This window comes from Ceratina calcarata, unplaced genomic scaffold (genome assembly GCF_001652005.2).
Source record: "Ceratina calcarata isolate Rehan_Ccalc_2016 unplaced genomic scaffold, ASM165200v1 scaffold132, whole genome shotgun sequence".
NCBI classification, from domain to species: Eukaryota; Metazoa; Arthropoda; class Insecta; order Hymenoptera; family Apidae; genus Ceratina; species Ceratina calcarata.
Genome location: NW_017134257.1, coordinates 80,052 through 137,571, shown reverse-complemented (window position 1 = coordinate 137,571; position 57,520 = coordinate 80,052). Strand labels below are relative to the sequence as shown.

Genomic DNA, 57,520 nt, shown 5'->3' with positions numbered 1-57,520 from the left:
GTTCAGATATTCCGGACTTCGTTGGAACGAATGTTTGTTCTCAAAGATAACTCGGAGATTAGGAAATTCGACCTGTTTCCGTAACTCTGATCGCAATTACGTTGCAAGCCGGCACGATAGAACCGCGCGGACCCAGAGACGAGAGAATTTCATTGGATCTATTCTTTCTTTCCCCGTGAAATATTTTCCACTTAATCTTGATTTCGAATTTAAAACATTCGTCGTTTACCATGTTAACAATTATTATTCAAAGTTATTCTTTATGAATAGGATTTCATAAGACACTCTAAAAATACAGGGGATTACTTTAAATCGCAAAATTTGTTTAATCCGCAAAATACGGGTTGCAAGCGAATTATTCTCAACAAGTTATTGTCGAGCCTTGCCATTTGCACAATATCCGCGCTCGCAGACAGCATAATATTCCCGGCCATGATAGCGATCCACCCCTTCGAGGCGGTGAAACCAGCAGAAGGCAACGCGGGGGGTACGTACGGGTCGGCTCGGCTTGGCTCGTTAAAAAGTCCGTTGGACCACTCGTAACGGGCGGCCATGGGAACGAAGAGTGAGGTGAACGAGGAAGAGAAGAATGCACCGAGCCGAGCTGCACTTACTTACTTACGCGACGTTGCACCCCTTTCCCCCTTCCCTTTGACTTTTCTTTCCGCGTGCACCTCGCCCCCGCACGAAGGGATGAAATCGTTAGCCGGAGTAATACACGCACCGGACCGGGACGCTTCGATGCATTCCCTTTGAATCACTCCCCATAATTCAGTCGCGACGGTACCGGTGAAATGACTTTCCTTTCCACCTTCGCCTTCATCGGAACCGTTTTGCGCTTAATATTATTTCTGAAATATTCATACGAACAAGGCGTGTCTATGGTTACCGGCCTTTGCCTTCTACTTTCCACCGATATCACGCTCTTAAGGGTCGCGTTGAATGCCGCATATTATGATGGACGATTTACGAGAGTTCAATGAGAACAAACGTCGAATATTTATTCTTATGCTTGAATAAATACAAAAAGAGCTTTTCGTTTGCTCCACCATTGGAAACGCTTTGCGATCGACGTTATTTATTCCTTGCATATTCATGGGAGAAGGAGGCAAGTCCATAGTTTTTGCTTTGGTCTTCTGGAGTCTCTCAGATTTCGCACTTTTAAAGAGTATTCTGAATATTGATGGATTTGTTAAAAAACAACTTCAACCGAAAATTATTTATTTTTGAAATATTAAATGTTATTAAAGTTTGGCTTTTGTAAAAAAAATTATATTTGCAAAAAATATAAAAACTTCAATCATATTCGAGAATATTCGATATAGTAAATGTGAATATAGTATATGTGATACAATTTTTTCACCGCAATCAATTCTTCCCTCGATATCCGAACTGCCTTAAAAAAGTAATAAGTTTCCATCTTTCAATGACTGGCTACAAGAAGTTATAATCGTTTTGAAAAATTTGCATGGTGGTATTCTTAAGTTCCAATCATTGCGTGACAGTACTTTCTTTACACAGTCGTGGCATCTTATCTGAGCACAAAATGCTTTGAATCTGAATTATGCGAATGTAATAGGTATACGTGGAATTCTGCATAGCATAAGAAAATGGTTACATATTTCTCCCATGTATTCAATAGCTCCTGACAAAAATTTTAAAGCCACGTCCAAGCGTATAAGCAAAACCGTACATTGAAATAGTAGACGGGATTAAAAATTTATGCGCATCAAAGGATTCAAATAGCGCGCGTTTGAACATTAAAATTATTCCTCGTTCGCTGATTAAATCAATTCAGTTACTACATTAAACAAAAACAGAGATTTCAGATCTAGCTAAGTAGATGTACCTAAATTCTCGAAATACAACAGCTCATGTGATTCACAGCAACGGTGAATAACTAAAAAATACACTGAAGTTAAAATTCACGGAGCTCAAAATTAGGGGTGTAAATATATTATCCCCTTCTTACCACAATAAAACAATTTAACTCTATATAGGACAAAAAACTGTTTAACTTTTTATCACGTAATTATGCTAATTTAATACCGAACACGTTCATTCTCCTCGAATTTCATTAATTCTCGAAATTTTAACAAAATTCATTGAAGCATTAGAAAACCTGGTATACGACTTAAGAATTGCACAGTATTAAAATATTTACGTAACACCGGTCTTAAATTGAAATGTATAGAATCACAACAATTAGCAGAGGAAAAAGGAGAGCTATCAGGAGGTGGTTCCTCTTGAGGGTCTTCAGGACAGGCCTGGTTACCGCGCGATATTTTTTTTTTTCTATGGACCACCGAAGCTGGTTTCGCAGAAAATCCACGAGTGTGACGAGCCTCCCTGGGAGAGGAAGAGTGCCTCGGAGGGGCGGCGCGGGTGTTGCCAACAGTGCAACGAATGGAGATCGATTCTGAGTCTGGGTCAGGTGAGGGCGTTCACCCCCCGGTGCAGCCCGGGAGACACGGAATCCAGGGTCGTAGCTAGGGTATCACGGGAGAAGGGTACTGACGCTGAGTTGAGGCCGGAAGAGAGTAGGGGGTGGCGGGTTGCACGGGACACTCCCTTCTGGCCGAGTACAACGTACGCTTCCCTGTCCGAAATCGTAGTGAACCGCGTCACGATCCACCTCGTGGCTGGGACCGCACGGTGTGGCTGTTTTGCGAGCCAGAACTTACGCGATCCACTAAGGGAGATGATTCGTGTCGCGACTCCATCGCAGGGTGTCATCCCAACGAATTTTCCGGTCGATTAAAGGTGTTTGGACTAAAGAGGATCGGTATTGGTGATCGGATGACATTCGTGGCCACTTAAGAACCATTTAAAATCTTATGAGAGCGCCCAAAACTGGAAACTGAATTATATTTTCTCAAAGAACAGTCACCTCTTCCTGATTCCCTATTTTTGAATGTTTGCAATTCCTGCTATTAACTTTATAAAACTTTTGTACAAACACACTAATGGCTCATATCTACGCAATGAGTTACGTAATACCAAACCAGCGTTCGAAATATGAAATCCTTTATGAAACTATGGATGCTAGTTATTTTGTAGGAATAATTTCTATTATACTACCTACAATCTTTTCATTTAAATGTATCCTTTCTTATAATTGAGAATTTGATTATTGATACACCATTTTCTGTTGTATCAAATATGCTAATACTTGATGCTAGTGATCTGTAATTTGTCATGGCCTAGAATAGTGAGCAGGGAGCTGGTCAACAGCATTGGATATTCCTTTCGTCAAAATAGGGAACATAATACCGAAATGGAGGTTCATTGTTTGCTGCGTCTCATTATTCTTTGTCTTTGTCCGTCTCGTCGAGAGCTTCGTGCTCGATCGTCCGTTCTGAGAAGGTACGAAATACGATATTGAAGTCCATCGAATTGCTTCTCGTCGGTTCTGAGATAGCAAAGCTTCTCTCTCGTTTACGCGATGGTAAAAATGCGAAGAGGCTGACTGATTTGTAGGAAAATATGCAATAATATACATAAACTAGGAGCAATAATACATCTAAACTGTGCCTATTGCATGTTATGTTCATTAAAAAAATGTGTGTAATAACGATATATTTTTCAATCCGTTGGAAGTAACTTCACGAGTTTTGTATCTTAACTGTTAAGTAAAGTGTGCTCCGTTATTTAAATTTTATTATCTTTAATTTCAAAGGGACTTATTTACATTTATGTGATACATTAATCAACAATTGTAGCAAGTTGTTACGACTGATATTTTTTCATACTCACGACATCCATTGGTATCCGAATAGGGAAAAATGTCCTTGGTACCTTCCGCTTTAACCTGACTATGTACTAGGAGCGACTCCCAGGACGAGGTGAACGATCGACAGGGTGGTGGTACGTGACCTTTTGCTCGAAGGATAACGGCAGGGGTGAAGCGGGGACTTTGCCTCTCGGTAACGGGGGTGAATGCACGTCCGACCCATCTACTCCCACCCCGTCCGTTCTGCGAGCACCGAACTATTATACAAGCTCCCGGGGTCGGTTAATTAATAATCTTCCTGGATTATTATTCGTTCAATGAAATATTAAGGTGATAAAGTCGATTTGCGCATAGACAACTTTGATTTTCGCTGTAGCCTCCCTTACGTTTCGTCGTCGCTTCTCATTCGTGGCTTATACCTATGCAACCCCGGAGCAGCGTACCGAGCACGCAGAATCGATCGGCTTTTTCATCTCGCTCCCCGTGCGCTGCATCCGAGCTACTGTTTAAACGACTGTTTAATCCTGAAATTTGTTTGCTCCGTATTCTTTCCTCGCGAGATGAATTTTGATCAAGAAATGGAAACGTACGATAATAGAGTCTGAGAGAAAATGGGTATTTCACATTTCAAAATAAATGGAAATGCATTGGTTTATTTGCGGGCACGTTGTTGATGCTTCCTACGACCACCGAGAAAGTAGTAATAGAACGCGTGTATAAAAGAAATGAACAGAATTTAAATTATTATCAAGAATTCTATTATTTATAAATAAGATGTCATGTGGATAGCAAAGTATAATATCAAAGTAGTTAAAGGGGTAGACTGCTGGGCTCTGTATATGCGCGATGAGAAAGAGCGTCAATGTTACGCAACAAATTGTTACAATGTGAAGCAAAGTCCTAGTTATTATACCTTGGAATTTAAATACTTTTATGCCAAAGAGAGGATGTTTTGAATGAAATGAAAACCAGAGCGTCCTAGATTTAAGTTTTGCCTTTCCGAAAAAAGTATTTCCGACCCGAAAATCCGTATATTTTGCCAGGTTCTCGGTAAAACAGAATAAAAAACGTCAACGAAACGTTAAAAATTTACAAATGTTAGGAATGATTACCCTAGTCCTAAAAACGAAAACGTGGAACTAAACATCATTTACCAATGATCTCTGCAAGTGACCGTCTTATAAAGTTAAATTACACGTAGTAATTAGTAACTATTTCATTTGTTGGTAACATTAATTTTCATCTAATCTGAATAGAGTAGTAATAATAATATTTTACGTCAGTAATTAGCATTTAAGCCTAGCCTGTTACATTACAATTCTTAAAGATTTTATTCGTATTTCGAGACGCTATGACCATCTAGCGTTGAAATGATGGAACTCATTAAGAAGATATCTTTAGGTAACTGTGCTAAATTTATACTTACAATAAGGACACATGCGGACTTTTATGCGGTTTTTTGTTTATAAAATAAGCTTGTCAGTGCTACTTGCACAATTTTGTAAATGTCTTAAGTCTTTGAGTGACGACTGATTCTTCGGTGGTTAATCGCACCGAGGAAGCCGGTAAATCATCGGTCTCGGTACAATAACTTCTATACCCGTTGCTAGTAAATGCTACAATCACGTGGCGTACCAGCTACGATGTTATCTTTGATCTTGTCATACAAGTCTTATAGATAATTGCCGGTTCAAGAGCATAATTAATAAGTATTTGTCTGTTTTTAACTATAAAAGTAATAAATATACTAATGTATACATAACCTCTTTTGTTATTATTGTTTATTGAAATTCTTTAAAACAAACTAATAACATTTTATCCGAATTTTACGTCAGTTTGTAGTTCGAATTGAACAAGTATAATTTAATACAAATCGAAGTAATCAAGCTACATCTCTTTTTTTTTAATTTTAGCTATTTTCTTACAAAATGTAATATTTTTCTGTTTAAATCTATGTAATTTCTTTTCATCAGGTAACTGGTGGATCTAGCGGTATAGGAAAATGTGTTGCAATTATAGCTGCCAAATATGGTGCACATGTGACTATAATTGCGAGGGATATAAAAAAGTTAGAGATTGCAAGAAATGAGATAATTCATGCTTGTAAAAATAAAGATGTTCAGAAGATAGAATACCTATCCTTGGACATTGGTGAAGATTACAATGCAGTTGAAAAAGCTTTAAGTGATTTAGAAAGGACTATGGGTCCGATATATATGTTGGTTAATTGTGCCGGGATGGCGATTTGTGGTAAAATTGAAGATACCTCAGCGACAGACTTGAAAAGAATGATTAGTATTAATTTCTTGGGTTCCTATTACTGTACAAAAGCTGTTGTCCAAAAAATGAAAGCTTCTCAAGAAGGAATTATTGTCCTTACTTCTTCTCAAGCTGGGCTGTTAGGTATGTAATACATTTATGTGCATTTATATCTATTTGCATTACAATTAATTTTTAATATTTTTCAGGTATATTTGGTTATTCAGCATACTGTAGTACAAAATTCGCGCTTCGAGGCTTGGCAGAAAGTTTGTCTATGGAAGTTAGAGCATACAATATTTCTGTCACTCTTTGTCTACCTCCAGACACAGATACTCCAGGCTTTGCCACTGAAGAATTGTCCAAACCTCTTGAAACAAAACTCATATCAAAGACTAGTTCTCTTGTCAGACCTGAAGTAGTGGCAAATAAACTATTTCAGGATGCATTGGTTAGTAACATCATAATAGTATATCTTTCATTAAAACATGATACATAACGAAAGATTATTTTTTAGGCTGGAAAATTTTTCTCGACCGTTGGTTTGGAAGGATTCCTGCTGACTGTCGTATGTGCTGGGATGTCACCGTTCAACTCGATATTCGAAGTACTTGCGCAGTCGATGCTAATGGGCATTTTTCGTCTTATAAACGCCTGCTGTCTCGTACATTTCCAAAGAATAATTCAAACATGTATGAAGACGCGTGATAAAAATAAAAAGTCAGAATAAATATTTTAATCTATTAATATAAAACACTTTGTACAATATAAAAAATATTCTGCGTTTGTATAAAATTTTCCGACGTACGCATAATAAACATATAAGTCCAAAAATTTTTATGCAGTATTTTCAATTGTCGGTTATAGGCGTAAAAGACATTGAAATATAAAAATGTAGAAAAGGGAGTGAAGTGAAAGGAACATTGTACTCGTTAACGATTTGGCTTAATTTTATTTAGTATCCCGTAAGTTCATAGTATAATGTTCTTCATAAGCTTTATGGTTCTTACACACATAGAACGGGACAGTTGTTTTCGTCCCTGTTTTGCCACGATACTTTGAAAGAACAGAAACGTTGACGCTTTGTGTGTAATGTGTATGTCCGATGCGTACGATGTCCCAGATATTGATAACGCTTTTTAGTCAACATGTGCAGGAAGCATTAAAAATGATCAGAGTACATAGGTCCTGAACATCTTTAAAGATCCAGTTTCAGTGGCGACCTTTATAGGACACCGTCCGCTAGTTGAAACCGAGTTTGAACGTATGCGAAGAAGTGGCAGATAATGAAGATGTGTTTCTCGAAATTGTAAATCGGTAATGATCGGTTTAACATTGATTTATTATCTTTCTCTCCCTCTCTTTCAGCTTCGATCACGTTCTCTCTTCCTCTTTCACGCACACGTACAGGTAATTCACGTGTTCCTATTAATACTCCTGCTCGCAGGTTCCTTCTCTCCCACGTTCACCCACGCAATCATTCTTCCTCGACATCATCTCGCAGATTCGTTGTAAAGTCTATTCTCGGTTTACCCTAAAGCACGCAAAGTGTACACTTGGGAATCTGCGAGACGAGGCTTAATTCGAGGGACATATTGTTTTTTTTTTTAATCAAGCTTTTTCTTCATTTTATTTTTTTATTTACGTTAACTTTAAAATCGATGTTCGCTTATTCGGGCGCTCGACAAACGCTTTTCTTTCCTCCGTTTTCTCTCGGTTATTTCTCGAACCTCTGACCGCTTTCCTTTTTTTCGTAATCGATTGTACGCTGCGTGTGTGATTTACAAATTGTCATCAGCTTCGTCGAACGTTCGAACCGGCAAACGGCACGCGTTAACGATTATTTAGGTAATTAATTAGACCCATTGCTACGTGTGATCTGTCGCGCATCGGAAACGTAACTGTCGTTTTATATGAAAGGTTTTTAGCTAAAAATTGAACGTGTTTGCGATAGATCTAATGATCTGTCACGATCGAGATTTTCAATCCATGAACCCGTTTTATGAACTATCTTTTCACCAAACGCATGTCATTTTATTTCTTTGCAAGTATCTCTTCTCAAAGGCTTCTTAGTTATCTTTTTAAACGAACGGAAACCGCAAACATGACAAAACAGTTTCAACGGCTTCCTGTTTATTTGTCATACAATGAGGAAAGCGCGACCAGTTTTATAATTAATATCGCTGATAACGAGGGATTGATGAGATATCTTCTCCGTCCCGAGGGTTTCGATCCACGACCTTTCCTTATTTTTTCTAACCCTCTACAGCTAAAATTATTTCCTACCCCATTTAAGTGCTACCTATGACTATACAGGGTGTCCCAGGATGCAACTTTCCTCGGAGAGTGTAAAAGAAGTGCAAAAGTTCTTTTTTCACAATTTCTTCCAAAGTTGAAGATGATGCGATATAGCATCGACTGCGAGTGATCGTTGTACGCAGTAGTTCACCTTTCTCGTTAATAACTTTGTTAATAACGATTGGAAGAATAAATGGAAGAGGAACTTTTGACTGAGAATTTCATCTTCTTTCACGCCTACAGATGAAAATCGTGCACTCTGGAACTCCTCGTACATAACTACTTACGAAAATACGATGGAATGGAAAGTGGGGATAAATAATAGATCCTAATATTAATAAACTGGAATTCGATTGGAAATGAAACAGAAATTCAGTTAAATTTAAATTTTCCTAAACTACTGGCTTTCCGCTTTTCAACAATTATCTATCTACGCCTGCCACCCCAATATTGTCTCAAATGAGTAACAAGCGGTAGAGGGTTAAAATCACAATAATTACACATGTACACTCTTCACGGAACCAATTACCCATTCAGTATACAATCTTTTCTGATACAAATCACTTCCTCGCGAAATCGTTTTACCGGTAATCCAGTTTCTAGCACAAATTTTATGAACAGCATTATTCCTAATAATCGAATCGCACTCCGTTTCGTGAAACTGATTCCCGGTCCGTTAATTCCGAATTCCTACCGATGGAATCGCATCGTTACTTATTCGCTCGCATTACCTACTATCGAGAAAAACTAACTTCGAATATCTACGCGTAAGAGCACATCGACGAACTGTCAGGACGGTCAATCATCACACGAAAAAAGGATCTTTCGTTACTCGCGTACCGCGACTCTCGGGAACGGGTACGTGGTTGATCGCTGGGACGAATACGACGCGTATAGGTCACTACTTACGAACGCTCAAGAATAGATAAACTGAGGGTGAAACACTTTTTACAATTTGGTTTGGCATACTTAATTAGTGTTCGTAATCCTTGAGTAGGTATAAACTCATGTCAGGATCGAATAATTTTAGATCTTAAACAGATTTAGATTATTTTTCAAATGACACAAGATATACAAATTAGGAAAAGATAAGGTGAAAAGTTTTAATAATAAAACTACCGGTTTAAATATCTATAATTTTCATTAATTTTAAAAAATATAAAAAAAATCATACTCGAGAAATGTTTCCTTACGTGACATTTTTATCAATTTGCGTCTTCAGTTAAAGAATTGTGACAGCAAAGAATAGCAGTAGCTTACTATTCTTTACACACGTCATTATTATTAAAATACGTACAACAAATTTTGATAAAATGAAATTCGAATAAATTACAAAGTTGAGAATATTTAACAATAAATCGTTTGAAGATTACCAAATGTAAATCCTAAAAGTCACTATCCGTCCCGCGAAATATCAATAAAAACCGAGAATTACATACATAAGTACGTTATTTAAGCCTGCAAAGGCGGGCGTCTTAAGAACAGAAAAATCCGCGACACTTAACAGCTACTACAGACAATGGTACAAAAATTCAATGCTGTCTACAACGTTAGTATACCTTAGACGACGTTTTTTTTCTTACTTAATTTTCACCATCATCATCATCATTATAATCACCAACGCTGTCGTCACCACCGTATCGCATAATTATCTTTTCTCATTTCCTCTTTGTTATCTCTGTTAGACTAAAGGGACGACGAGGACGAGCGCAAAAGTGACAACTTCCTTCTTCCACCTAGCGAGGGGAGGCCTCCGGTTGTTGTATGAAACGGGCCGAGCTTTAATTGTGGCCTCAAGGTTGAACCCCTATCTTCAGCCCTTCTTCGTTATCTTGGCCTCGCCAGGCGCGGGAAGAAGAAAGGGAAGAAACGGTACAAGAATGATTGTCCCCAGTCGTCCCTTTTTATTTTTTTATCTTAAAGTGCGTCATTCGACCAACGCCTTAATACGTCAGTCCAACGAACAACTCCTTTTTTCCTCTCTTGGCGTGTGTGTGCGCAACTTTTTAAGACCTTCTTTCACTTACACTTTCATCTCTTCTTTTTCTCCCGTTTCTGTCTGTTTTCTATCAGTCGCGCATATACACACACACATACACACACACATACACGCAAACACATACACATACTCTCTCTTTTTCTTCCAAATGTCGTTCGTTTCTTCTTTTCCCTGTGTATTATCATACATACACACAAAGTCACCGTTCGTCGCGAGAAATTTCATGTACTTACGTCCACACACCTGGTTATTATATCAGACAATATAATCCTTCATTTCATATCCGTTACTTCTTACGCTAAGCGTTTAATTAGTGTTACATCTAGTGTCGCGTGTGGCCGGCCCGTGCTATCCAGGAACGCGCTGCACGCAACTGCGCTCCTTTTTGTTATCTCGGCTCACCGACGCGCTAAGAAAAAGCACACGCCTCGGTGAAATCCACACTGTTTCTTCTTGTATTCTCACTGTCATTCATCGACTTTTATTCCGTCCATCCATTTCGATTCCGTTCTTTCACGTTTACGTTCGTTCTTGCGATCCTCCGTCATAGTGAGAACCTCCCAAACGTTTCATTGAATTTAAGAAGAATGTGAATAGAAATATGTTACTGAAGTAAATCATAGTTTAGCGGATAACTGATTAAAAATCTAATCAAATTAGAAGCGTTTACTGGTTTCACGTATAATTAATAAAGGATTAAACAATTCAAGGGACATATAATTTTCTTCTATTTCTCATAACCCTGTTGTTGCCTCGAAACACAACCTCGAGCCGGTTAGCACGGGCGGCCAGACCCATTCGAAACGCGTTTACGATCCGAAAAATTACACAGTAATGTTATTTTTATTTTTTTTCATATTTGTTTCTTTTAGTGTAACACATACGGCATGTCGTTAATTAACGTTACGTTATTTATGTACTATGTATTTACAATCACATGAATCGTAGATATTCTAACGTATAGTTCGTCTCGTTTGACTGATCTCCTTTCCTTTTCTCCATTCACGATTTCATTATTTTCTTCTTGTCACCACTCACCTTAACCGGTCTCAGTTTCACTTTCTCCATAATTATTACCCCTGCATACCGCGTACAGCCCTTAGTTTTACAACCTCGTCGTTTCTACCCTCTCGTTGATCGTTTCTTTTGTTATCATTTGACGCCGCTCTTTACCGAGCTGAAACTTGTTCAATATTTTAACATTGTTGTGCAACGTATTCGCGCGCGTACACAAATATACATATACATATATATATATATATCTGTTCGTTTATACATATATAATATAAAAAACAGTATTTTCTAATACGTGCGAGAGAAAAAGAAATATGAGGAGCGCCACAGACGAATCGAACGTCAGGAACGGATTAGGTTCGAATCGATTGCAATCATCTGTCGTTTCTTAAATAAATTTGTGCTGCTCTTTCAGTAGATCGTAGATACACAAAATCAAACTTTTTTAACGTATTTGGAGAATAACATAAAATATATGCTTTTAAGACTTAGAAAATATAATAATGTGCAATTTACTTAAAATATCTTTTATATGGTCGAGTTTCATATAATCGCACAAGTATTTATTATCATAATGGTCAATATTCATGAAAGACGACACAGTTTATTGTATTTTTTAATTAACTACGTCAATCGACAATGGTTTACTTTTTTCATGGACTCATGAAGTTCGAATTTATTAAAATGACGTTCCTGATGTTAGCGAACTTCTTTGTTAAATCGTCTGCAGATTATTTAATAGTAAATACTAGTTTCATGCTTTTTATATGACCCGTTCCGTTAGAAGGCATGATACGCATGCATGGACATGTAACATGTTTTTTTTTTTAAATTGGCTCGTGTTTATACTCAATGCGTTTTAATTACCAAAATCGAACACTATGGATCGTCTCGAGCAATCGGTACGTTTTTTTTATATGTCCTTTATATATTTTATAACGAATGCGATTATTAACAGACAGAAATTAATCACGTAGAACGTATTTGGAAGTAGAATACGTTTGAATAATACATGTACATGTATAGGCAGTGACATTGTATATATGGCAGAATTGATTAATTTTAGATGACGAAGTTGCAGTTATCTTAACGCGAGTTTAGATTTGAGATCGTACAAAAATATACAGGAACTGTAATAAAATGGTATACGCGATAATAGTCAATCTCGTTGTACGATATATAAATATGATTTTGTGACAAAAATGATCTTCACCTCTTTCAATAATAAACTAGTAATATTATACATTCACACACATACACGCAAACACATACACATACTCTCTCTTTTTCTTCCAAATGTCGTTCGTTTCTTCTTTTCCCTGTGTATTATCATACATACACACAAAGTCACCGTTCGTCGCGAGAAATTTCATGTACTTACGTCCACACACCTGGTTATTATATCAGACAATATAATCCTTCATTTCATATCCGTTACTTCTTACGCTAAGCGTTTAATTAGTGTTACATCTAGTGTCGCGTGTGGCCGGCCCGTGCTATCCAGGAACGCGCTGCACGCAACTGCGCTCCTTTTTGTTATCTCGGCTCACCGACGCGCTAAGAAAAAGCACACGCCTCGGTGAAATCCACACTGTTTCTTCTTGTATTCTCACTGTCATTCATCGACTTTTATTCCGTCCATCCATTTCGATTCCGTTCTTTCACGTTTACGTTCGTTCTTGCGATCCTCCGTCATAGTGAGAACCTCCCAAACGTTTCATTGAATTTAAGAAGAATGTGAATAGAAATATGTTACTGAAGTAAATCATAGTTTAGCGGATAACTGATTAAAAATCTAATCAAATTAGAAGCGTTTACTGGTTTCACGTATAATTAATAAAGGATTAAACAATTCAAGGGACATATAATTTTCTTCTATTTCTCATAACCCTGTTGTTGCCTCGAAACACAACCTCGAGCCGGTTAGCACGGGCGGCCAGACCCATTCGAAACGCGTTTACGATCCGAAAAATTACACAGTAATGTTATTTTTATTTTTTTTCATATTTGTTTCTTTTAGTGTAACACATACGGCATGTCGTTAATTAACGTTACGTTATTTATGTACTATGTATTTACAATCACATGAATCGTAGATATTCTAACGTATAGTTCGTCTCGTTTGACTGATCTCCTTTCCTTTTCTCCATTCACGATTTCATTATTTTCTTCTTGTCACCACTCACCTTAACCGGTCTCAGTTTCACTTTCTCCATAATTATTACCCCTGCATACCGCGTACAGCCCTTAGTTTTACAACCTCGTCGTTTCTACCCTCTCGTTGATCGTTTCTTTTGTTATCATTTGACGCCGCTCTTTACCGAGCTGAAACTTGTTCAATATTTTAACATTGTTGTGCAACGTATTCGCGCGCGTACACAAATATACATATACATATATATATATATATCTGTTCGTTTATACATATATAATATAAAAAACAGTATTTTCTAATACGTGCGAGAGAAAAAGAAATATGAGGAGCGCCACAGACGAATCGAACGTCAGGAACGGATTAGGTTCGAATCGATTGCAATCATCTGTCGTTTCTTAAATAAATTTGTGCTGCTCTTTCAGTAGATCGTAGATACACAAAATCAAACTTTTTTAACGTATTTGGAGAATAACATAAAATATATGCTTTTAAGACTTAGAAAATATAATAATGTGCAATTTACTTAAAATATCTTTTATATGGTCGAGTTTCATATAATCGCACAAGTATTTATTATCATAATGGTCAATATTCATGAAAGACGACACAGTTTATTGTATTTTTTAATTAACTACGTCAATCGACAATGGTTTACTTTTTTCATGGACTCATGAAGTTCGAATTTATTAAAATGACGTTCCTGATGTTAGCGAACTTCTTTGTTAAATCGTCTGCAGATTATTTAATAGTAAATACTAGTTTCATGCTTTTTATATGACCCGTTCCGTTAGAAGGCATGATACGCATGCATGGACATGTAACATGTTTTTTTTTTTAAATTGGCTCGTGTTTATACTCAATGCGTTTTAATTACCAAAATCGAACACTATGGATCGTCTCGAGCAATCGGTACGTTTTTTTTATATGTCCTTTATATATTTTATAACGAATGCGATTATTAACAGACAGAAATTAATCACGTAGAACGTATTTGGAAGTAGAATACGTTTGAATAATACATGTACATGTATAGGCAGTGACATTGTATATATGGCAGAATTGATTAATTTTAGATGACGAAGTTGCAGTTATCTTAACGCGAGTTTAGATTTGAGATCGTACAAAAATATACAGGAACTGTAATAAAATGGTATACGCGATAATAGTCAATCTCGTTGTACGATATATAAATATGATTTTGTGACAAAAATGATCTTCACCTCTTTCAATAATAAACTAGTAATATTATACATATAAAGTTATAGTAAAGTTGGTAATATTAAAATCTTTTAAATCAAACAATAGAACTTGTTTGATCCTCAATCTTTATATATTTTAATCAAATTAAATCTTCCAATACTTCTTAACACCTTAAAAAACAAATAAACTAATCTGGCTATGATTTAATAATCTCACACTCCAACTCTTATCCCCTTGCGATATTCTTATTCAATCCTGGTTGTTATTTGGCAGTCATGATATACCTTGAAAAATTCATATATCAACTTCATTTTTTATAAAGTTTTTAATTGCTCGCCGTGGCACGTAGCTAAGACAAGAGATTAGGGAAAGAGACGAGAAAACCATTCGTTATTTATTTACGCATACGTATGTACCTGATGCCGTTGGATCATTTCGACAGATCGTCTAACATAGGCGATCGTCGAGATGTATCCTATTTTTCGAGACAATCCCGAGTGAACGCGACAGAGGTGGGCAAATATTCGAATAACGAATAAACACAGTGAATAAAAACCTCGACGCAAAACAATTGTTTGTTACCCACGAAGTTATTCAGATCACACTCGTTTGTATAATTCTTCGTTTAAATAATATTGAAGCTGTATTTGTACGAGGTTTTATTCGTTGCCCGACTCTGACAGCAGAGGTAGACGGTCGAGTATAGACACATTTCGCTAATCGCCATCCTAGTCGAGAATATAATTAATCACATATTTTTCAAAAATCTCATCGAACAAGTTTCAATTCTATTGAGCAGCGCGGACGAAATTCTGCCGGTATTATACGGTTACCATTTCATACAGCTATCTCTTATTTATTTGAGTTATCTGTGAGGCGTGTAAAGAAAACATTTTACATAATATTGCACTTAATAATTTATATAATTTACTACTTATCGTTTTTGTGAAAATGTGCTTCATATGGTTTTAATTTCTTTTATATTTTGGTTTGTTTGGAATTAAGAGAAGAATTTAAAATAACTTACATGTATTCAAATTTCTCGTTAAAGTGTTCTTTTTGTCAGATTTCCTTAATTTTTGTTATGTAAAATATTAGAAAATTTGATACATTTAGATGCAATTGATCAGCATATATATATACATTGTAAAATAAACAAACGCTACATAATTGAAATAAATACAGAAGAATATGTAAATATTACTTTTACATTGCATATAAGTACCTCACAGATACGACTCACCATGCACATTAATATCGCAACCACTAAAGGGTTAAAGTACCCTCGATCCACTCCCGAGTCCGTTCTCTTCAGAGTGTCACGCGCACGTCATCGAGTTAATCTCGATGCGAAAGAAACCACGAAACCTTCCCGATGTCCTCGACAGAATCTCGCGATCGATCACGAAGTCTTCGCAACTTGGTTTGGCTTCCCGCGAGAAAGACACGAAGATCGCGAAACACTCGGCAGCAACAATGAACAACGAATAAAAAAGGTGGGGAGAACTCGTCTCGAGGCTTCGTCTCGGTTCCCCATGCTTGGACAGTAATGTACCGATTGTTCACGTGACTCTTTTTCCCGATTGCGTTTCCAAGTTATGTACAGTGATAGAATTGTGATGTTTTCGCTGTTTGCGGAATGATTTAGAATAATGGAATCGCATCATGAGGGTACAAAAGATTCTATATCGCGAACGTTCGAGATACGCTCCGGGAGATTCTGTGTATAACTCCTACAAAAAGGATTTCGTCACGTTTCGATTTTTAAGGAGAGGAAGAGTGTGCGCGAGCTTCGCATCATTTATTCTTCTTAACGATTGAGCTCGAATTTGCACGTTCAAGTTGCTTTAGGAATAGAGTCGATTCGATCAAATTCTTAGCAAATTATGCAATCTAAGCGAAATGTCTGACTGTTCAGATTGCTTTCGATTTTAGTGATTGAACAGTGTCGTTGAAACAAATTGAACCGCGCACATTCGTTTAAGCGTTCTTATTTGCGCGAAGAACTTGTGCTCTCTTTAAGATTAATTAGCCCCTAATGATTAACGATCGGATCGCACACTCTTGCATCCTATCCCCTTCTTATTCTCGAATTTTCCCCATGTACGGAGAAAATTCCATTCCCGAGGCGGTTCCGTCGTGATCGAATCGTTCAAAAAGCGGACCCGATCCTTCGTTGTGAAGCTTTCATCCCCCTTCGTGTAGGTTTGCGGTTGACCCAGAATACTCGTTCGGGAAGTAATCAACTAGGAATCGCGTAAAATCGTATTTATACAAAATGAACGAGAACAAGATCCAACTCGTGTAGCGATCGATCGAAAATTTCAACACTTCTTCCGCGTTCTTCGAAAATAAAACGATACACGGTAACTCATTGACGGGACAGCGTCATCCAATTCGTCTCAATTTCTCTCCTCGCGGTTCTTCGATCATTACCCTTTCCCTCACTCTTCCCATCGCGTCGTACGAGCCACGAAACCTTTTCAAAGAAGCCATCCACGTGCGCATTCTCCTCTCGTCTTCCTCGAGGTATCTTCCGGGTCTTGTAGAGCAGGAGATAATCGATCATCTTCCGACATGGTCCTCTGCCCGGTTTCTGATTATCGTTCCGGCGCGAAGTAAGATGGATTCTTCGAATAAAGGACCATCAGGATCAAAAGGACGAGAATGAACAGTCGGCTGCCGTGACTCGAATAGAGAGTCACGACGCCCGCCAGCCACCAAAGCGTCGGACATCCACCCGCTGCCGAGCTGATCCCTCTCTGAATCGCGGCAGGATGCTCGCCTGTGACAGAAAATCGATGCTTATTACCAGGACCCCGTGTCACGCTATATCCGTATCTCGGTTCAATTAACACTTTATTTTTTTCAACGCTTAGTACATAAAAACACCAGTCATTTTGTTTTTAGTTTTAAAGCAATTTTTTAGTAGTGAGATTTTTAATTATTTCAGAACGATTGACGTTTTAATTTGATATTTACTCGTGGACTGTTGTCAATTGAAAGATATTTTTAAAACGAATTTAAAAGTTGCAGTACAGTTTGTACCTCTGCACTTTAACACAGTTTAGGAAATGCTATTAGCAATTTAGTGGAATGTCCAATTAAATCCCCTATTTCTGTCATCAGATGAAACCAAGGAATTATCTTTTGATCCAAATTGAACGCAAAGTTAAATTATTAGTGAGTTAACTATAGTTCGTACTACTCGAAGTGCCATTTGTGTTTGCTAATAATTAGATGAGTATATTTAGTTCGACCACGTATTCCATATTACCACCAAAAGGGAGTCTGCGAAGTTAGCTCCACCAAATTAACACCTTTTAAAAGTAACGCACAAAGAAGTTTACGCTAAAAGTTTCACATTTTCCGTGATTAACGTGAAGTTAAAGGGAATTACTTATTTTTGTTGCGGAAATTGATTAAAAGTTGTTTCCAGTTAGCGGTACACGAAAACGCTTACCGTTTAACACGTGAAGCTGCACGCTAGCGCTATCTAAGCTGCTTGGGCTGCAGGTGTAATTGCCCGAGTCTTCCATCCTTGCTTTATGGATCACCAGATTGCTGACCGTGTTGTCTTCAATCCTCTTTGTCTGAATGTCAATCTTGTTCAATTGATAGTCCAGGATCCGATCACCCTCGTGATACCAGAAAACATAGAACGGACCTTCCACCGACTGCTTGATCACGCATCGTATCGCCACTGTGCTTCCGGTTTTCACGTACATGTCGCGATCACCCATGATCTCGATCTTTGGCACTGGGGAATCAAAATTCAATTTATCTATAGCTTTTAATAACAGTACACAATCGGACGAAGTAGATATTTTAATACGCACATCAATCGTTGAATTGATTTATACAATAATGAGAGATACAAAGAAATAGTGACCCTTTTTCGTGTTAGGTACATTTTCAAATTACGTTCTATTATCATGAATGACCCAATGTGAGCACAGACCGTGTTAAGAATGTGACACGATAAGGTGATCGATGAACAAGGAGAATTAATTGTTGAATATACTGAAGCGAATTACTCGGGCGGACACTTTCCACCGCTTAGACTTAAGCATATATGTACTGTAAAAGAGTAGATGTCTGTATTGTACGCTCGTATAATTTTTTTATCGCATCGTTGGAACACAGTTCGCGCAGTATTTCCGACGATCGATGACGAAGCTGTCCTCACTTTGGTAACGTAAAAATAACGTGATAGGGATGGTGAATAATTGATTCTTAAATAAATATCGATGTAAGAGAAAGAAAAGAATAAATTTCGTAGATAGTAATCATCTGGAATATCAAATTAGCCAGAAGATTTATAGATTAAATCAGCAAGTAAACGTCTTCGGGTATGTTTTAAACAAACGGCATTTTTCATAAAAGTAAAATTTTCATATAAGAAATAAGTTCTTCTTATCAATTATTTTAAGTGAAAATGATGTTAATCTGATCTGAAGGTAATTCTTACCGACGATGTTCAGCTTGATGATGTGACTCTTCTTCGGGTCGGTCGAGATTTGGCACTCGTACTCGCCTTCGTCGCGTGCCTGCACGTATTTCACTTGTAGCGTCCATGTATCCGACGCGTTCACGAATAGCGCCTGGAACCTTTCGTCTGGGATGAACATGGTTCTATCTACCGAGAGGATATGCGAGTCCCTTCTTCTGATCCACGACACCTTCACGTTTCCAAAAGAAAAAAGAAATTAACACCTAGACGGCACTAAACTTATTACTACAGTCATATTTGGTACATGTATTACATGTAAAAAACATTACATTAATTACATTCATATGTTAATAATAAAGATTTCGGAATGCTAATATTATAAACTTTCATAAGAACTTAGCACACATCACTAATTATAAATTCTTATTTGTATACGTACACAGACACGAAATATGCAATACCAATCTTATTGTGAAATATGAGGATTATGCGTTTCAACTCTACTGATCTCAAGCACAAATTAAGTGCTCCTTAAGTGCAAATTAAATGCAATAAGATCTTATACATATAAATATCTGCACAATATTCAAAAGCGATGAATTTTGTGATATTATAAGAAGACGATAATGTTATTTGAATTACTTCCGTTATACGTAGGTTTGCTATGAAGCCTCCGTATACGTACACTGTTTCAACACAGGTGTGACTATAAACTTGCGAAGCGTTCTTCGCAAAACTTTCACAGGAGGGTGTTTAAAACTTGTTCATAACTGGAACAGGAAGAGCTTCCTGTGGCCATGTTTCCTATCATCTTTTTACACCGTTAAAGGTGACTCCCGAGCATCACTCGAAGAGTTCACTCACCTATTTTATACAGAAACGTGTTTTTATATAGTTATATGAAACTAAACACCTTAGTCTTAATTAACTATTAATCCCAACACCTATTCCTTATACCTGTATGTAAGGAAATCTGGATTCTTTTGTTTCCACAGAATATTAATAAACACAGTATATTTCCTTTCTCTCTATTCCTTGTTATTTCGTCGAGGAAGCAAACAACTAGAGCCGAGAAATATGCGAAACGAGTTAATATTTACTAGCGTTTGAAGCAGAATTCAGTAACTGAGAACAGAGGCGTTATACAATTTTTCCTCATCAGATCCGAACGTGGAGAGAGAAATGGAGAGAGAGTAGATGGTAAAGAGGAAAAAAGCGTTGCAATCCGACGTTCTCCAGGTTCTATGCATCGCACGAATTATTAATCCCTTCTCCGATAGGTATTGCGCGCTTCATATTGTCAGATTTTTCGTTCGCGGGGACGTTTCTTCCAGCGTCGCCGATGCACGGCGGTCTACAAAAAGTGAAATAAAGCAACAGAGACGTTACTGGTGACGAAGTGAAATTCAACCATGTCCGACGCTGGCAAATCCTCCCGTCGTGCCACAACGCGTCGAGCCGAGCCGAGCTGAATACTCGGTGGCGACGAGGAAAAACGCTGCGAACGTGAATGGAAAAAGAACCTCTGGCACGACTTTCCGATCTTCGCTCGATCAATCTTCTTTCCCTTGTCTACGGTTAATTTATAGCGGATCGATCGGTTTTGCGAGCGTTCCTCTTTCGTGGTATGCAGGCTCCTCCAGGAAAATACGTTAAGTGAATTCACATTATCGTTCATGAACACCTTCTATTATAAGTATCACTAAACAGCATACATAGATGGGGAATGTAATTTACGCCAAGAGGTCGTATATGAAATAATATAAAACTGAAAATTCGCGTTTATACCCACCATTGTTAAACAGAATTAATCGATGTTCGAAAAAAATGTTGCAACAGTGAAACTTCTTCAAATATGTATATTATTTTTTTTCATGAATTTATGACAATGTATAAATTTATTATATTGTAATTCATTGCGATAAATAGCAATTTGGTTCAAGTAAACGTCTTCGGGTATGTTTTAAACAAACGGCATTTTTCATAAAAGTAAAATTTTCATATAAGAAATAAGTTCTTCTTATCAATTATTTTAAGTGAAAATGATGTTAATCTGATCTGAAGGTAATTCTTACCGACGATGTTCAGCTTGATGATGTGACTCTTCTTCGGGTCGGTCGAGATTTGGCACTCGTACTCGCCTTCGTCGCGTGCCTGCACGTATTTCACTTGTAGCGTCCATGTATCCGACGCGTTCACGAATAGCGCCTGGAACCTTTCGTCTGGGATGAACATGGTTCTATCTACCGAGAGGATATGCGAGTCCCTTCTTCTGATCCACGACACCTTCACGTTTCCAAAAGAAAAAAGAAATTAACACCTAGACGGCACTAAACTTATTACTACAGTCATATTTGGTACATGTATTACATGTAAAAAACATTACATTAATTACATTCATATGTTAATAATAAAGATTTCGGAATGCTAATATTATAAACTTTCATAAGAACTTAGCACACATCACTAATTATAAATTCTTATTTGTATACGTACACAGACACGAAATATGCAATACCAATCTTATTGTGAAATATGAGGATTATGCGTTTCAACTCTACTGATCTCAAGCACAAATTAAGTGCTCCTTAAGTGCAAATTAAATGCAATAAGATCTTATACATATAAATATCTGCACAATATTCAAAAGCGATGAATTTTGTGATATTATAAGAAGACGATAATGTTATTTGAATTACTTCCGTTATACGTAGGTTTGCTATGAAGCCTCCGTATACGTACACTGTTTCAACACAGGTGTGACTATAAACTTGCGAAGCGTTCTTCGCAAAACTTTCACAGGAGGGTGTTTAAAACTTGTTCATAACTGGAACAGGAAGAGCTTCCTGTGGCCATGTTTCCTATCATCTTTTTACACCGTTAAAGGTGACTCCCGAGCATCACTCGAAGAGTTCACTCACCTATTTTATACAGAAACGTGTTTTTATATAGTTATATGAAACTAAACACCTTAGTCTTAATTAACTATTAATCCCAACACCTATTCCTTATACCTGTATGTAAGGAAATCTGGATTCTTTTGTTTCCACAGAATATTAATAAACACAGTATATTTCCTTTCTCTCTATTCCTTGTTATTTCGTCGAGGAAGCAAACAACTAGAGCCGAGAAATATGCGAAACGAGTTAATATTTACTAGCGTTTGAAGCAGAATTCAGTAACTGAGAACAGAGGCGTTATACAATTTTTCCTCATCAGATCCGAACGTGGAGAGAGAAATGGAGAGAGAGTAGATGGTAAAGAGGAAAAAAGCGTTGCAATCCGACGTTCTCCAGGTTCTATGCATCGCACGAATTATTAATCCCTTCTCCGATAGGTATTGCGCGCTTCATATTGTCAGATTTTTCGTTCGCGGGGACGTTTCTTCCAGCGTCGCCGATGCACGGCGGTCTACAAAAAGTGAAATAAAGCAACAGAGACGTTACTGGTGACGAAGTGAAATTCAACCATGTCCGACGCTGGCAAATCCTCCCGTCGTGCCACAACGCGTCGAGCCGAGCCGAGCTGAATACTCGGTGGCGACGAGGAAAAACGCTGCGAACGTGAATGGAAAAAGAACCTCTGGCACGACTTTCCGATCTTCGCTCGATCAATCTTCTTTCCCTTGTCTACGGTTAATTTATAGCGGATCGATCGGTTTTGCGAGCGTTCCTCTTTCGTGGTATGCAGGCTCCTCCAGGAAAATACGTTAAGTGAATTCACATTATCGTTCATGAACACCTTCTATTATAAGTATCACTAAACAGCATACATAGATGGGGAATGTAATTTACGCCAAGAGGTCGTATATGAAATAATATAAAACTGAAAATTCGCGTTTATACCCACCATTGTTAAACAGAATTAATCGATGTTCGAAAAAAATGTTGCAACAGTGAAACTTCTTCAAATATGTATATTATTTTTTTTCATGAATTTATGACAATGTATAAATTTATTATATTGTAATTCATTGCGATAAATAGCAATTTGGTAATTAATATTTTAATAAAAGATTGTATTCATTCACTATATTCAATCCTGTTTGTAAAAAATTCATCATCGTTTTAGTCACGTCAAATCGCACAATATTCTTTTCAGAAAAATCCTCGAATTCACTATTAAATCAAAATCGCAGATCGTGAACAATTTACTGCACACTATTTCCAGTAATGCGAGATTTCAAATCTCGATGCAATGGTGAACTCCCAGCACCTGATCAGCGGTTGTAATCAACGAAGTAGAGTAATCGCTTCCTTGTTCGAGACGCACGATTTAATGGAAAAGAGGTAGGGGTGGGAGTGAGGGTAGTCGTAATACGCGCGAATAATTTGTGAATGCAAGTCGGTTGCATCGACGGGCTATAAACTAGCGAGCGTAATCTCTTCCATGATTTCTGAAACGCAATTATTATCTAGGGAACTTTAAACTGGAGGATATACGTATATTACAGAGAAGAGCAGCGTTCAGCCTGAAACTGCAAGGATACAGGACCATCTTCCTCTTCCTCTCTCGCTTTTGTTCAATTACGATTGCCATACCATTAATTCTCGAAGAAAATGTAATAAATCGGCGAAGCCCAGTTTCTCGTTTTGTGTTACCGTGTTACCCTCCCATCGATCGCCTTCCCAGTTTCATTTGCAATCTTTTTTTCTTGACTTTTAATTCTGCCAATTCCGAGGAAGGATTTAATTACACTCGCGTGATATCCTTATTCCGTGAATCATTTACTGACCGATTCCACGAACGAGAAACGATTTGATTCTTTCTTTAATGTAAGACGATGTATGCATAATATACATATATATGTATATATATGTAATATATAAATGTATATTAAATATATAAAATGTTTCAGAAATATTTATCAAAGAATAGTAGTACAATAGATAATATATAAATATCAGAGACTGACGGAAAGTATGTAGACTGCAGAATATATTGGGTTTTATTTTCCTTTACAAAAGTAAGGGATCAAGGTTTTAAAGAATTTCAGTAAAATTTCAAGTAAGAAATTGTTGAAGTTTAAATGAGAAGGCAAGGTTACATAGTTCGTACGCTACGCGATACAAAATTTCGTACTGGAAACTTTGGAGGAATCCCATAGAAAACGGTTGGTCTGCGTCGTAAAATTTAAATTTGGGAACTTTGTTATAGAATCTAGAACGAAGTCAGATATAGCAATATGCATTAGACAAAGGAATTCCTTTCGTCTCTTACTTTCTCTTATTTTACTAGAATATAACTTTGAATTTTGCAAATAAATTTCAACTGTTTCATTTAATAAAAGATAGAAAAATAATTTTAATTTGAAGAATACAATATAAGACCAAACCTTAAGAAAAGAAGTAGAAAATTAATTATGAAAAATAACTATATAAGATAAGTTAATTTGCAGCAATGGAAGAACCTGTATATATGTTATTTGCATTTCTCAGGATAAAACGTACAAATGGGAATGCGCCATCACGTGTTGAGTTCACCGTGTCGCCCACAAAGAGTAATCGCTAACAATCGTGTCCCGGGATAGCTGAGCACAATGATCGTTGACAGAAAGTTAGTAGTAAGTATAGGGTTAATTCTTAGCGCGATAAATATCGGAAGAATGGTTCATGAGCCGAGTTTATAAGCTCGCAATCCTTAAACTGTAAAGCATAGCACACACTGAGAACAAAATTGTCATCAATAATTTTTCGAGTAACATTTAAGATCACAATTGGCATATAAGATAAGCGAAATCAAATACTCATTTTTCTCAAATTAGTTATGTGCTCGTCGAATAACATCATATCAGTTGAGAATATAATTAATTTTATTGTACGTTATTAATGCAATTTAAAAGCTCTTCCTTATAGCGTGCAGTGTGCTTATGTATTAGAAGGTCATTACAGAAGGCTCCTGTCGCGTGCCGCCACACAATTAGTCCTAGCTTTTTCTGACCTGTACTAAACCGTACACACCATACACGCGGTGGTAAAAGTTCGTTAATGAGTGATACGAGCCCGTGTACGAAAACTTTTACCACCTTATTTCCACCCGGCTTTTCGAAAAGGCAATGGAACCTTTAGAACCAATCACCAGTCACCGTTATCTGGGTTACTTCTATGCCTGGCCATTTCTCTACCTCTAACTCCTTCCTCTCCCTCCTACACTTCCCCCTTTCGTGAATCGTAAAATTCACGCGGACTCGTATAATCCGTTCGAACGGCCGCGAACGCGAACAGATTAGACTTTTATGGTTCGCATAAATCCTTCGCGGATAGATAGATAGATAGATAGAAAGAGCGTCGCGCCGTGCCAGCAGAGTAGGTGCAACGTGTATCAGGATCGACGGTTTATCGCGAGTCGTTTCGACTATTGTAATAGCGCAGAACGAACGCTGGTAGTTGCTTGGAATATCGTCGGAAACGGAGCTCCGATGGTGTAACCTTTTGATGGCGGATCACCAGGTTCGTTCGTGGAAAACCACGACCAACTGTTCTGATATCATCGACGACAAACACCGCCTTGCAGAAAACTAGGAATTTGCGTGCATGTAAATCCGTTTTATCTGCGCGGCTGACAGCGCGCGGCGCGACGCTGGCACCCGGTCGCACTTTTGCTGTGAGCTGACGCCGAGATAACGAACGGTTCACGAAGTTCCCCGGTGTTTCGGTAACCGATATAATTTTTAATGAATATTAATCGATTATGAATACTATACTGCTCGAAATTTCCATAAAACCACCATCGTTTTTATAAATATTTCAAAAGTAATTCCAACGAAATATGAATGTTTTTAAGTGGTCTCATTCATCTCGAAAATCTGTGGGAGATAGTCGTGAGAAGAGTTTATAGAAATTTTAAGCAATTCAGTTATAGATGGACAGTTTGTGAAGGATAGACATACATCGATGAAGAAACATTTCAACCTCGATTTTTATGAATGCCGAATCAAAATTTTTCAAATTGTTCAAACAAATGATAATTGCACAGACTCCTTATTCAGAAATAATAAAGAGGCTGTTGTTAATTTCTAATTCATTTATTTTAAAAGATATGACATTTAAGAAATTTCGCGTTTTCCTTTGTCTCATATTACGTTTCTTCAGATCTCTTCACATGATTATGATATTATGATCACATGATTATGATATGAACATGATATTCTATTATTGCTAAACTAATTTTCTTGAAGAAATGAACAATTTTTCATAACATCGAATTTGGCTAAGCGATTTTGACTTTATTGATTATAATGTAGAAGCTATTATATTTACCTCAATATTAACTTATTGAATCATGAAACGTAAAAATAATTTATATTACTGTTATTCATTGTTATTAATGCATAGTCAGCGAGAGCTAGTAATATCGAGGTGTTAAATGTTGTTACCTAATTCCTGTTTGGTACGCCCTGGAGATGTTTTGAACAACTTTGACAGATTTGTGGGTAATCTTAAGAGGCCTTATAAGATGGAAGTTACGTAAATGTTTAAAGTTTTAATTGGTAATGTTTCACGAGAAGGTGTGTGTACTCCTGGGAATAGTTTGGAGTAGGCGAGAAGACTCACCGATTTATTACCAAGCTGTCGCACTTTGCACGGCAAGTAGGCATGACTTCCCAGCTCAGCTGTGATGTTCGTGGGGGTGTTTGAATCGAAATACGGCCCCGTGTAGATCCCGTCGAACCTTTTCACCAACGAATGGGATCTTGTGCTTACTCCTGAAAGAATTGATCCGTACTTTAGGTTTAAGAACATTGTGGAAGCATCGTTGAAAAAAATGAACGCTTAGCGAAGGCTTCGTTTAAAAGTACATGTATAATCGCATATGAAGTTCACGTCTCATGTTCTATGAATCCACAAGAAGATGACATTTTTCAGTAAAAATTTCGTCGCAATTCTAATCATGATACATTATCGGACACATTAAATTGTTAGCAAGTCAATAATGTGAAATGGAGACTTCTTTTGAAAGAATTTCGTGTAAAAGGTAGGCCCTCTTAAGGGGTTAATCGAGCTCGAACGTTGACTATGCCTGAAGAGAATACATTAACATATCAGTCCAACCGCGTGAGCTTGTTATCCCCGGCGAATTTACATTGTACGAACACCGACCGGTAGCGCTTTCATGATGGAATAATAAAAGGATCGCGGGAGTACAGTGTATTTCGTATTCGTGACATCCATGCAGGATGCCTTCTCCTATTCTCTGTCTTCTAGTTCTCTGTTACTCTCCTTTTACCTTTGCCTTTCAAACTAAATCCTATCAGAGAGCTTCTGCCAAGCCATCGTGCCTCCGGGAAATGGATACTAATCCAGCGGATTCTGATTCGAGGGATCGGATCAGCATTCGACTCAGAGAGGAATCTACTCGACTTTTTTCCACCGACCTTGAAGGCCCCGTTTCCGATTTGACAGTCGAGGAACTGTGGAGGGAAACTGCGTTCCCGTTTATGTGTCCTGTTTCTTGGTGTACGATAGCGTGCACGCTTCAATACGTTTATAACATTTTTCTCCTACTGCATTTTCTACAAATTTTATGTCGGAGGATTTCGCCGGAAATTATCCGTCTTCAGATAAGCGCGTTTCAGAAATAATCATTGAAAGCGTTGCTGCACACAGTAGAAAATCTTTGTGAATTAACGAGTACTGGTACATAAGTAGCATTTACGCTACGTATTTCCTTAACTTTGCGGTTCAAATTCCGACAACCAGGACTTCATATTTCTCCTTTTTACATCGATTACAATTTGATTATGCAGAAAGAAATAAATAAAAAGGAAGTGTCTTCTAAAACGAACTTTAGCCAAATTTTTCACTATCTCATTTCATTTACCACTTTCTACACTGTGTAACGGAACTTTTAATGCATGTATTCTTCAAAATTTACATCACCGCGATATCCGCTAGAGGATAACTCTCACTACATTTTCGAACTAATAATTACGACCATAGCCAGAATTTCGTTTAGGCTTAGTATATTTTTCCAATAAAATTACACAATCAGCGACTGCTAGAATTACGTTCTGAACGTTTTACGCTATTACGAATAATGAAATACAAAATGTTTTATGAATCGGTTACAGTAACATATAAACTGCTATAAAAAATATATTATGCTGTACAACATGTTTTGTTACGTGTACAGCTGCAGCTTAGCAATATAGATATTAAAATTAATCTAAATCAAAAGTAAAGGGCTCAACTAATCACGTAAACCAGGAAAACATTTTACGTAGGATTTGAAACGAGAGAAACAATTGGAAACGAAGCGGGACTCGGATACGGTTCTTTCATTTGCCGGGCGACCGCTCTATTGATTGAATTATTCAGGTCATCAACAACTTCTTCCTCTCGGACTGTCGTTTGAAAATAGCTACCGTTTTGAATATTATTTCTGACTTTTTACTGTGTCAGCTTCTTGATGTGTCATCTAATAATGAAATTCACTTGACCACTTGTATTTGCTTCTTTTTTAATTCTCATAAATGAATTAACTTCGCTCCATCAAAAGAATTGATTTGCTTCTTTATTTGGAATCCCGATCTTTACTTGGAATGTCTAAAGAAAATGAACTGCCCTGCATTTTGTAAAGCCTTTTGTATGATGGATAACGAACGTAGATGCAAATGACACGGTATTTAAGGTTTATAGAGCAAAGTAATAAAGGTGCTGTAGCTGCATTAATTGGTTAGTTAACGATACAACGTAACGATTTAGTTTTCGGACAGCATAGCAACAGCAATGGTTCCTCCGAGCGCGCATTTTCCTCTTAAGGAGTAATGCCAGTCATTACCGCAGTGCAAACAAAAAGTACCGTGCTCGTTCGCGATTGACGTCATTGCAGCAAACGTGTTAAGGGAATATAAGGAGAACGCATTAACGACGTTGCTGTATTATTCAACATATTTTAACCGAGCCGAATGAAGGAACGGTAAAAAGAAAGTGATACGTATCGTGTTCGTGGCTCCTACTCCTACCTCGTAGCATTGCGGTCGAAGTAGAATAGGAACATGCTGCACCGGCTAACAAAACAATCGATGTTCATACCAGTCATGTGTACTCTTTGTACCAATTAGTAAACAAATAAGTAAACAAATTCTATGGAAAATATTATCGTAATAAGAGAATCACTCCAGTGCAAATAATAAAATACCCGATAATTGTATTCAAGCTGTATTCATCCAATCTCTCGTTTAGTTTTTCTTGTATCACGCAAGTAACGGTCATAAATCTTGGATTAATCCAATCGCGTTACAGAATGGGATTAGTCGATCGGGTGACGATGCACGATTAACGAAATTCCTTGAATCGGAGAAAATCCTGCGATATTATCCAAGCGATTGTAAACGACACACAATGCAACGCTGTGCGTGCCGCGTCGGCAAAAATCGAGCATCTGCATTGGCAAATAACACGTCCGGTCAAATAAATCCACACGTCCTTTCGATAATGCCACGGTATTCATAACATTTAGAGTACATGGATTATTGCGTTTATTGGCATCGGCTCGATTCTTCGGGGGATAAACGCTCGAACGGCGCACCCAGTCTGATTCAGCTTTCACTGGTTACATCGAAATCTCCGGCGATATCCGCAACTGTCCGTTGCAATTCTGTTCCCCGTCGTTTTGCCGTCGCGAATACTTAGTTTGTTCCGTTACGGAAACGCTCGTTCGAGTAACACGCTTCCGGTTTTTAGCGAAATGGTACGACGGGGAATCGCGATCATTGATTTATTTAGCGTAACTCCTGTTTATACGCTCAAGTATTCACAGTCACATTTATTGTAACCGAGAGGAAGATCCAGAGATGTTTGAATGATGTAACGTAAGTGTCCTAGTGATCGGACTTTTATTTTGTTATTAAGATTTTTTATAATTTAAAATAATATAAACTAAAGTAAATGTTCAATTAAGTGTTAGATCGTGTCTTCCTTCAGAAAGAATACTATAAAATATTATTTACATAAGAAAGAAGTGTTCACTTGATCGAGTGAATGGACAGAATTTACGGCTTATCCTAGTCATTAAATTTAGCCCGCCCTGAGTTTTGACGTTAAATTAAATCAAATTATATTTATGAGGAATTTAAATGGGAATAAAAATAATTGGTAAAAGAAATTAACGCTTTAAATTTTGTATAATTTAAAAGAAATGTCAAAACAAGTAACGTAAAATATTTATTTGCTCGTCATTATTTTGTTTAACAGAGCAGAGGCTTTATTTCTTAGAGACACTGCGGACATATCTACACTTATTGCAACCTGTAGATCGTGCATAGAAGCGTCCTAGTGCATACCGCGATGACAACAAACTTGTGATTCGAAGTACTGTTTGAGTAGGTGTAGATACGAGGTGTCTGGCGGTCTATTCACCGCCACGTGGTGGGCGGTCGGGTTAGACATGAGGTTTGAATAGATGATGTAGTATTAGGAATGTGTTACATTTCAACATCAAGCTCATCAGAGCTGGGTTTGCTAACTAGGATTTTGACCCAAGTTTTTCGTAAATACCTCGGAAATTGACAAGAATAAGCGAATGGTTTTCAGAATGATGACCTTAACAATATACCTATTTCAATTTTATTGAAATCGGAGGTGAGGGTCGTTTTGTAAAAAATTATCGAAACAATTGTCCGTACTTACAATTAGTAATACGTAGTACTGTTAGTTTCGACAGTGTATTACATATATGTATGTATGTATGTATATGGAACAAAATTGCAATTTTCAATTCTCAACTGTACAAACAATTACAATTGTATAATCAACAGCACAAGTGGTAACGAGCTGAAACTTGTACAGAATATCACGAAGTCGCATGGAGCTTTTTCTTATGCAAAGCTGAAAGTTTTACAGTTGTTACATTCTTATCAGATATGGCATAAGTGTCAGTACGTGTATCAGCACGTTTTTCGTGACTCTAACCTCGCGGTCTGAATAATTCCGCGAGTGTTCCGTGGTGATTATCGTTCTCAGCATTCCTGGAAATCGTGTTTCGTTCGAGGATCACCGGTAAAGAACAAAGGAGAGGCGGGGATGGAAAGGTAGCGGAGGGATGGGGAACAAAGCGGCCGATTCTGTATGGCGGCCGGTGGAACCCGCTGCTTATGACCGTTTGCAAATTTCCACAGAGATTGAATCGTTCACGGAAACAAACAGGGGGTCCGGTCGAAGTTGTGCACTCGCGAATCACAAAGCGAATTGTTACAGGGAGTTGTGTAATTGTATTGCTGTGTGTATCTTTGTGTTACACGTTATGTTGGCCAAAAGGAAGAACGTTAACACGGAATCAAGAATTTATACGTATACACGTACGCGAGGCCATTGCTATTTAAGTGCCGTTAGCGAGTGGAATGTATGGAGAATCACTGAAATCGCGATAACACGGTTGCTCGTGATCACAGTTATTAGAAGGTTAAACGTTGACGGAGCGACGTCTGCATTATTACGTAGTCAATGTAACGAAATGGTTTCAGAGATCAGAGAATGCATCACGGTGTACTGTGTCAACACGCGGAGATTAGGTTATTCTATGAACCCAGCTTGTGCCATGCATGCGAAAACCGGATTGTTTTGACAGAAACGATGACCGGAGTTGCGCAAGATTTAAATGCTCCGTCGAAATTGAAATAGGCCAATTATACGTTGATTTCAAGTAATTACGATTCTATGGTACCACAATTCAACCTTTATGTTATTGAAATATGCTTAACGCGTTCTGCGAGCGTTAACCTGATGATTACCGTTAAAACGATTACGTACGCGTCACCTGAGCGCAAAGGATTCACAATACGTTGGTAGATTAACTGCACATAATCGTGTACACATCAATACAGAACTGGAGATTTTTTACTGCACGTTGCTTTCGGAGAAAATTGCGTTTAAGGACATATTGCGTTAAGGATAATACGAATTTATGACTGAAAAAAATTACAAACATTATCAAGATTAGCAAACCAGAGCAATATTTTTATGAAATACATAAATCGATGTTTTTGACAGTTGCACTATCGGTCGAAATCGTCCATGTATAAAAGAAAATGAAAAGAGGAAATGCGTCAGATGAAATAAATTCGTTGGAAACGGATAAAGGAACTCCTGATGGATATTTCCCCGAGGACGAAGGTTCTCGGTAGCGGAAAATCGAGCATCGACGGGGGTTGCGTTTCCCCCTCGCCGCTTTATTAGGACGACACGTAGCACACCAACGTCGAAACCGAGCGATAGTTCGTTGTAATTTTACGACATAATCGTACACTAAACTTAGACACAAATCTGAATTCTCGGTTGCCCCCAAAGATCGTTCTTACCAAACAAGCCCTTTTCTCGATGCGATGCGACGCGAAGCGGCGGGGCTAACTCAATTTTCTGTCTTACCAGTTCATCAAACATTTACGTTCGACTACTTCCATCGCATCGCACGCGCATATTTTACGCTGATGCACCGCTGCCGATTTAAACGGTTATCGTTTGACTCTCACGCTTTAATTCAGCGCTATTAAAGGGATAATTGTTTAAACTCAGAAGGAAGACCCAGAAACCCATAACCTTTGCAACGGCGACGTTTAATTCGTTTCGATTTGAATCAATGACTTCTGCTACATTTAACGCACTTCTCCCCCGAGACAATTGAGAATCAGCAATGCGAGGATATCCTGTTATGTGCCTCAAATGTCTCAAACAAATCGAATTCTTTCAGTTTGTAATAGAAACATTCGAGTTTAATATTAAACAATTAGTTCGCATTGCATATTTTTATCACAGAATCTATCAGGTCAACAAAGCGTTGCTCTTATCAGTTTTTACGAGCCACTTTCAGTATATCAAATATTTTAAGTAATAAATCCTCTAGAGATAAATTTAGGTCGTCGAAACTTAGTTTAAATTAATCGGAGCTTAATGAAAATATAGTTAAAATTTTGCTGTCGGCAATGCTCCATTGTTCAAGTTAATTGGAGCTTGATGAAACTGACCCTGTACATATATTTATCCATTATTGTAAAGCCTGGCTCGTTATTAACACTTCTTGAAAAATAAACAGCACCCAAGAAATTGAACTAATCGTATAATCTAATAGTGGAAAGTATCTGCAGTCGAAGATGTCTGGTAAAGGACTCTAAAAGTTCAGAAATTCGAGTAAAAACAATTTACGATCACAGTGTGCCGAAATTCGTATTTCGGGTTAACTATACTACATCCGGTTAATCAGCGCGAGGTATAATTGACGGTTGTCCCGCGATTATGTTACCTGGCGTGGAAAGTACATAATGCATCGAATCGATCCGTAGAAATTGTTTTCGTGTTGCGGATTAAAGTATATCAACATACGTGTACAGTCGTTGGTCGGGGTTGGCGCGTTTATAGTCGAAACCAATTAAGAGTGTGTTCCGGGAGGTTGGGTAGGTACTGTAGGTAGGCAGGTAGGAAGGTGGCGCGTGGCCCAGAATTCGGTAAATTGTTTAACAAAATTACCAACTGCACCGTTAGTTGCGTTAATGGGATCGATTTGTGCTCTATTACGCACGGAAGTTGTACGAGTGTCGTTTAACTCGCGGTTTGGCAGCCTTTCGCGTGTGTTTCAACGGTTCCACGTTTCTCGTTCCGACTCTCTCAGAGCTTTCTCGTTCAATAACACACCGCGTCGCCCCGAAACCGATGAATTGAACGTATTTATAAAGCTGTACGGACCCAACCGGGACGCGGATAATGAACGACGCGATCGACAAGTTGATGCCCACTTTGCAAACTGTAACGTTTCCTTACTACCTACACGCGCGATCGATATGAGGAAAAAAGGCTCCGTGACATGCTTGATGAATTTCTCCTGGGTTCGTTTCACTCTTTTACCACTATTCGATGATCCTGAGGAAGTATTCTCATTAATTCTGCTTCACGAATACATAACTAACAATCACATCCTTGTACAGGACAAGTGACTTTATGACGGTGACCAAATCCATAAAAGTCAATTATTGATAGAACTATTGATTTGTCACGCCATAGTCTTTTAAACTCGTGTTATATGGGCATAAATAAAAATACTATTTTTCATTGCTGTATTCGTTGTTCTCGGAATGGAATTGTGTGGAATACGGTTGACAGAATCAGTGAACGATGTACGAGTCGAGAGTCCTTCAGCACGAAGCAAAAGTTATTGCCGGACTGGGGTTGGTAGCTCGGTATGGGAGGTAGATAGTATCCTGGAAGATCATTACGATAAAACATGCCAAGGGGGATGTGAATTATTGTGGCTCCCATTGAAAAAGTGACGCGAACAAAGAAGAGACACAATTAACGCGATCACAGTGTGGGTACACGTAGAAAACGAGGATGTTTCACTAAGGTTACATAAGAGATCGTCGTCGGTGTCAGTGGTACATCGTTGCGAAGACGCGGGGTAATTGCTCGGATATCGCGGCGTGACCTGTTTAAGAGGCGGACCATTAACTATATTCTTTTGATAGCGGCAAGGCACCGTAAACGGGGAGGGAAGCCAATAAAAGTGAATAGCGCGAGAGTCGTTTTAACTGATATAATTAAGTTTAAACTTCGCCATTCCGTCGCCGAGTCAGGCTATTAAATTGAAACTGGAGAACGCAGATACGAAGGATAAATCTCGCAACTAGTGTACAAACTTCGTTTGGACACCCTCTTTAACGACGATGATGTTGCGCGTCGTCGAGGAGAGCGGCGGGAATATTCCCTTGAAAGATTATATGAAAAAAATACCCCGTGGTATCGTCGCGATACAACCATGCGAGAGATGAAATCGATAGACACGTCCCTGAACGACGTCAAAGCGAAGATGAGGGAACACGCCAACCCTCTTCCCTCTGCCTTCACCTTTTCCTCGATGACGGAATCATCGAGTCGACACGGTGACCCGAGGAGGATGGCGAGAAAGAAAAAGAGAACGCAGAGACCCGAGGGATAAAGGTGGAGAAGAACAGGGAAAATACAATACCGCCGCGGCGCGACAAACAAGGGTGGCGCTAGATACAGCCCTGGACCGGGTCCGGAGGCAACCCCCTAACTCCCGCCTAACCCCTGAATCCTCCTCCGTCTATCTGTCTCTTTCCCACTCATTCTCTCCCTCCTTCCATCCCTATATCCTCGATCGTCTCTCTAGATCGATCGCGAGTGCACAAAGTCGATCAGCCATGCGAATTTCAGAAACGGGCATCCTCGTGGATTTGCACGCGTGCTAATTCACGTACACGCACAGTTACACCCCAAAATCTGATCGATCCATCCGCAGTACAAGTCTCCTGTACGACCCCGCCTGCTCCTCTTACCCCTTACACGTTTTCGCGTCCTCTTACCCCCTCCCATTCTCCCTCGTATCCCCTCTATCCATTTACAGCCCCTAAGCAATCGGCAGTCCAGACCTGGACCTAGGACACACGAGGTGTTCACGAGTACCAAAAAACTGCGTTCTCATGATTGCAACCAACCAGCACGGATACCACACCATCTTCCGCGGGGAATGTCGAAGAATCGACGCGGAATCCGCGTAGATCTCGAACGGAACATATGTGGACGGATCGGAGAGAGATCGATCTTACCGGTGATTCTGAGCAGAATCCAGCACACGAGGCACAAGACGTAGTAATTCACGTAGGAAGACCTCCTCATGGTGACGACGACGAAAACGACGACGCGATCGCCTTCGGCGGGTCCACTGACATCTCAAAACAGACCAGATCCCTCGGTGCACCCTCCCTCCCTCTCTCTCACTTCCTAGCCTTCTGTCGTCACTCTGTTCATCCTCTTCTTCTCGGCACCAGACGCTACCAGACCTCGTGCATAGTAACTTGACACACTATCCCGATGACTTTTTCTTCTTTTTCCTTATTGCGCACAGAATGCTTTTATCACGGTTTATCCGACTTCGCACTGATCACATATTATCTTCCAATGAACCGTTTACGCACCGACGATACGACGTTGTATTCGCGACGTCTTGTTCAACGTGTTTCTCCACGTTTATCCGTAATTTAGATCGTAACTAGAAACACGCGGGTCGACGAAATGTTACCAAAAAGAATACAGGGGGGGTCTCGACGCGTGGACTCTGACCCTCTTTTTCCCCGTTGCGATCTTCTGAAAGCTACGGCTAACTAACGACCGAGTTTTGCGTACGGTCGTCTGCGGTTCGTCGTCCCGGGCGAAGCTCTGAAACCGCCGGGCCTCCAGTGGCACTGCCCGCGCCCGCCCGGGGATTCCGCGCAGGCGTGGTCTTTTCTCCTCCACTCTGACGATCACTCTCAGCCTCCTCCTTCCTCCAGGCATCCAGCCTCTCGCTCCGTCCTCCTTCATTTTTAACCCTTTCTCCTTCTCGATCTTCTTCCTCGATTACTACTACTACCGTCTACTACCTACCACTACCACTATCATCAACCTTCCGTTGTCGTCTTCGTCGTCGTCATTGCTGCTGCTACTGCTGCTGTTGCTCACAATATTACCATCACCGGCGACGACGTGGTTGCTACTGCTGTTTCTGCTGTTGGCTTCGACATCTTCCGCACTTTCGTGCTCTTCTTCCTCGTTTTCCTCAACAAATTTCAACGCAGTGTACATTAACCTTCAGCGATCCCGGCCCAAACCCCGGGTCTACGCGAGGCTGCTCGGAAATAGCAAACTACCCAGGGATCTTTTTGTTGGTCTTCTTAGCACCGGGGGAGGATTTGTAAATTTGCGGTTCCGCCGATTGACCGGGGAGTAGCGGTTTCGTTAGACCAGTGGCTTTTCCAGTTCTAAACGAATTCCGGCCGATCGGAACTGACGGTGGTCTTTTTTAATCAGCTTTAACTGACCTCCGATGTTTGCGATACTTAATTCAACAAACTGACTGCTATTCCTGAAGGTTCTTTTCTGTATCGTTGTTCTAAACTCAATCAAAATCAGAATATGAAATATAACCAGAATATTCTCTCTTTAGCGTTCCATTATTATCTTTTAATTTTAAATACGTGAATATATTTGTGATACTTTCTCATTATTTTAATGTGCATTCTGTGTACTTCGTACAGGAAAATATTCTTTAATGTAAGTTTAAAATCGAGATCCCGTTAGAACTTTCATTTCTTCGAAAATATCGGCCGGGCCTAGGCAAGTAGATCGTTTGTTTCGTTTTTGTCTCCTCGGCTGAAGATTATCTGGTAGACGTTCCCCACGGAAAGCGTAATGAATCCTTCTTAGGATTCTTTCAACCTATTTTTCGCCCGCAGCCGCGACTGTCGCGTCCCACCTTTCTTCTTCTGTTCTTCTATCCTTGGTCTCCCCGTAATTACCATTAGTTTCGCCCCTGTTATCTCTACCCACCGCGCTGTTTTCGGGTCGCTTACGATTATTGCATTTTTCTCTGCCCCCGGTTCCGGTTGCGTTGTCTCGCGTTCGCGTTCATTCTTTTCCCAACCATTCACGAATTTTTTACGGCGCGGCGCGGCGTGGCGTTAATCTTATTCAAAGGGGATAACCAGATCGGGCAAACGGTATATACCGGTAGATACCTTGCCAACGGAATTAATTGATCTTCATCGGTTAGAACCCCATGAGAGGAAGAGAGAAAGGCACATACATTTAAGTCGATCGTGATTAATGGCAGAATCTTCCGGACTGAAGCATCGAGGATTCCGAATTAATTTCGCAGTAATAAAAGTCGGGCTTCGATCCCTATCCTGTTGCCTCCAATTACGCGCGGCCGCTCATACGATTCGTCTTTCTTTCTTCATGCCTGTCTTGGTTCTTGATCCTATCCTTATTCCCTCGCCGTATAGTCTATACCGAATTCAGTTTCACTGAAAGCTTTTCCTCGAGAATGAACGCAGCCCGATCGCTCATTCTCATCGTCGGTCGAAAGATTTATTCGTACCACCGGCCTAATTGTGACAAACATTACTTCAATTTTCAGCAATTTGAACGTTTTTCTATGTAGTAGTGGTGTAAGCTTTCTCTCTTTCCGAGTAAGCTCTTCGACTTTCTTTTTTGTCGCGGACAAATTGTGTGTCCTTTACGGCGTTAACCTTATTCTCTGGAGACCGAACTGGTATGGGCTCATATTTCCTCGTAAAAGAAGTACTTCCTTCTCTTTTTTTCCTTCCTCTCTCTCTCGTCCTCTCTCTTTTTCTCTGTCTATCACTCTCGTAGTTTTGCCCTTCGCTCGACGAAGCATATATTTTAAAATGTCCTACGTAAGGGAATGCCGACGTGTATTCCCGCAGGAATGAAATATCGTACCGGTGTATTACATTCCGGTACGTTACGTTCATGGGAAAACAGCAGGACGCGTTAATTGTTGAGTTGACGCGATGGCTTCATTTTCAATTTCGTGTGTATCGGAACAACGAAAATCCCGCTTCTTTCCCTCCCTGTATTCTTGCCCAACGGTTACTCTATTCGCGATTTGAAGCTGACGCAGGAATAAAAAATAATGCATAAATTTAAAGACCCTAGAGCATCACTGTGAACGAGAGGAATATTTCCTGTGAAAAATAAAAGTGTATTCTTATAATAAATACGTAGTCTCTGTAGTTCACGGAGAATCTACTCTCATTTGAAGTAGCAATCGAAAATCAGGGAGTGCCAAGGATTTTCGGTTTGCATAGCAACTTGCATGATTGCCAAATATTTTATACAGGCACATATTATTTGTAAAGCTTGAACGTCTGTCTCTTGTTTTTATAAGAAATGGCTTTTACCAGGCTAAGGAGAATATTCATTCCATATTAGCTAATCGTTCATAAGTTACAGTGTTATTTATTGTACATTATTCTGTTTTATGTCGGGCTGCTTGATTAATTCGAACTGTGTGCCGTTCGATGAAAGAATTTCGTTTTCTAACCAAGATAAACACCGGGCTTTTTGTACATCGATTTTGTACATCATTTTAAGCTGCCGTGCAAACGTTACAGGCGTTGGGGCTGATGTTAATCCCTCTGACAAGAACGTGGGTCCCATTAGGGCCGGCGAAAAAAGTGAACCGGCCAACCCCGTTCCTTTAAACTTTCTTTCTCACTTTCATTGTCGTCGTACGGACACCCCCGCTTCCTCACACGCTCTTTTATCACTCTTTCCTTTTTTTCCTGTTCGTGTTCCTCTTGCCCTTTTAAGCAATCCAGAATCTTTTGTAGGTCCGGCTGAAATTTTTACACTCCTTTCATCTCCCATCGCCGCCTCTGTGCTAGCGCCATAATTATTCGCAGAAAAAGACACTCGCTGGGCATTCTCTCCTCCTCTCCAACGTTTATTCTTATCACCCGCATAGCTGATTAACTCTTCTCACTTTCCGGGACGTGCCGCGACAATTCGCACGTTTAAATAACTATACATGTACGTACAATGTGTCTCCTGACCTACCATTCTGAATACACTACGGTCTGCGCGTAATATTTTTGACGTCAGTGCTACTGCCAACGAGTTCTTGATCAAAAGCGATAGAACAAAGAAAATTTTTTAAAACTCCATTACGAAGTAAAATTAAATAATTAGGGTTTTACTTAGAAATTATTCCTCGTAAGTGTACATTTTTTAGTTAACATCTATAACGTACCGAAGTTCTTAAGGACAAGGTTGTTGATTAACCGGGAATCAAAGTTATGCGCGAACAACGTGACGGAAGCCGATAGCTCACACGAAATTAATGGTAATTCGGAAAATCACACGTTTCTATATTTTAGGCACGGTAGAGGCGAGTTTTCAGTGTGTCGGTGAGTTCCTTACATCGAGCAGCGACACGCGACGATCGAATCTGTGAGTTCGAAGTAAAGCAAGTTCATGATTTAAACCAGGTACGTACATGTTTGAAATATTCAGTTATTTAGTAAAATTATTAAGAATCTTATTATGAAAATTAATAACCATTCAGGTACGTTTTCTAATAAAGTTCAAATATAGTACGTTAAATTCCTTCCCGTTCAGTTCATCAAAATTGATTAAACTGGAACGCACCTATGAAAATTTACCGTTTCGTCGCGAAAACGTAGAAGCTGATCAAAAAGTGCTTTATTGAAAAACGTGGGACACGTGCCAATGCTTTTTGCAGCCGCCGTAAATCAACAGTTCTGCTTAACACGATGACGAACCGGGAACATTTCCTAAAAAAAGTAGATTCGAAATCAGCTCCTACCGTCCGCCGTATTCCGCACGACGTACTAGGTATTATACGTCCTACATAGTCTTCCTTCTTTTCCAGCATCGAGGAAAGCGTACCCTCCTCGTCGACATTAACTTTCCAGATACGGAGGCAACCGTTCGATCAGAATTCGTAATTTTGAATAATCGACGACGGAGAGGCAAGGCGGTCGGGGTGGTCCTGCTCTGTTCGCCGGGAAATTTAGAGCGGGTGTCCCGAATATGTAAGCTCTCTCCGGGCCGTTTCCTTCGACGCGGTGCGCCGCGCGGCACGATGCGATGGCAGGCATGGCATAGCGGCAGCCCGTGCCCGCTCGAGATTAACCTTCATCGTCGGAAGTAAGTTTTCGAATCTCGGTTAAGTTTCCGACGTCGAGGAATTTGCATGGTGCGGTAGACTGGCATTTGGTAAATTACAGAACTTTTCTTCTCCCGACGACGGATTTCGCAGCTCCTATCTCTGTCCGTCCCGTCTGTCGCGTCAGTATCCGACGTCACCTCTCCCCTCGCTTGTTCTTTTCCCCCTTTATCGATCTTCTTCTCTCTTTTCTTCAGGCGCGAACCGTGCCACGTCCCCAAGACTTATCTGGCGTCGTTCTTTTAATTTTCCAGCCGTTTGTTTCACTTTCTTCTACACCGCTCCCTTCTTTGATCCATTTTCCCTTATATCCTTCGCTCTCTTTTTCTACCGTATCCCTTCCTTCCTCTCTGTCTCTTGCGGGCCGTGTTAAAAGAGAAATGCGTTAAGACATTCGGTGAGAAGACCGTAATACTGTCTAAGAGAAGGAAGAAATGTTTGACCAACATGTGTGTGTGCATACGCGTATGTGAAACGGTGTGGCGGTTCTTCCAGTCAAGGTAATGTAAGCGCCTTTTTCTCCATTTGTGGTAACAGCAAACGGTCTGAATAAATACATACATAAAAGACTGTGACACCTTTTTTCCCACTGTTATGCGGTTTTTTGTGCATCGATTTATTTATTTGCACAGTATCCTGTATTCAGCGTATAAATGCCTTCAAACCATCTAGCTATTTACATCGAGTTTCAATGTACACTATGCTGGAAATGAAATTTAAATTGAAACTGTGCAATATTTTATACGGAAATGGTCCATAAACAGTATTTTCTCTTCCATTCGTAGCAACTTGTTGTACAGTTCGTCAATTGCATTCTACTTTCTTCGTTTCACTCGATTACATTCCACTATCCTTTTAAAGTGTAAGGTCAAAAATCTGCTAAAATCTAAAGGCCAAATCCAGTTTATAGGAAGACGGGGTATGATAATCGCATTTCTTTACTTTGACTTGTCGATGCGAAAATTTCATTTTGACAAGCATAATAGAAACTATCTACTTATCGATGATTCTAAAAATAATTAGCCTCATGCATATTATCAATAAGATTGAAAGTTAATATAAATTATCTTTAGTTATCGTTAATATAAATTATCGTATAACCTTATCGTTAATATAAATTATTCCGGTCCTGGGATGTTTGTCCAGCGCCTGAGATTGACTTTTACGGATTAGAAATAATCAGTTTTATTAATGAAAAGTCGATTTATATAATTATGAAAATATTATATTGTTAACGGTATTGAATATGTGGTTAATATAACGGTCACATAGTTTTAAACACAAAATTAAATTGATGAACATTGATCTTGGGTTGTTAATAGATTTTTGCCATCCATTGTTTGTACTTATAGCGTTTGTGACAACCATACCTAGCCTAACATCTCCATCCCCACACACGCATAAACCTTTTTATTGATTTATGGTTTATGGACGTCTTTATACGTTTATCGTTTAAATGTATATATATTTTTATCAAGAATAATAAATTTTAGTGTACAGTGAAAGTAAAACTGGTTTGAAACTGGGTAACTTTAAGAAATGTCCTGAAGAGTTCATTTTATTATCCTGGAAACGTTTTATTCTTCCTAACTAGTATTACGGACTACTAAATTAGCTGTTCCTAAGACTCCGCGTATTTCTTCCTTACCTCTCTTTTGTACATCGTTTTCTCCTTTCCTGTCGGCCAGGCCGCCGCAGAGGTCCATTTCTCATTTTTATTCCACGTTTCTTTCTACCATCGCACGCGCCACCCGCCCTCAAGATTCGAACAATTTGCGTTACTCTCGGATCTCAGGATTTATTCTCCCGCAGCGTAGTCACGGCAACTTTATGGGAAGATCGAGCATCGTCGACGAATCTTCCTTTTGAGAGTACTTTTCCTCAACGACGACATCGACGACGACGACGACGACGACGGCGAAAGGGAGGGTAGAAACCAGAAGCAGCGCCTCTTCACCTCCAGACGTCCTACGAATGCGTCACCAGTCCGCCGGAAAATCTGTCGGCATTCACCAACGATACGGCTAAAAGATACACCTATCTTTTCATACCCACTTCGTGAATGGTTTTATTTACAAATGAAACCAACGAATTGACTGTCAGTTCTAACGAAATTGTACAGCTCTTTTATACAATATATATCTTGAAATAAATATTTTTGAAATATTCATAATGGTTATTTTGGATGTACATTAAGTGTGTGTATATAAATATAATGTATGCATAAGATTATAATGTTATTTTATCGTTTTTGGACCGAAACGACGAACTTGTAGTATAGTTGAATATATTTGATATTATTTTCTCTGGCAGTTGAAATTTATGATGAAGGGGTGAAAGAAGCCACTAAAATAAAGTTACGAAACATGTTTTGATTGATAGATCAATGAAACCCAAATTGATTTCAATTGTAGAAATAGAACATATGAATATATTACATTTGATTCAATTTTGCATTTAAATTTCACGAATATCTTGTTTTTCGTTAGACATTTTATAGTCGGCTCGTTAATTTATAATTATTTACTTGGGTCTACATTTATAGAAAACTTGGATGATCTTAATCTAGACTTCACTTTTTAAATTGACAACACAAGTGTTTTATTTTATATACAGATCTGCAGTTTAAAGCTGCGTCTACGATATGCAACAAAACATGTTATATAGCAAAGTTATACACAGACAACTTGTTGTAAATGCAAGAAGCAAGATGTTGTACAACATAAAATTATATGACATTTTTTCTGTTATATAGCAGATTGTATTAATCCAACAAATTCATAGTGTAGGCGCAGCATAACAATCTTGCATCTAACGACATGATGAACTTTACCCCGAGTTGCAGAATTGATCGAATCGTACAATAATTCTGGTGAACCTGACCAACGGGCGTAACAATATTTCGTTGCGGCGAGAGATCGGCGTCGATAAAGATAAAGTTTGCCAGACGATAAAGTCCTGGCGCGCCGCGACAAAAACATCCCCCACATCGCCGCGCGCCCGTCCTGGAACGGCTATTCATTTTCCTCGAGGGTTGCGGCCGCGCTTTTTAATGTGCTAGGGCGCTGCCGCTCCATCCCTCCCTCCCTATCTCTCTCTCTCTCTCTCTCTCTCTCTCTCTCTCTCTCTCTCTCCTGCTCTTGTGCACCCCGTTGAAAAATATTAATATCATCGCACTCCCGGCTCTACGAAATACGCACAACGGGGATTATCGTCGCGGTTGATTCTTGTGTTTTCGGACGTTTTTATGAGGGAAAAGGGGTTGCCGAGCGTCGTTGAAAATTGGTGGAGTGCTCGCAAGTGAATTTTGATGGAAACGGTAGATTTCCAAGTGATACGATCTCACCTAATCTGTTAGGAATCAACCGTCGTTACGCTTTCAATAATATGATTATTGAGTGTCTATAAAGATAAGGCGATTTCTCGTATAACAATGTACAAATTATATTTTAGATAACTTATTTATAATAATCACGGGACATAGAAACCTTCATAGTATATTGTAACAATTAAAAATAATTTTTCCTTACTGTTATTCAAGAACATAATTGAATGGCATGAACGATTGAAAAATTGAAGACATAAGTTTCTACTGACGCAATTAATATGTTAGCGATGGTTTTCTCATTTGGAGAACGTAATTGGCCTTGTAAAAAATTCAACTCGCGTGAAATTGAACAGGTGAATGGGAGAGGGAGATGGTACACGAAATTATCAAGAATTTGTAAATGGAGTTCGAGTTGATCACTTCCGGGTGTACTAAATTGCTAATTTTAACTGTGATGTTTATACAGGGTGTCTAGGATTTTTCCGGATAGTTGTCGGGGTATTCTATGCACAAAAAGAAGGAAAAACTGTTGCATGAAAGACGGTTAATAAGGTTTTATCGCTAAATTATAACATAAAATGTAAACCATCCAATTTCCCTATTAAAAGTATCGTCCACCTGCGTGTAATGTTTACTATCTTTCCCTGTTTCCTTGCGAAACACCAATAAGCAAAATAATAATCAAACGAAGAATACGTGGATATTCATTTCATGTTCTGATGAAAATGCACGTGCTACTGTATGTACAGCGTTGACAGATTTGGCGGGCTGCACTTTAAACAGGAAAATTAAGCGGTTTTATTTTTAATTTATGTTATACTTTTGTAATAAAGCCTTATTGGTTATTTTTATATAACATCTCATTTTCGTGCATAGAATTCGACGACAACGTTTGTCCGGAAAAATTTCAGACACTCTGTATATTCAACATTCGTATGATACAGACGTTCACTGTAACATCCAACTTATTGCATTTTGGACCTACATAAACACAAACAAGCAGCATATGGCGAGCGATGTGTGCGTAACTATGTGGGATTAAAGTAAGTAAATTATGGATACATATATACGCGTACAGTGACACATGAGACACAGCAATGCGTGAAAATAAATAAACTGGGACTTCATTTATTTATCATTAATGCCAGGATAAAATTTAGTTTTCGCAGTTATATTTTTTTGTGGTCATTAAAAAGAAACTTTCGATACCTAGTTGATTGTTTTCAATCTGCAGAGTTTAAACATATTAATTTTATTAGTTTCAATTGACACGTGCATGACGCGTATTTTATTGAACAAAATTTTCATCGACAAAGAGGAAGGAGATTCGCCAATTAACAAATCAATTACAGTTGTCCTGGCTGAAAAATTTCTCCAATTAAACGTCAACTTGGTCGCGCGGGAAGTTATAATGGGGGTAACGCCGTGCGATTTAATACAACAGGTGAGCACCGGTAAAACCGCAACAAACTCACGTTTTGCAAACTTCTCTCTTGAGATTCATTGCCCGGTGACGACACGACGCAACAAACTGAAACTTTGGCTCGTTGCTAGCTCTTCGCCGGAGTTCATTGTAGAAAAGAAAGGTGCGGGCGGCGAGATACAGAGAGGAGGGAGAGGAAACAATGATTCGGTAGACCAGCAAACAAGTGGAACAAAACCATGTACGAGATCAAGAGAGAGATAGGAGTCCACCCAACACATTTTCCTTTTCAAATTCGTTCGCAAATTGTCACATTCTATGTTGTTATCACGGAGTGAAGGGTAATGAAACGGTTGCCTTGAAATTCTGATACAACGAAACAGAATGGGACATTTCACCACTCGATTCAACCATGTCGATCCTGGTAAATACTAGATAGAAGCCAATATCGGGACCGTGCGAATTCATGCGTTTACTTCCTGTACACTGTATACGGTAATGACTTGCATAATGTGGGCGTTTCTATCCCTCACCAGGCTTTATTGATGCTGCAACCTCGCCGTGTTACTATGCTATTTTACAATTTTTCCTTAATTACAATTTGCCAGCTTCTTATTATATCCCATAATTCCATCGATTTATAATACGAAGTACCGATTCGACCAATCCTTCACAATTACATGTATCTAGTCTAGTCTGTTCCTTATTTCTGTTCTTTTCATTGTAAATTAAATGTACTTCTACTACTTACGTAGCGATGTGAACAGCATTTCAAATAATATTACGCGGAACAGGGTTTTCACTTCTATGATACGTATCTCTTGCGTGCATGAGTTTAAATGATTCTTTGCCTCTTGGGAATAGAGAAGGGCGCGAAAAACATCGTTTAATGTCGGGAGCCGTGCTATTTCGACGCAGCGGAACTTGTGTTTGAATACTCGTAACGGGCCCGCTCAAACCAGAGAGTTCTTAAGCAGGGATGAAAACTACCCCATGCATCGTGCGTCTCGCTCGCGTGGAAGTGTGTTCTGTCACGTACAGTCCGCGCTGGCGATATCCGTTCAGGGATGAATCTGTTCGTAACCATGTTCTAACATTCTAATCGAATGCAAATCCAATTTCGAACTTCTTCATCAATCGCTATGGCTTCAAAATATTCAATTTCTTTCTCTTCTTTTTACCATGCAAACATTTTCATTGTCTGTTTTATGTATATATTATTTATGTTTGTCAATACATTTCTGTACATGTCTGCATGTTATTTCTAATTTCATTACTCGTCGACTCTTGATGACGTCGCCAGGTACAGTCTCGTGAGACGAACTGTACCTGATAGAAAACCAAGGAAAGAAGAAGAGAGAGGGGAGCAAAGAAGAAGGGTAAAAATGGATCCTTGACGATGTGATGCGAGCATAAACGTCGCACGCAGCTGCAGCCTGCATCAGACTTCATTCTCATCGCGTACCCTTCGAAGCGTGGAAAGAGTGAGAGAGAGAGTGTGTCTGCGCTTTCCGCACGTCTGCCTCCCGCGCTTACGTCTCGCTGAATTTCTTCCGCTCCCTGCCATGTCTCCTACGTCGATTGATAACACCGTCGCCTCGCTACAAGCTCGACGGAAATATTCTCGTACGTTTATGGCTCATGCATATGTAAAATTTCAATGTCGCAACAACTCCCGCCCCGCCTAGTCGTCTCCCTCTTTATCGTTCCTCTTTCCGAGGCTCATTCCTTAATCCAGCCGAAATATGCATGCAAGTCGTAAAAAACCGGCCATCTGCTTATATTCTCCTTCTTTTTCTTTCTTTTTATTGTTATACTCTCGCCGGGAGAGTTGCAGCGTACTTACGGAACTTAACACGATGACGTAAACAAGATATTCTCGATGTGCGAGAATTTTTATACTTTGCGCGGCCGTAAAATCGTTGGAACGACGGGTACAACTTCTACTCGTCTTTTCCTTCCTCTTCTGCTTCCCTCTAGCTCCCACTGTCCTGCGACCTATGATAATTCACTGCTGAACAAGTGAACTGCGTACATAAGATACGGATCCTCCTTTCCTCTGGTGTTCTCATTTGCTTTTACTGGTCGCGTTAATTCGACTTCACTCGATTTTGATTTGTGTGTTGGACCCGATGTCGATACCGTCATCCTCGTTTATTGTCACACGATAATCACCTATTTTTATACACGATAAATAAGTTAACAAAATGTGGATGGAAACATAAATTGTTGGATGACATTTCGTTCAGCTTATGCTTGACTCAGCTTCGGCATCAAAATCGAGAAGAAACAAATTCAATTTCATAAATAGGGTGATTATTCAAATATTGAAGAAGATATCAAATAAAAGACATGATGATAGATTGCCGCCATCAGCGGCATGACTAAGCGTTTATAAAAATTTTCATAGGAAAATGTGCTGGCTCAACGGGAAGTCGATAAGGTGATCGTGAAAGGGTTTTCCAGAGGAATATTTTACCTCGCGGAAGGAAGTTGGTTGAGAACGAGAACTTCCTCGAAGATTATTCCTTGGGTAATCATTATTTTTATCTCGTATTCCAATGGCCCGGAGAACACTGGTTACTGATTCATTAAGCTTGTACAAATAAACCGTACAACGTGCTTAACTTATTAACACTGTGAGAAAAGTTGATAGATAGTTTAGTAGACACAGAAGAAACTGGAAACTTAAAGCCTCCTCATAATACCGATTTATCTTGTATCTTGAAATTCAAAAACGATTATAAACATTATTTCAGCGAATGTATTTTACTCAGAAATTCTTGACCGTTTCGGTTGCTTTTAAGTACCGACTTAGAATAGACTTTTTTTTTATAGATTTTGAACATATAACTGAAATTGATTTTTGTTCAACAGCAGACTTTTCCACAGTTGGGACTTGCAGCATGACAACTTCATTTAAAACAAGAAGCGAGATATTCTATTTTCACAGTACAATAACAACGTCGATATACCGAAACCAACGTTTTGCCTCGCACCATCGTGAATAGAACCGCACAAGGAACTATACGACCGAATTGTTCTCTACACCTACATCTGTATAGAGAATCGGAATGGCACGGTTGAACAGAAAAAAAGGAAGAAAACAGGCGAAACCATTACGACGGTATAAGTGAACCGAGGTTGGAACTGGCGAAGGCGAGGGCAGTTTAAGCTCGATAATTCGACGCGACCAGTAATTTTCGTGTCTATGGTCAGGACGATCGGTCGACGCAGAGCTTTTCCACTTTTTCGCCGGCAGAAAACTTTTTCCCGTCCCGGGACGGATAATTAATTAAGAACGTTTTACGGAACGTACGTGATTCCGGCGTTAATTGGACGTGACGAGTGACGGATTCCAATAGGTCAATGCAGTTATCTACTAGCTTCCAATGCTTGCGTTTCCATTAAGACGCGTCGCTAAACGTCTGATCTTAACATTTGATTTGTATTTTGCAGAGATTAGATAAAATTAAAATTGCGTATTTGAAAAGAGCTACTAATTTTCAGTCTAACAATAATGCATATTAAAATATAATTTGTTACTTTAAGCTCAATAAACGAACACATATTTTATTGCTACCAATAAAAACAGATAAAATAGTATCCATATTATCAGTTTGATATATAATTTTTCCTAAATGTCTGTAATTTCTCCATTCTCTATTTCTCTACTACTCGTTGTATTCTGTTTCCACTTTTGCTCGACCGTCGCGTTGCCTATCCATTTCCGTAGAAAGTTAATTTGTAGAAAGCCCAGGCGCGAAACACGTAGAATAAATATTATACACCCCTCCGCTTAACGCGGCGTGCTCGTGTAGGCATGCTATATCAGTCTCGTTTGTCATGCACGAAGCAACAGCAACGACGTTATCGTGCTTGCGATTAATATTCCCCGACAAATTGGGGCGAGAGAGGGAGATGGAAGAATCAGGGGATAGAGGAGAGTTCGAGGAGATTGTTGTGTGTCGCACGTTTTCCGTGTTCGATTATTCCAGTCTACAAAAATACTAATGGCACGAGGCATTAAATACTAGTAAAGAGTTATCAACAGGATTTTATTCAGCTATCGATATTGTAATTACACGTTGCGATCTTTCCCTTTTTGTCCCTCATGTGGTAATTATTGAGTTTTTATCAATATGTGACCCATTTTTGTTTCTTTCTTTTAATTTAAGATTATGACTTTTATAATTACAAAGTCATTCACATCAACGAAAATTCGATTTCTGACCCGTTTAAAATTGTGATCTGTCTTTTGCTGTTGCTACATCTGATTTAACATATCAACCGAAGGATGTGGAGAGAATAAATCCTGCTAATATTTTTAATGTTTTGCAACTACAACAATATACGCGTTGTTTTGAAAATTGTCGTAAATCTCTGGATTCAGAGACCTGTACATACATATATAAAATATGCACAATCGCGACGAACAGTTTTGTTGGACGAGCCATTCACCAATTTTCACGAACACAAAGTGTTAAGTCCGGTGCAAATGAATTTTTCTCGGACCGTTGCGTCGCTCTCGTTTTGTATTTTTGCCACCGTTCTGCGTCCTGTCGCGTCGGGGCAAGAGGTCACGCGTAAATATCCAAATTCGATTTGATTGGACAGCGAACGCTCTCCTTTATTCCATCCCCCGTCCCCCTATTTCCCATTCACCTGCGCTCAATCAAAAAGCATGTTCTCTTTCTCTTTCGATCTCTCAATCGGAATTTCAACCCTTTTGCCTGGCGCCCGTACTCCCTCACCACCGCGACAATTAACACAGTCGTTAGAAAGCAAGTTCGTGGCCTCGATATCCGACTTTTCTATGCCTGTACTTCCACGTTCCACCCGGGCCGGAGACATGCCTAGCCGTTTCCATTGTACTTATTTTTCCAGCGTTGAAAATCTCGCTGGTATAGCTGGTAAGGCAAACAATCGGGTCAGTGTTACGACGCGTTTGTTGACGAGGGACAAGTGGCAGAAACAAATAAAGAGAAAGAATGAAATAAAGAGAAAAGAGTAGAATGAAAAGTGCAGAGAAGAGAGGAGAGGAGGATCCGCAGGAAGCTGGGCATAGAGGAGGTCGCGAGAAAGAATGAGGCTGGGAGGGGAATACACCGAGAGGAGGAGAGAGAGGGAGGGAGAGAGAACGAGAGCGTGCGTCGTCGGGAGGGGTAAAGATTCAAAGCTGCAGCGCGCAGCCTTTCGGCAGAACTATTCTAATTGGGGCAGATGTTAATTAAGGCACGCTTAGGCTAAGACGACGAGACGGCGACGACTTGGACGGGACTTTGTTCGCGAAAATAATGATCTTCCCATTACCCGGCACACCGCCGTTCGTCTCTCCCTTACCATTGTCTCCTTCATCGTCCGCGTTATCGTCTTTATTGTTCCCTTCGGTGCGAGTTCCGCTTCTCTTCTTTGTCTTCTTTTTTATTCCCGTCCTCTCCGCGTCCCTACCTATCACGAATGAATTCGGGGTCGTTTGCAAAACTGATAGATTTGCCATCCACCGAACTAATTTTAAAAATTATCAATTAAATCACACTAGTTGATCAATTTCATCTTTTGTCCATTTATAGCAGCCGGTTAATCATACGACACAATTCATACAATTTGTGAATCTGTAATAGTTTCCGAGGTACGTAATGAATATGTTACCACGCTTCCAACCTTTCAAAATTACAAACAAAAGAATTATGTATCAAATATTTTTATAAGATGTGTACGTTTCCGTCTCACACGTTTAATCAAATCGTTCAATGTTCGCATGGCTTGGTGAACGAACCAAATGTCGGAAGACGAGGAGAGAGTAAAAAGAGAAATACTTTTACGTCCGTTACTAATTCATTAAACGAGCTACACAGGTAAATCAGAAACGGCTATATATCTTCTTCCGCAAGTGAAACTACTTTCGAGGTACCTCGAGCGTGCGCAGCACCTACATTGCCAGAATCCGGAGGATCGTAAACCGTGGAACGGTGGCATTTGTCCTCGCGGCTGTCCTGCGCATTACCGTAAATTAATTTACAACTTCCCTTCGGTTCACGCTTAATATCCGCGCGATGCAGACCCTGCGTGTGATAGGCCGATAAAGTCGGCCCGGTAATTGGATGACGGTATAAACGATGCCACTTCAACAAGTGTCATCTGATCTGAAGGCAAGCTTCGAACGGAGGCTCGAAGCTAGCTAGCTAACATCGCGTCGTGTCGTCGTCGACGCTGCACCCATCTGTCATCGGGTATAATACGATTCGATTAGAAATATCGCTAACGACGTCGCGCGAGCCTCGCAGTGCCGCTGGGGGATGATTAATGAAAGGTAACACCCTTCCCTATCCGCCGCCTCCCTCTTGGCTGCCTCCTTTGATGGATGAAACTTCTCGACCTACGTTGGAAAATACAATTTCAGTGTACCTCGCTTTCTCGTGATACCTGGCGATTTAACGAGACGTCCGGCGTGAGCTTGCGTTTCTTTCTTCCCTCTGTTTTTTTCTTTTCTCTTCACCGGCCTCAACCCCGTCGTCATTAACGCTCGTCCGCATGTGTAAGCGCACGGGAACTGCGCATGCACACGCAGGCTGCAAATATACGCAGCGCGTTTTAGAGACAGCTGAGAGACATTATATGCGGTGTAATTAACGCGAAGCTCCGACTGATGCTTGCCCTCACGATTTTCCGTTCGTCCTCTTTCCAGTTTCCCGTCTTCCAGAGTATTTCCTCCGTTTCCCATGCGGCACCCTTCCTTTTCCTGTCTGCGTTTCGCTTTCATCTAAACACTCTCGATGAAACCGAGCTGCTTCCAAGTCCCTTGGGGTAACAGTAACAATTTTGTTTTTCACGAGCGAGACAAGTACCGATAATTGAATACGATTCCGATCCCTCCTTTCTCGATATCGATTACCGCCTTCGGCGACGTTATACAACTTATCCTTGAACCAGTTCCTCTTTGCTCCACGTGTTCGCGCTAATGATTATCTACCCTAACACGTGGCCTACGATTGATACGTTTCATACGGTGTTTTTTCACGTAACTTCGACGTATGACAATCATTCACGCCATAGACTTATCCGATTTTCGTTGCGAAGATCCCTGACTAACCTTGACGATCCGAGCTTAATCGACTTTTCCAAGCTTTGTCATATTTTTTACATGTTTATTTTCTATAAAAGTTGAATATGGGTAACAATTTTGTTTCTTTACAGAATCTCTGTATGAAACTAACTGTTTGTCAAAAAACAAAGTAAATTTTCAAAAGTAGGAATATAAATTTCGGAGCTAATTACTCCGCGCGATTTATCGCCACTCGGAAAGTAGATAATGACACTAATTACGTAGAGGTACCCGTGTACAATTTAAATAAGGTAATACGAAATTATCCCCGAACGTGAATACGTACCTCCCCAGCTACCCCTTGAAAACAATCTTTCCGAAAAAATATTTCAACCACGAGACATGACCAAGTCCTCTCGCTACGAGGAGGAAACACAAGAACCGAAGAAGAAAAAAGCCTGGAGAACAGAAAAGGGAATAGAGATAAAAAGGGAAGAAAAGAGAAAAAAAACGTTACAAGAACAATAGCTCGCAGCTTGGTATACACGTCATAGAGTACCGCTCTAGCAAGACGGATTCTTTTATCCCTCGCGAGCATCAGAAAACTTTCCCTCTTGTACTACAAATCCCTTCTCGGCACGATCCTCGAATGAAGTCGTACTAGGCAATACACCCGTGTACTCCCCGTTCATTTAAATTCTCGTATCGCGATCAGATCGTAGCTTTTTCACTGCCGTTAGGCGTCGTTCAGCTCGCAACACTATTTTCCCATTTATACATACTCGTGTTCGTCTACAGTCGCTTACAAAAGTATTTGAGCACATATAAAAATGTACTTATATCGAAATTTCAATGTACTTATTCTAATAAGCATTAAATAATGGAGTTCAAATATTAGTGATATTAGAAATCTGTCATAGAAATAAAGTACTAAATCTGATCAAGAAACATCTTATAAAAAATAGTAAACATTCTAATTTAACAAATTGTTCTCGACATTGTAATATTTATAATTTCACTGTCGTTCTCACTAACTACATTATCATCATTTCCCATCAACACTTTCGTTGGCGAATTGCTTATAGTCAGTCAAGAGGTGTATGTTTGAAGAGGAACGAGGTTCCTCGCGGGGGTGTGATAAATTTCGCGGCCGTCAGGATACGAGCAGCGTGATTAATCGCGGCGTAACCGTGTTTGTCCGTCGAGGAGGTACGATCGAGCCGGAGCTTTCGGACTTTTCGGAATCGCTTGTCGTTACGGCTGGCTTCCCCCTTTCTTGTTCTCGGGTACGCGCGCCCTGATTCGACGTGCCGCTTAAAATTATACCGTTGCACGCGAGTCTCTCGTTACGTTACGGCTACGTGCTTTCGAGCATGTAAAGACAACGATGGCGTGGCCCGGAGACAGGCCGTGGCTCGTCGTTAAAACTCGATGAAACTGAAAGACGGTGCTTGTATCAGACGCATGAAGTATATGCACATTTAATGGATTGTGGACTTAAAAATTCGTCTTTTAACCTTTCATCACTGAATTGAATGAATTTAAGTGAACATCTTGTATCATCAGAGGAATACTAAAAGTAAATCACTTTTTTAATAATGATAGGGTAATCGCAAGCGGTAAAACAAAACAATACTGACGCTTTCCACATATGGCAGATAGTGTAAGAAATATTTGCCTGATTGGTCTCTCGTGACGGTCCATCCCTCCGGGAGTTACTTTACACAGAAATTTAAAATATCAATAGAAACGATCATTTACAATTATAATAGAAAAGATGGCAATAATATTGCGTTTCTGTAATCGCATATGAAGACATTCTTTTAAGATTATATCAACAATATTAATCCTTTTTACTTTTCTCACGGACGAAGCTCATTGTAATACAATAGAAGTAATATATACAGTAAAAATAATATATGCTATAATAGTATACGCTAAGCTTGCTTGCCAATGGCCGATCGCGTTATCGCAACACCATTTCTGGCACTGGTGCGTGTCTATGTTTGTCATTTTCCACTCTCCTCTGTCACGGGGTGTACATATCGATGTTTGCGGTTCATTGAAACGCGAAAGTCGACGCGATTCGATAAGAGAAACCGCGGCAACGTTTATTGTTATGGGCGTTTTTGACGAATCAGTGACGGTGAAGATGGGCTGCGCTCGGTATCGCGAAAACGAGAAATGATATAAATGCACGAGTAAGGGTTGAATGGCAAGGAGACGGGGTTAGTTCTCGAGAGTTGAATCGAATCGATGCGCATTCCCAGCGGAGTGAAAGATGGATACCTTCCGAACCGTTGAGTTAAGTATATTGGAAGTTTAGTTACTCGTTTCACGAAAGATGAGTGGTCCGGTCATCTCACGGTGTAGTGAGAGCGTGTCACGTCGACCCGGTCACTTTTGTTCTAATTTTAGCGCTTCGCCACGTAGCAATTACGTCGATTTTGCTAAATTATTGATCGGTGCGCAGAACACGCGGTCGCAACGATGGTGGATTGAAAATATAACCAACGGACGTTATGTTCGTACCACACAACACGCGGAAATTAAATAAAGTCCGTCTGAGATAAATTATTTGTTGTTTTTCCATGATCCATCAATTGGCTCGTTCATCGGTGTTACATAACACCGTGTTACACTTGATGTATTTTGCACAACGATTTTACGCGATACTGGTTATTAAAACGAAATCAAATATTGCTGCCGATCAGCGGTGATTGCGAGTTCGAGCCACGATGTAATTAATTAAACACAAACTCTTCGATATGCCTGGTACAAGTGGCAATTACTGACAATTAAGTGGACATTGTTCTCATTTAATTCATGAATCACTATTGTGCTGGAAACAATATTATGTTGAAATCAGAGCACGCGATATCCCGTGTGCCACCCGCGCCCGTATGAAATACATATGTACACGTAATATACCATTACTTGAACAATGTGATTGAAACTTTGAAATAAAATTATTTACCGTTATCGACAAACGATCAAATAATGTTCATCTTTTAAGAAATTTTATGAGCTCATCGAACTTTATATACAATTCAAATTTATTTCAAGCTATCTATTAAATATTCTAATTTTAATATTCAGTTTGAATACCGAATATTATAAATCGAAAATTAATTTCTTAATAATAGTATGCAACCAATGATAATAAAATAAAATTTAATCTGCAGGCATATGAAAATTTTGATCAAACACATCTACGACACATTTTAAAATATTGTACAACAATTTTTAATCATAATCCCGCGAAAAACGTAATTTTACCCAATAACGGATATCCTCTTTCCTTTCCTCGTTTTAATTTCCAATGCGCGCGTGAATTTCCATTTAATAATAGGATTCTATCGTTCATATATCTACGTGTATATTTCAGTACGTAACGCTCAAATTACGTAAATTCCCATTCGATTCGAGTCGAACTGGAAACTGATCATTATTGCTTCCGATATATCGCATTTAGAGCGGGTTATGTCGAGCCATTTGCACCTTTATATGGTTTTTCCCGTTCCATCCAATTGAATCTTAGAGGTTGGACTAGGGTAAGTACTTTACCTATATTAATAAGAACTTATAGAATTAATAAGTGTTTCGAGTGGTCCATAAACCAGCACAAGTAATGGAGTAGCATATACTAGTAGCCGTTACATCTCCCGGGGAGCATATATTGCGTGCCTTCAATAATAGAGGATGTGTGCAAGAGGGTTAATACGAGCGTAGTAGGTGTAGGTATGTATCGAGGTCGAGGGTAAGGGGTTAACAGTCGTGTCGGGTGGTATCCCCGTTTCCACGATTCAATTGAGTGACCGTATATGTATATTCCTAGATCACGGTGCATAAATATGTACATACACATGTATATACGCACGAATAAACATATATTCATTCGTTTGCATCCGGACACACTTAGCGTGCTTTCACACGGTAATTCGTGAATCGCGATTCTCATATACGAACGATGACGTGAGACATCGGGACATGTATGTATAATATTTTGAAATAAATTTTATGGTCCGAATGAATTACGTACCGAAAACTGGAAGATGCAAATGCAGAGGAATTTACCAATGCTAGGTGAACGTTGATATTTCAATTATTAGTCCCTTTCACACTCTCAGATGATAGTCGAGCATTCTAGGACATCCTATATGTCATTAGATTAGTTCCAGCAATTCATTTTGTTGTTTCTTCTTTGGAGAAAGAAGAATAAGTATAAATGCGTAATTAAATTACGAATTCCGATAGAGCTATCGACGTCTTGAAATATTGTTTGCAGAAATCGTTGTATTCTGAATCGTGCGAAAGCGCTCTTATGCTTACATGCACGGGAAATTGCAACGTAGGTAATTATCTGAACATGATTACATTCAGCGGAAATGGAATGGTTCTCGAATTATATTATTGTAATCAAACGTTAACATTTGGAGAGAAATATTAAGCGTTACTTGAATTAATGTTTATCATAATGTTATATATTTTATAATATTGTTACACATTTAATCTCACTGACAAAAATCAATATGGTCAATAGAAATTGGATAATTCCGAACCGATCTCTCAAATATTATAACACAAAGGATCAGCTTTAATCACCGCAGAAGTAGGGAGTCAGATAGGGAGCTGGCTAGACTTGTCGGACCTGGTCACTTCGGGCTTCAGATATCTCATACACAATGAAGGGTACCTCGGTATAGAGTATAGAGAGTTCCGAAGCAAACATGATCCGGATTCATGGTACCAGAGATATACGTGTATGTATGTATATGGCATCGTATTCGTAGAACATGGTACAGGTGGCTTCTGAACTTCTGATACAAGATGCTTACATCATTGGATCGATGAATATACATATGTATGTATTGTAGAATGTAGATCACATCTGTTATCTGCTATAATAATTAGATTACTTAAAACTGGAAGAATAATTCGAACTCAATGAATTACCAGTTCGGATATGTAAGATCAATGGAGGTTTTAATTACTGATACATTGAAACAAAATCCATATATGTACTTGTAGATATGTATATTATAGGTAATGTCATGTAGTGGTCTCAAATAATTGCTGAGGAGCTAAATATAAGTAACATCTAAACTTGGTCAATGGACTAAAAATATTCCTGGC

At 39.2% G+C, this 57,520-nt stretch overlaps 2 protein-coding genes across 2 annotated transcripts; one reads left to right on the top strand and one right to left on the bottom strand.

The window, feature by feature from the left end:
* The first annotated feature begins 3,175 nt into the window (after positions 1-3,175).
* Kdsr (3-ketodihydrosphingosine reductase) lies at positions 3,176-6,725 on the top strand. Its single transcript, XM_026817283.1, has 5 exons — positions 3,176-3,283; positions 3,780-3,794; positions 5,707-6,136; positions 6,202-6,443; positions 6,510-6,725. The coding sequence occupies exons 1-5, from the start codon at positions 3,176-3,178 to the stop codon at positions 6,720-6,722; spliced, it is 1,008 nt and encodes a 335-aa protein (XP_026673084.1). The 3' UTR covers positions 6,723-6,725.
* Positions 6,726-13,421: 6,696 nt separating this feature from the next.
* LOC108629290 (zwei Ig domain protein zig-8) lies at positions 13,422-36,288 on the bottom strand. Its single transcript, XM_018031884.2, has 5 exons — positions 35,664-36,288; positions 26,665-26,816; positions 21,187-21,397; positions 18,122-18,418; positions 13,422-17,443 (listed from the first exon to the last, which is right to left on the bottom strand). Exons 1-5 carry the CDS (start codon positions 35,731-35,733, stop codon positions 17,259-17,261), a joined length of 915 nt encoding a protein of 304 aa, XP_017887373.1. The 5' UTR covers positions 35,734-36,288; the 3' UTR covers positions 13,422-17,258.
* Positions 36,289-57,520: the final 21,232 nt, after the last annotated feature.

Coding starts and splice junctions, on each gene's coding strand:
- Kdsr (XM_026817283.1), top strand. CDS start 3,176: ATGCTAGTGATCTGTAATTTGTCATGGCCTAGAATAGTGAGCAGGGAG. Junction 6,137..6,201: donor TTCTCAAGCTGGGCTGTTAG/GTATGTAATACA, acceptor AATATTTTTCAG/GTATATTTGGTTATTCAGCA. Junction 6,444..6,509: donor AACTATTTCAGGATGCATTG/GTTAGTAACATC, acceptor ATTATTTTTTAG/GCTGGAAAATTTTTCTCGAC.
- LOC108629290 (XM_018031884.2), bottom strand. CDS start 35,733: ATGAGGAGGTCTTCCTACGTGAATTACTACGTCTTGTGCCTCGTGTGC. Junction 26,817..35,663: donor GATTCTGCTCAGAATCACCG/GTAAGATCGATC, acceptor CAATTCTTTCAG/GAGTAAGCACAAGATCCCAT. Junction 17,444..18,121: donor GCAGCTTCACGTGTTAAACG/GTAAGCGTTTTC, acceptor TTTCTGTCACAG/GCGAGCATCCTGCCGCGATT.